We start from the raw sequence: 72089 nt of genomic DNA on the forward strand, positions 1-72089 counted from the left end.
GGAAAAGAATGAGGGGAAGAGATGGAGCAGAGGAAGCAGCACAGAGGTGTGGAGAGCACAGCAAGTGTGAGAGCAGAAGTCAATTTCATTATAATGTGGAGGCAATTTGGAAGGCAAGGCAGAGTTAAGGATAGACCATACAGAAAGGATCATGTTGTATCATGCTAAGGAATTTGTATGTTTAAATATCAATTTATGGAAAAATTTCTTCTAAAAATTTGGGAAGTGCTTACTAAGCTGTATTGGCAAAGTTAATCTGAACAAGGAAATGAAGAAAAGTGCCCTGATGGCTAATATCTGGTAATAAGAATGAAGAATGTGTGGAATGTCCCTCAGGCACCTGGATGTAGCTATAGATACCTGGGGCGATGTTGACTGGGTCTGATTTCCTATCGCTTCTTTTCCTTGAACCTGGAGTGGCTTCCCTCTACTCACATGACATGATAATAGCCTACCTCCCTAATGGCATTCAAGGCTATGACAAACTCTCTTGCTGTTCTCCCCAGTACCCCTTTGTTCTTACTGTCAGAGCCCTGACATTTTGTTCTGGTGTCCACCCTTCTCTTCCATCCAGAAACTCAATGGGGAAAGCCCTGATTTGCTCAAACCACTCACATAATTCTTTCCCCCTTCCCAGTGATTGGCTAAGAGATAAATGGGCGCTTGTCCCAATTCTAGCCAGGGACATAAGGGGACCCGGGAGGCTCCTGGGAAAGTTTTCCTCTCTCTGAGAAAGGAATGCACAGGCTGATATGCCTCTTCTTCCTCTGAATGTTGTGTTGGCATGTACACCTAGAATTGCAGGTCCTCTAGTATATCTAACACAATGACTTGCATAGAGTATAATTAGATAAGTTTATGTTTCATTGAAAATTGAAGATTTATGACAACTTCCTGTAAGATAGAGTGGTTGTTATCCATTTGGTAGATTACAAAGTTGGAAGAGATAAATTCGCATATATAGAAAGCCTAGAAAATTAGCAGAAATAAACCCAGGTCTGACGATTGCTAGTGCTTCTACAATACCAGGATGCTTCTCTTTCATTATACCAGATAACAGACCAAAAAGCTTCATAAAGATTGGTATTCATGTCAGGACAACAAATCAAGCCATGAAAGTCAGCTAAATTGTTGGAGTAGATTAAAATGTCTTTTAGAATTTTTGTTCACATTGTATAAACCATCTGAGGCTGAGCTGAAAAAACATGAAAGGATGGATGTTAGTACTTTTTAGGCAGAGATACACATGTCTGAGTCAGATAGCTACCCAACTCAGAACAATTACCAATAACACAGCTTCCCAACCACTGTGCTCCAAAGTGGTTCAGGGCCCTTGGGGATGCAGGCAATATCTCAGGCTTTGAGGAGACTCTTCACTTCACCCCAGTGTCATAGTCAGTGTGAGCTGCTATGACAAAATGCCTCAGACTGAATGGTTTATAAAAAACAGAAGTTTATTTCTCATAGTTCTGAAGACTGGAAATCTGAGATCAGAGAACAAGCATGGTCAGTTCTAGTGAGGGCCCTCTTCTGGATTGCAGACACAGCAATATTTGTATCTTCACATGGCAGAGAGAGGGCAAGGGAACTCTCTGAGGTCCCTTTTATGAGGGCATGAATCTCATTTATGAGGGCTCCACCCTCATGACCTGATTATCTTACAAAATCCCCACCTACTAATACCACTACATTGGGGGTCAGGATTTCAATATATGAATTTGGGGTGGGGAGGGCAAACAGTTCATTGCATCTAGTTTGTCTTACAAATGTACTATTTATATATGCCAAGATATGAAATAAGTTTGGGAAGCACATCCCTATATTTCCATGGCTTTCCCATATCTTCCACTGCTATCTTTTATAGACCCTCCATTCCAGAAAACAGATATATTCACTGTTTCTTGAATTGTTCTGTTTGTTCACAATTTTGGCTTCAAGACCTTCCTTATGATTCCTCTTGCTTTAAATCCTGGGTCTCCTCTTGCATAATTAAAAATATTTTTTTTTTGAACTTCCAGTCAAGATGGTGGCATAGGCAGACACAGCTCACCTCTTCACACAACCACATCAAAATTACAACTAAAATACAGAACAACCATGAACCAGAACCCTCAGAAATCGAGTTGAATGGAAGTCTGACAACTACAAAATTAAAGAAACCACATCCACGGAGACAGGTAGGAGGAGTGCAGATGTGGAACAGACTGGTGTCTCACCCATGTGTGGTGGGTAAAAATTCAGGAGGATTATCTCAGGAGTGAGGAGAACCAGCCCCACATACCAGGTCCACCAGTCCAGGGTTCCAGTGCAGGAAGATAAATCTCTCCACATCTTCTAGCTGTAAAAATCAGTGGGGATTGAGTTGGTAGAAGTTGTTGGAGCCCCAAGCAGTTCCTCTTAACCCTCACATGGACTCACCTACTCAGAGTCACTTCCTCTGAGTTCCAGAACTAGTAGCTTTAAAGGCAGCAGTGGCACAGAGGGACAAACTTAAGTATCTGGCATCAAGGTGAGCAGAGGTCATTGTCTCTTTTCTAAACCCTCTCCCCACAGAGCCAGAAAGCCATTGCCATACCTGAGACTCCACCAACCTCGCTAACACTGTTTGATCCACCTTGGACATCCTCAGAGACTCTGTCCCACACACCGCTGGGCCCACCCAAGCTGCTTTTCCATACGAATGGCTGGTCTTGGCTCATGCTTCACAACTTCCTAAAGCCTTTCAAATAAGCAACAGCTAGCCTCAATGAGCCCAGGCCCAGCACTACCAACAGACAGCTTAGATTCACAGCTTGGGTTTTCCTGGGAATCTCCAAGCCCAGCACAAGTAGCATCCATCTCAGATTGCTTTATAGCTCAGGCAGGGTGATCCAGGCAAAACAAGTTTGGGGGTCACTTTGGCCTGCACCACCCATGAAACCCCAGGACCAGAGCACCCAGTGGACAGCAACAGACCACATCAGAGCACCATCACCCTGTCCTTGAACAGCTAGCTAGCTGATCCTCCACAGAGGGTGGAAGTTGGTGGTCAGTGGTCACAGCCAGGCCTTAAAGCTGACTGGTCTGGATAAATCCCTCCCATTAAACAGTCAACAGCAATCAAAGCTCAACTACAAGAGGAGAGTGAACTTGGCCCACATTAAGGGCACACTTCAAGTACTCAGATTGGTTATAGGGCAGGCTGTGCTACTAGACCCTATAGAACACCTACTACATTAGGCCACACTACCAAGAAACAGAGTCAAAGTAGTTCTTCCTAATACATAGAAACAAACACAGGGAAATTACCAAAATGAGAATACAAAGAAATATGGCCTAAATGAAAGAACAGATTGGAAAGGAGATAAGCAATTTATTAGGTGCAGAGTTCAAAACACTGGTTATAAAAATACTCAAAGAACCTAGTGAGGACCTAAGCAACATAAAAAAAGATCTAGTCTGAAATGAAGAATACACTAAAGAACAATTTTCAGGGAAACAGCAGGAAAGTGGATAAAGCCAAGAATCAAATCAATGATTTGGAACATAAGGAAGCAAAAAAACAAAAACAAAAACAGAAACCCAACCAATCAGAATGAGAAAAAAGAATCCAAAAACAGGAAAATAGTATAAGCAGCCTTGGACACCTTCAAGAGTGTCAACTTTCACATCATTGGGGTGCCAGAAGAAGAAGAGGAAGAACAAGAAATTGGAAATTTATTTGAAAAAATAATGAAAGTAAACTTCCTTAGTTTGGTGAAGAAATAGACGTGCAATATCAGGAAGCACAGAGAGACCCAAACAAGATGGATACAAAGAGGCCCACTCCAAGACACACCATAATTAAAATGCCAAAGATTAAAGATAAAGAGAGACTCTTAAAAGCAGCAAGAGAAAAGAAGTTGGTTACATACAAGGGAGTTCCCATAAGATTATCAGCTGAATTCTCAAAAGAAACTTTGCAGGCTAGAAGGCATTGGCAAGAAGTATTCAAAGTCATGAAAAACAGGGACCTACAGCTAAGATTGCTCTACCCACCAAAGATATCATTTAGAATGATATCATCTATCTTCTCAGACAAGATAAAACTAAAGGAGTTCATCATCACCAAACCATTATTATATGAAATGTTAAAGGGACTTATTTAAGAACAAGAAGATCAAAGCTATCAACAATAAAATGGCAATAAATATATATCTATCAATAAATGAATCTAAAAAACTAAGCAAACAAAAAGAACAGAGACAGAATCATGGATACAGAGAGTGTTTTTGATGGTTGCCAGATGGGAGGGCAGTGTGGGGGAATGGGTGAAGAGGTGAGGGGATTAAGAGGTACAAATAGGTAGTTACGAAATAGTCACAGGGACCTAATGTCGTCGTCGGCAGCCGTCCGTCTCGAGAGACGATGGTGTAGCTTCTTAAGAGTCTATCTGCACCGCCGAGAATGGCTGTGCAGTCCGACTCGGAGTGACACGGTATCTGTCTCCTCCCGTGTTGAATCGACATCTTGCAATGACGCTGGAGTGTCCTCTCCAGTGAAGCTGAAGCTACAGAGCCTGGGCAGGGTGATATGGAGGGTCTGCTGTTGCCCATGCAGCAGACCCCCCCTCTCTTCGCAGCTGAAGGGTCCAAGGGAAAGACGGAGTCAATACAGCTTGGCTTCAGGTGCGCCGCAGGAGTTGCCGGTGTTGACTACAACGTCAAACCGCCTTAGGGACTCCGGCTCCGGATTTTCTGTCGGGGTTTACTCCCTTAGCCTTTCCCCTGAAGAGGTATGCCGCAAGGCAGCGGAGGTTTTTTGGAGTCAGAGTTTTGTACAGTAGAGGAAATGGAGTAGCCAAAGAACTTATATGCATAACCCATGGACATGGATAATGGTGGGGGGAATTGCCTGTGGAAGTGGGGGGTGCAAGGTGGAGGGGGACACAGGAGAAAATCAGGACAACTGTAATAGCATAATTGATAAAATATAATTAAAAAATAAAATCAATGAACATAAAAAATAAAAAAAATTTAATTACACCCAAAGTGACCTCCTCCTGTAAACTATTGCACATCTTATTTTTTCATCTGTGTGCCTTGCCTCTCCAAATAGACCACAAAAAAAAATCTCTCTGAAGGCTATCACAAAGATTCTTTCTCAAAGAAAATAATTAATTCTTAATCTGTTTACTGAGCATTAACACATTTTACTGTGTTCTTATTTTCTAATCTGTTCTATGTTCTTGTTCCTGTAATAGTTGGATGTGCTATAGAAGGTAAGACTATTTGATTCTATTTTTTTCCAACTCCAATGTAGTGTATGACTACTATATGTAAACCCTGGTGCCAGATGCATGGAGATTCACAGAAGAGAAAAAAAGAAGAGAGAAACACATTGATGAAACAGGATTGTAACGAGGTCTAGGAGTCTTCTTACAGAAAAATATGGAGATGAAAGAGGCCCTAACTAGTAAAGAATTCCTATGCACAGCAGAAGCACCCACATAGAGGAAGGAGACTCCAGCCATTACTTCTCCCTTGGAATATTTACTGTATGTAGTCAAATTTTAGTGGCTATATTAGGATTTGGGGAAGGGCAGGGTACTTTTAATCTCTAACCACCAATAAAACCTGAAGTATTTGCAAGTTTAGTCATAGAACAGACAACTTTGCATAATTCTACTTAGCTGAGTATTTCCTGAGGAGACAAGGAAACCCAAGAGCCAGAGTCTATAGCATTTCTAAAACAGCCTTTGTGTTTTGGGGGTGGGGCAGGGTAGGGGAGGTATCAGGTTGGAAGTTGGACCCTGGGTGTGACTGAGCCAAAGCAGGGAAAGAATCTGTTGAGGGACAGAATCTACTGACTGGTCTGGAGAATAGAGGTGGCCAAACTCATGGTCCCTTTGTGATTAGCCCTACTAACCACCCCACCATGAGCCCTCCCACACACTGTGTGAAGCACTGCTCAGCAAGCTCCTGCAGTGTGACTCCTTGGTCCCTCCTTCATAACCAACAAAGAGGGATAGATTTGAGGCTTCTGAAGATTCCAGCCTCCTAAGGGAATATTCTTATATAAGAATATATTTTGGGGTGCTAATAAGCCCCCTCTAAATATTTGGGACACAGCTTTTTATGTAACAGTTTGACTGCTGTTATCAACTATTATAGTACAACTTATGGATAGCTAAGATGCAAGAGGCCTATGTGAAAAGAGACGGATCATATCAATCACTTATCCTGATGTCAGAGTGATTTAGAGAACTTTTAATTATATACCTCCAAGAAACTGATGAGGCCAACACCATGTATGCTCAGGGGGTCTAGAAAGAATTGAGGTCACCTGGAAGATATAGAGCTACTCTAAAATTATTTAGGATGGCTTTCCTATGGATTCTATACTCCCGTGACAATCAGGAGCCGTCTCTCAGTGACTATCTGATTGTGTGACAATGCTCAGCTCCCTAGTTTCCCCATGAAACCATAAACCTAGTTTGTCTGCAATCATTGCCCACAGTTAAGTCCACCCCAACACTCACATAAAAGCACACACACACATGCACTGACATACACTGTACTTTCTGTTTCAGTCAGTGATATTTTGGATCCTAAATGCTCTGAAAAAATAGAGAACTATCTCAGCAAGCTAAGGAAGTGAGCTCCCAGACATTGTCTTTAAAAAATTTCAGATTGATAACTCAGTCCTCTAGATCACTGGTTTCTCTTCCCCCACCCCTCAGTTGCAGTGTATGCACAAGGAATCATTTGAATTCCCATGAGGGAAAATTAATTGAATGGGCTTTGCAGGACTGATGGATTTTATTTGGTTCTTAAAAATCTTCCTACCAGGCTGTTTCTCTAATGCTGTAAATGTTAAGCCTTTTCTTCTGCTTAGAACTAGCTAGAAAATATTTCATGTGTTTGTGTCTCATGAATGTGGTTGGTTCTTTTTTCTTTGTTTGTTTTTTTGGTTTTGGATCTGTGTAACTCTAATTTTCTGTGGTCTCTCACAATTATTTAAAAAATTAGTTCAAAGAGTATTAAAAATACATATGTAAACACTGCTCCCTCTCGTGCTTCATTCTCTGTGCTATTAACAGGAAACGCATTTCTGACACTTTTAAAATGAGCAATCACACGTATAATCAACTTGGTTAAAACTTCCTTCCTGGTAACTGCAACACTTCCTCTGCATCTGGATACGAAGGGAGACCCAGAAAAGCGGAAGAGTTTAGAGGTACACTGGGTAGGTTCAAATTTATTGTTTTTAAAAATTGAACAAATGATTCTTCGGCATCATCACCTCCACTGCTTTATCAGGTATTTTTTCTCTTTCTATTTTTTTGCCCTTTGTTGGGTCTGACTTGAAATAGTGACTCTTCCTTCTCAGTGAGAATATTTTTATCTGGAACTGTTGGTGGTTCTTGAGACGATACTAGCACTGAATGTCTGTTTCATTGTCTAGTACAACCTGTGTGTGTAGATATCCAGGAGGTTCCCGTGATAGTTTTGCAGGTGCATCAGTCCTTTTTTGTTTTTGTTTGAGAGGGAAAGGGAGGGCACAGGAGTCTGTGCTAGCCAAGCTTCGCATTCTTACAAGTGCATGCTTAGCCATTATTGTATTTATCAGTGTTTCTAACGTCTTCTTGTAAAAGGCGAATGCTCCATAACCTCAACCGTGAAGGAAAGGTATTTAGTCTGCTTGTTTTTTCTGCATCTTGTGTCTCGTAAGATTGATTGAGATCCTGAGGCAGAAGTTATTGCTGTGTATTTGTAACGTTGCCTAAATTCAGACCTATTCTATTTCAAGTGTCAGTATTAATATATCTTACAGTTCTCTCCTTTGTTATTGTATAGTGTAACAACATTACAGATAGAATAGTGAATGTTTTAAGCTGCAAGAGACAATGCTTTGGGACAGTTGGTTTCATGTTTTACTAAGTAGAATTTCATAATATTTTATGAGAGGGAATATTGACTTTAAAAGAAACTTTAAGCCAAGATTTGAACAGAAGTTTGGATCTAATGAAACTTGTCTTTCTTATCTTTTAACCAAACTCTTCTTTTTGGTATGTGTCAAATGCTCTACTATTTCTTAAGGAAATAAATAGTTATGAGTCTCATTAATATTAGTCATTTAAGAGAGTAAATGTTATTTCCTGAAACAGTTGTATCAATAATTGATTCCTATTTGGAATATAATATCTAACATCACAGTGATACTGAATATTAAAATAAAAATACCTTATTTATATTTCAATTTTAATATTTTAGCATTTCAATTATTACTTGAAGTGTTTATTACTGCAGTGTGTCACATTTATACTTAAATACTTTGTGCAGAGTAAGAACTCATCAAATATTTATGGAGAGAGTAGATAAGTCAATGAGAAGAAACTTGTGAATTCTCATTATAAAGATGAAAATATTAGAGAGAAGAAGAAGTTAAATAATCAGTTGGTATGCAAACAGCAAGTTACTGGAGCCCAGAAGTCCTTCCTTCCATCCCATGGCTTCTCCCCTGTCTAATGCAGAGGAAGATGTAATGAACTGGAAAAAGTTAAAATTACCTGAATGTTCTATAAAGAAAGAGAGTTCAGCCTTGGGTGACTCTTCTAAGACACTACCGTAATACAGCAACGACAACCCAGAACTTCATGATTCAACATGATAAATATCTGCAAATGTTCTTGGCTGAAACTACCAATTCTGATATTTTTCAGTTTTTATCAATGAAATGATTACATTTCCTAAGTAGAAAGAAAAAAAAAATGGAAAGAAAGACAGGAAGTTTACTAGTAAGTAGATACCTGAAACAGACAGTTTGAACACAGAGAATGTGAAGTGAGGTTGGGTTAGGTGTGTGGGTCCCAAGAAGTGTGAGACTGAACAAATAGGAAATATTTCAAAGACCTGTTTTCAAAGTGGAGTGTTTTAACATTTCACAGTGCACCTTCCAAACTGGACTTGATTTTTTAACTGAATTTTATGCTTAAAAACAATTATCACTTTGAGCCATTGTAATATGCCAGACACCATGCTAGATCAGTGCTTTACATTATCTCCTTTATTAAATTAAATTTTCAAACATAGTGATTGTAGAGAGAATGATTACTGAACCCCTTTATACCCATCGTCCACACAGAACAGGTATATGTGTTACCGTATTTAATCCTCACCTCTGGCCTCTGAGAGTATTACTCCCTTTGAATGATAGGAAATAGGCTCAGAGATTATTTAACTAGCTCAAGTCACCAGATACTAAGTGGCAGGGTCCAGATTCATGGGCTCCCAACTCCAAGTCCCTTATGCACATCTCACTGTCATTCTTCTACACCATCTCCTGCCATCTCACAGAAAAATGCAACAGGAAAGTGCCTTCCCTGTGACAGAGTCCTCTGTTTCTCTGCTCCCAGGTCACCCAGGGCATGGAGCTGGAGACCAATGAACAGCCCGTGGTCCTGAGAGAGGACAACCGCCGCAGGCGCCGGAGAATGAAGCCTCGTGGCTCCACGGCCAGCCTGTCCTCCATGGAGCTCATCCCCATAGAATTTGTGCTGCCCACCAGCCAGCGCACCAGCAAGACCCCTGAAACGGCTCTGCTGCACGTGGCCGGCCACGGTAATGTGGAGCAGATGAAGGCGCAGGTGTGGCTGCGCGCGCTGGAGACCAGCGTGGCAGCCGACTTCTACCACCGGCTCAGCCCAGACCATTTCCTACTGCTCTACCAGAAAAAGGGGCAGTGGTATGAGATCTATGACAAGTACCAGGTGGTGCAGACACTAGACTGCTTGCGTTACTGGAAGGTGCTGCACAGGAGCCCAGGCCAGATCCACGTGGTGCAGCGGCACTCGCCCTCCGAAGAGTCGCTGGCCTTCCAGCGGCTGCTCACAGCCCTCATAGGCTATGATGTCACCGATGCCAGCAACGTGCATGACGATGAGCTAGAGTTCACCCGCCGCCGCCTAGTAACCCCACGCATGGCTGAGGTGGCTGGCAGAGACCCCAAGCTTTATGCTATGCACCCCTGGGTGACATCCAAGCCCCTCCCGGAATACCTGTTGAAGAAGATTACCAACAACTGCATCTTCATCGTCATTCACCGCAGCACCACCAGCCAGACCATCAAGGTCTTGGCGGATGACACCCCAGGCACCATCCTTCAGAGCTTCTTCACCAAGATGGCCAAGAAGAAGTCTCTGATGGCTATTCCTGAAAGCCAAAATGAACAGGACTTTGTGCTGCGTGTCTGTGGCCGCGATGAGTACCTGGTGGGTGAAACGCCCATCAAAAACTTCCAGTGGGTGAGGCATTGCCTCAAGAATGGGGAAGAGATTCACTTGGTGCTTGATGCTCCTCCGGACCCAGCCCAGGATGAGGTGAGGAAAGAAGAGTGGCCACTGGTGGATGACTGCACGGGAGTCACTGGCTATCATGAACAGCTGACAATCCATGGGAAGGACCATGAGAGAGTGTTCACTGTGTCCTTGTGGGACTGTGACAGGAAGTTCAGGGTCAAGATCAGGGGCATTGATATCCCTGTCCTGCCCCGGAATGCTGACCTCACGGTGTTTGTGGAGGCAAATATCCAACATGGGCAGCAAGTCCTTTGCCAAAGGAGAACCAGTCCCAAACCCTTCACAGAGGAGGTGCTCTGGAATGTGTGGCTTGAGTTCAGTATCAAAATCAAAGACTTACCCAAAGGGGCTCTACTGAACCTCCAGGTCTACTGTGGCAAAGCTCCAGCCCTATCTGGTAAGGCATCTGCAGAGATTCCCAGTTCTGAATCCAAAGGCAAAGCTCAGCTTCTCTATTATGTTAACCTCCTGCTGATAGACCACCGGTTCCTCCTGCGCCATGGGGAATATGTACTCCACATGTGGCAAATATCTGGGAAGGGAGAAGACCAAGGGAGCTTCAGTGCTGACAAGCTCACATCTGCAACCAACCCAGACAAGGAGAATTCAATGTCTATCTGCATTCTTCTCGACAATTACTGCCACCCAATAGCCTTGCCTAAGCATCGGCCCACCCCTGATCCTGAAGGGGACCGGGTTCGAGCCGAAATGCCCAACCAGCTTCGGAAGCAACTGGAGGCTATCATAGCCACTGATCCACTTAACCCTCTAACAGCAGAAGACAAAGAATTGCTCTGGCATTTCAGATATGAAAGCCTTAAGCATCCAAAAGCATATCCTAAGCTATTTAGCTCAGTGAAATGGGGACAGCAAGAAATTGTGGCCAAAACATACCAATTGTTAGCCAAAGGGGAGGTCTGGGATCAAAGTGCTTTGGATGTTGGGCTAACAATGCAACTCCTGGACTGCAACTTTTCAGATGAAAATGTAAGAGCCATTGCAGTTCAGAAACTGGAGAGCTTAGAGGATGATGATGTTCTGCATTACCTGCTACAACTGGTGCAGGTAGGGGATACCAACATTATTTACAGAGTACTCTTCTCAAGAAATTTATTTGCATATGCACAGGAACCCCATTCGGTTTTCATCAAATGCCCTTTGTCCAGAGCATCACGATCTGGGAAAGCAGATCTGAAGAAACCGCCTCAAAAAGTAGTAAACTCTTCCATTTTTTAAATTGTCTTTGAGGGTTTTCTGGCAGGCATTTTGAAGGTGTTAATATTTCCACTTTTTAGGAGGACTGACCCTGTGGGAATACATTGTTCTCATTTATTGTATTAATGATAGATTTGATTTACAGAATGCTAACTTGTGCCAAGGCTCCAAGTGATATACATGCTTTTTATGTATTATTACATTTAACTCTCTCAATAACTATGACGGAGGTCAAGTTAATATTTTAATGATAAGGAAACTGGGGCAAAGAGAGGCTAACTAATGTGCCCAAGGTCACATACTTTGAAAGACTGGAATTCAAACCCAGGATATCTGACTCCAGGCCCTGCTCTTTTCACTGCCACCCAATATCCTGCATCAATCCAGTGTCAGTGTTATGTGTCCTAGAGAGAAAAGGCCATACTCTCTGATCATGAATATAATCACATTTATGAATAACACCTTATATCTAGATGGGACCTTGAAAGCTCCTCTCTTTAGACAGGTCTGGCACTGTGTTTCTACTCCTGTTCTCATGCCTTTCCCTGGAGTCAAGAGAGGCTACTTCATTTGCCTAAGGTTTTCTTTAGGAAGTTAAAGAAAGGAGGAGCAGTTCTCCTGCTCACTGTAGCCAATCTCAAATTAGATTGTGCTGCTTAATAAGGACAAGGAAGTAAAGAAATTGGAATAGAAATTCTATTTTAAAGAGCAAAAGTGTTCATTCATAACTCAACAATATGTACATAATGCTTCAGCTGTTCTGAATGCTGGATATAGAGCTCATCTCCTCCCTCATGTAGCATGGTAATGAATGCTTTGGGGAAAAACTAACGTATTATCAGAACATAGTTAGGGGTCCTGGGGTCACTATTTAGATCCAAGAAGCCACAAATAGTTCTGAATAGGTGATTTTTGAGCTGAGATCATTAAGATTATCCAGGATAAGTGTTAGACTGTCTAATTATTATCTGTATTGACTGGAAGGCCCTGCAGTTTTCTGATGAGCATTTTGGATGCTCTCTACTTAAACTCTGAATCATCACCTTCCATTAAGCAGATACTTGAAATATTATATTTGGCCTTTGCCTTCATCTATCAAATATATCCAATATTTTTATCTGCTTGTGAGTACAGATAGTAGCATAACACTAATGAAAATTTTAGAATAATCCAAGTATCTTCAGCTTTCTAGTTCTCCATAACAAATAGAACATAAAACAAATTTGCATGAAATGAGTTCCAAGTCCCAAGGCCACTGTGAATTGTTTCACATTGTCATTTTCACAAATAAACTGTCCAGAATTGGAAAATGTATGGTGTTCTTGGAAGTATTTAAGTGGCAAAGGTCAATAAGTAATATTAGCATTGAATTTGTGGTCATAAATTTGAAGAGTAGTAGTCATTTGTGAAGTTGAGACCTTTTTAGATATAGAGAAATGATGCATTTTTTATTAAAATGGCCTTTTCATTGAGATCTGCATTGTCTTTGCAGAAGTGAAACACAAAGAAGGTTGAAAAGACTCATAACATTTCTGAAATGAGTACTGGTGGCAAAATAACCACATTCTCCAAATTAAGATCTCAGCTGGACCTACAGAGGCACCTATTTGACCATACCCATGGAAAGGATTTTTGAAAGTATGAGGATAATTGAAATATTATCAAGTCAGTATTGATCACTTGCAAACTGGAAAACCAGAGTAAGACGTGGAAATTATACCAAAACTTCCCAGGCCTTAAAACATAAAGTGAAACAGGAATTTCTCCTGTTCCATCTGAAAAAAGGGTAGACCATGTCTATTTATAAAGAAAATACTCTGAGATATTTAATTTTAAGCCTCCTATCTTCATGATATCTATCCTATAACTTTATATATGCATCTATAATAATCAAACAGTATTTGTTAGTTTAACTTCTTTTAAAATTATGGACTATTGCAAAGTTATAATATAGTACAGAGAATTATGTAACAGATACCACACACCCATCAGGATTTAATAATTTTTAATATTTTATTGGTTCTTTTCCTTCAGTCATAGAGTTATCATTTAAGTCAGTATCTCTATGTTAACCAAGTGATACCAAAACTACTAAACACTTCCTAAGGAAGTATATTACATAGATTTTCAGACAAAAAGCTCTGTATACACCACAACATGGCAGGGAGTTGAGATCATTCAGCACGAATTGACCTAAGCCTGCTGTTTACCTGCAGTAAGAACCTTTGAGACATCTCAGTGACTTGACTTGGAGATGCAAGGCACACATCTTGAGTAGAAGAAAAGTGATAAGATTTTTAGGATCTTCACATTTAACAAATATTTTTTTCCTTACATGTACTCTATCTCCACAGTCTATTTTCTCTCCAACAACCTCTCTTACCTTCCACTTTTATAGATTTGTTATAGCCATCTTCATCTTTCCCCTCTATCCTTCCAATCAATCAACTAAGCCCTTAGTGGGAGCCAAAGCCCTCCCCTCCTTGCCTTTGAAGTTATCAAAAGCACATGACTGTGAGTCAAGAGTTCCGGCTTCTACTCCCTGTCCTTAAGCAAGTTCAGTTTGGTTCATTGTGACTCAAAGTGTCCTTGAAAAGAAAGCATTGAGCTTAAGTGACCAGTAAGATTCTCATAACCCTAGCCATAAAAACCCACCACGGCAGAGCACTAGTTTTTCTTCATTTCCTTTTCCCTGATTAACCAACAGAGAATGCAGCCTTACAAATGCTCACGTGTTCTTCCTTTAGGCTGTGAAATTTGAACCTTACCATGACAGTGCCCTGGCCAGATTTCTGCTGAAGCGTGCTTTAAGAGTAAGTACTTCCATTTTGATAATAGCATGACATTTAAAAAATTATTGGCATTGGCTGATGGATCTAGAGCATTAGTCATAATAATTTCAACTATCTTGTTCCCACCCTCAGAACAAAAGAATTGGTCACTTCTTGTTTTGGTTCTTGAGAAGTGAGATTGCCCAGTCCAGGCACTATCAGCAGAGGTTCGCTGTGATCCTGGAAGCCTACCTGAGGGGCTGTGGTGCTGCCATGCTACACGACTTTACCCAACAAGTCCAAGTAATAGAGATGTTACAAAAAGTTACTATTGATATTAAATCACTCTCTGCTGAAAAGTATGACGTCAGTTCCCAAGGTATGGTAGCTATATTTTCTTGGTTGTCTTTTCAGATGCCTTCATCTCCAAATGCCATCATCCCTGGAAGGCAATTTGTACCTTCCTAAAGGCAGCAAAGAACAATTAAAAAAAAAAATTTTCTGCCTTGAGGGAGCAAGAAAATTTAGAGTTCTCCCTTTACAACTTAATATATTTTTTAAACTATATATTTTTAATGATGAGTTTATGATAGATATTAAACTATGAAAAATTTTAAAAGCATTATGCAGATGTAGAGTCTATTTTTAAGAACAATTGTGCACACACAAAAAGATTAGTTATTTTCAAGTTAGTTATTTTCAAGTATTTATCTTTTTTTCCTTACCTTTTAATATATGCATATAATTTTCAAATTTTCAGTCTTTTAAAGTAACAAATTATTAAGAAGCTATTTAAAAATTTTGGCACATATATACGTAAATGTTTATATATATACCTCCATATAGTATATATACATATATATAATATATACATCAGAGTGCTCCATATAAAATGTATATCACCTTTTCTCTGAAGGCATTTCCAATATTGTTTTCTTATCCCTAAGAAATTCTGTCCCTACCCTAGGAAAATTAATCACTATTTCTCTGTATTCCCATAGTTTTTGGTTGATACTTTATTAAATTATAGTCATCAATATATCTTTCTAGTCTACTAAACTATATGTGCCTTGAATCTAGGAAATATTTCTTACTCCTGTTTGTATATCTAAACACAGCAGTATAGCTCATAAGGGACACTCACATACTCAGCCAGTACTTTACACTTCTGAATATTTATAATTTCCACATTTTCCTTTTGATTCTTTTCCAGTACACAAATAATACTCTGTTCTAAAAGAAATAATGGTAATAATGATCTTACTCACTTTTATTTATTTATTTTTTCACTTTTATTTTTTTTGTAAGTAAGAAAGGGAAACATTTCTACTGGCCTCCAATCTGTCTGTTATACAGGCAGTAATTTTTAATTTAGGTTCGTTGCCTTTAGAATTTCAATGCTGTCACATCACCTCCACCCAGCCTAACTTACTTTTTGGAAAAGATTTTACAGAACCCTAACCGAATTCTATTTAATACGGTCTTCAAAGTCCATTCCCTAAATCAGATAGCAGTTTAAAGTTTCACACATTAGAAAGAAAACTAAAGTATCAGTTCCTTAGCATTATCTTTAAAATATTCTTCTCTACCTGATTGTCCTGGTATACTGTATCTATTCCCCTATTTCTGTTCCCTTTTGTAGTATGTGTACATGGTAGTATTGCTCCCAGTAAGCCTGACTTATCTTGTCACCTCAGATGGATAGTTCCTCAAAGACAGAAACCAATCCCCTTTTCTCTTACTCCATATCAGACCAAAGGTATAGAATGTTGTGAATAGATTATCCTCAGGAAATGTTATAGATAGTATTGGTAATTTTTTGAGCTCACATAACTTTTGTGTGCTTTTGACAATTACAGTTATTTCACAACTTAAGCAAAAGCTTGAAAACCTCCAGAATTCAAATCTCCCCAAGAGCTTTAGAGTTCCGTATGATCCTGGACTGAAAGCAGGAGTACTAGTGGTAGGTATCACCCGGATGTCTCCACGTGGTCTTCATGTCTTGAAAATGTCTGTCAAGCTCCTTTCTAAACACTAGATATTAAAAACCTCAACACCAGGCAATCTCCCACCCATTTTGCTTTAAATTAAACAGCTTCCATGAGGAATTATTTACATGCAAAAAAAGTGTCCATTTTAAGTGTACAGTTCATTAACACAATCAAGATATATAACATTTACATAGAAATTTCATCAAAATAGTTCTTTCATATTCCTTTCTTAATTAGTCCTTTCCTCCTCCTTTCATGCTCCATGCCAGACAACAAACCTGCTTTCTATTATGTAATTATGCCTTTTCTAGAATTTCATAAAGTGGAGTCATGCAGTATGTCATTTAGTATCTGGGTTATTTTACTTAGCACAATGCTTTCAAGATCCATCCCTGTTGCTGTGTTTATCAGTAGTCTGTTCCTTTTTATGACTGAGTAGTATTTTCTGGTATAGCTGTGCCACAATTTGTTTTCCATTAACCTTTTTGAGTGAATATTTGGCAATGAGATAGTTGGGTCAGATGGTACATATGCATGTAATTTTATAAGATACTGCCACACTGCTTTTCCAAAGTGACTGTACCATTCATTTTACATTCCCACCAGCAATGTATGAGAGTTCCAGCTGTTCCACACTCTAGCCAACACTTGTTATCATCTTTTTAAAAGACTGATGATAGCCATTGAAATGGTGTGAGATGGTATCTCATTATTGAGCATCTTCTCATGTGCTTATCTTCTAGCTTCTCTTGAGAAGTTTCTATTTACATCTTTTGTTCATTTTTAATGTGGGTTGCCTTCTTATTTTTCTTTATGAGTTATTTTTATGTTCTGGGCATAAATCCTTTTTAAGGTACACATTTTACAAATATTTCCTCCCTGTCTATGACTTGCCTTTTCATTTTCTTAGTGGAATATTTCAAGGAGCAGAAGGTTTTAATTTTTAGTAAGTCAATTTATCACTTTTTCTTTTAAGGCTCATTAATTCTGCATCCTAAGAAATATTTTCTTAATATAGCAATGCTCATCCTGGGTTGACCCCACCTCACCTCACAGACATACATTCACCAAGGGACATTTGGTGATGTCTGGAGTCATTTTTTATTGTTACAACTAGGAAGATGCTACTAGCATCTAGTGGGTAGAGGCCAGGAATGCTGATAAACATCCCAAAATGCACAGGGCAGCCCTCACACATAGCCCAAAATTGTTTAGACCAAAATATGGTGCCAAAGTTGAGAAATACTGCCTCATTCAATCAAACAAATATTTTTTCTAGAAATTATATAATTTTAACTCTTACATTTAAGTTTTTGATCTATTTGGAATTAATTTTTGTGTATGGTGTGAGATAAAGATAAATTTTCATTTTTTTAGTCTGAATATTCAACTTTTCCACCACCACCTGTTGAAAAGATTGTCCTGTTCCTGTTTAAATATCATCTGACCATGTGGATTTATATCTAGATTCTTTATTCTGTTCCACTGATCTAAATATCTATTTTTACATCAATACCACACACTCTTGGTCACATTCAAATAATAAACCACTTCATGTATGCATAAGAATCTTACAGCAGTATATTTCCATTAACCTCCTCCCATTGTTAAACTATCTTTGTTACGCTTTTAATTTATACATATATCATAAACCAAAAGCATTGTTATTATTTTTTGCTTTAAACAGTTAAAAATAGATTTAACAGATGTAATAGGTTAAACATTTTTTAAATATTTACCCATATATTTACCATTACTGGTACTACACATTACTTTGTACAGACTCATGTTTCCATCTGGCATCATTTTCCTTCTCGCATCATTTTCCTTCAGCCTTTAATATTTTTAATAGTGCAAGTTTTCTGGCAAGAAATTATTTTATATCTTGGTTGTCTATAAAGAAATTCTTTTATATTTTGTTTGTCTGTAAAACTCTTTAACTTTCATTTTTGAAAGATATTTCCCCTGGAAAGAAGGGGACATTCCTTCTTTTGTGTTTATTTTATGTCGTATTAGCAGTAAATTGGCCCTATAATAAAAACACACACTATCCTCTGTCCTTATTCAGTTAGAGATTGGTAGGAATAATAATATATTAACACAGCTTCAAATTGTGTGTTGTTGTTTTTTAAGAACACATTGTATTTTTAATGCATGGTGAATTCACTTTAGGTCAAAACTCCTAAGATTTTTTTTTTTTTTTTTTTTTTTTTTGGAGTGGCTACTAAGCCATATTTCTAGCGAAGTTCCTTTAGTTTATTTAGATGTGTGGAGTTTCTCTTTTGAGAGAGGAGGCATTGTACCTGAGTACTATATTTCTGTTTACTGCAGTTAAATTTTACCTTATTATATTTAGCCTATTGATTCTGATTCTGCAATAATAGTTTTTAGATATTTTGATAGTAGTAGAATTCTTTTTTTCAAATTAAATCTTATGAGGCTAAATATATAAAGAAATAACAGCAAAGTTGCTCTGTATTAAAGGGGACTTGAGAGTACCAGAGTTCATGGGAGTGAGATGTGCAAAGGATGGGATCTGCTAAGCCTCTTAGGTATCTTTACAGAACCTTAGGGTTCCTTGGAACACACTTTGAGCACAACTGGTGTAAGTGTTGTGAATTCTTCTCACTAGTGTTTTCAGGTTTGGTGGGAACACTTTCTGTATTTTTACCCAAATCATTGAAAATCATTTCCCACCTAGGAGTTTGTCCTAATTATTTTTAGTGATGCTTCACAAGAGGATGCATGTCTCCACAATTTGTATTTATTGTGTATTAAAACATCTGACTGTTTCCTTATAGGTTGAAAAATGTAAAGTGATGGCCTCCAAGAAAAAGCCATTGTGGCTTGAGTTTAAATGTGCTGACCCTACAGCTCTATCAAATGAAACAATCGGAATTATCTTTAAACATGGCGATGATCTGCGCCAAGACATGCTTATTTTACAGGTATGGTACTGTTCAATTACCTGAAAAAGTAATTCTAGTAAATTAGATCTAAAAAATGCTTTCTACTGATACTATTTCTGTTCTCCTATCTTGTATGATGAACAAAAATCAAAGATTAGGTAAAAGAGAGTTTTCACTGGGGGAATATAGCTATGGATTGTTAGATACACAATCTGTGAGCATCACAGTTCTGTCTATTGCTGAGAAGATCCATAGCCAACATTCCCAAATAGTCAAATATACTTCCCTCACCTAATCTCTGTTTCACGCACCCATTCTTAGTATGGTAACACAGAAAACAGGCATATTTACCCCCTAGCAGTCACTTCATTCTTATTCATAGACATAGCTGCACACCCACAGGTGCTCTTTTTTTTTTTAAGTATATTTTATTGATTATGTTGTTACAGTAGTCCCAATTTTTTTTCCCTTTGCTCCCTTCTGCCCAGTACCACCCTTCCCTCTAGCAATCCCACCCCCCCCTTCGTTCATGTCCATGAGTCATGCATATAAGTTCTTTGGCTTCATCCTTTCCTATATTATTCTTAACTTCCCCCTGTCTATTTTGTACCAACCAATTATGCTTCTAAGTCCCTGCACCATTTCCCCATTACTCCCCCTTCCCGTTCCCAGCTGATAATCCTCCAAATGATCCCCATACCTATGATTCTGTTTCTATTCTGATTTGCTTAGTTGGATTTTGTTTTTATTTTTTATATTCAGTTGATAGCTGTGAATTTGTTGTCACTTTAGTGTTCATAGTTTTAATCTTCCTTTTCTTAAGTAGGTCCCTTTGACATTTCATATAATAATGGCTTGGTGATGATGAACTCCTTTAGCTTTACCTTATTACCTTATCTGGGAAGCATTTTCTCTGCCCTTCCACTCTAAATGATAGCTTTGCTGGATAGAGTAATCTTGGTTATAGGTCCTTGCTTTCATCACATTGAATATTTCTTGCCAGTCTCTTCTTACTTGCAAAGTTTCTTTTGAGAAATCAGCTGATAGTCTTATAGGCACCCCTTTGTAGGTAACTCTCTGCTTTTCTCTTGCTGCTTTTAAGATTCTCTCTTTATCTTGAACCTTTGGCATTTTAATGATGATGTGTCCTGGTGTGGTCCTCCTTGAGTCTAGCTTGTTTGGGACTCTCTGTGCTTCCTGGACTTGCATGTCTATTTTCTTCACCAAATTCGGGAAGTTTTTCTTTGTTATTTTTTCACATAAGCTTTCCATTTCTTGCTCTTCCTCTTCTCCTTCTGGCACCCCTATGATTCGGATGTTGGCACATTTAAAGTTGTTCAAGAGCTTCCTAAGCCTCTCCTCATTTTTTTTCAATTCTTGTTCCCTCATTCTGTACTGTTTGACTGCTTTTTTCTTCCTTATGTTCCAACTCATTGATTTGAACCCTGGTTTCCCTCCCTTCATCACTGGTTTTGTGTGGATGATCCTTTGTTTCATTTAACCATAGTCTTCATTTCTTCCCTTATGCATTTGCCATATACTCAAGCATATCTGTCAAGCCTGTGTGCATCTTTATCACCACTGTTTTGAACTCTACATCTGTTAGGTTGGCTATCTCCTTCTTGCTTAGTTCTTCCACTGGAACCTTGATCTGTTCCCTCGTTTGGGCCATGCTTCTCTGTCTCCTCATCTTGACAGGCTCCAGTGTTTGTTTGCCTCTGTGTCTTAGGTAAACTGTCACTCCTGTTACATTGCAAGGGGCAGAGCCTTAGGTATTCATCAGTATAGGGCGACCTGTTTCACTACGTTTTGGCGCTGTATGTGGGGGAGGGGCCTGAGAGGGAATAATGCCACTTGCTCAGCACTCACCCCTTTTCCAGGCACTTCTCACACATCTGTATGGAACTGGCATCCTTCTAGCTGTTGCCCTGGCCATCGTTCCCAGAGTGGGTGGGTCTGCATATGTTCTAGGACCATGGGGGCCCTTTAACAAGCGTACTCTGCTGAGAGATGGGCAGTTCCTTCCTCCGCCCCGACATCACTGGTTTGCACATTCAGAAACAATGAGGTTTGATTTTCCCCAGCACTGGGGCCATGAGCTGCATGGTTTGGTCTGGGGTTGGGGAAGTTCCTCAGGTATCGCTCCTGACTTTTTAAAACATGTGACTGCATTTTCCACTGGCCTGCCACTGCCGCTGCCACATCTGACACCACCAACATACCGCATCCTCTTTGCCCCAGCCCCACCTCCTACCTGTCTGGATGAATATTTCTTCTTTATATCTTTGTTTGCTGAACTTCCATGCATATCGATTTTCTGGAACTTCTGGTTGTCTCTAGTTTTGAGGTAGTTGTATTCCTTCTTAGTCATGGAGGGAGATGCAGCGTGTTTGTCTACACCTCCATCTTGGCCAGAAGTCCCCACAGGTGCTCTTCTTAGATACATCACCTTTGGTACACACCCACATACACAAACTCAAAGGAATGATTTGATAGGAAGGAGATTGAAGATGAACAGGTAAGTGGTTGGAAAAATCATGCAGTTAAATAACAAAGAGTAAACAAATTACTAGAGGCAGTAAATGGTGAAGATATCAATGTTAATCATTTTTCTATTTTCTAACATTTCTAGATAAATTTTAGCTTCACAAATCCATAAAGTGATACTCTTTATATTCTAGTTGTTTAACATTGTAGAGGTAAAATAATTTCTAATATTTAATATGATTTATTTAAAATAGGCAACCACAATAATGGAAACGTAGACTATTTAAAAACAAGGTCATATTTTTAATTCCCTCTGTTGCTGTTTTTGCTTCTTTCTAATATGGAAACAATAATAACCTCTGCTCTCTTTTCAAGAATAGTATGTGTATTTTCCTGGAAATAGTTATTTAGTAAAATAAGAAAAAGTCCTTCAAACCATTTAAAATTCATTAAATCTCCAATAAATCTGTAACATCTTTTGAGTTATTTGCCCTGGCCAGTGTGGCTCAGTTGGTCGGAGCATCACCCCATAACTGAAAGATTGCCAGTTTGATTCCCAGTCAAGGCACATGCCTAGTCATGACACAGATTCCCAGTCAGGGCATTTACCCAGGTTGTGGGTTAAATCCCTCGTCCCTGTGTGTATGGTCCCAGGACCAGGCAGGTACTAGAGGCAACCAATTGATGTGTTTCTCTCACATCGATGATTCTTTCTCTCCTTTCCTCTCTCTAAAGAGCAACGAAAAAGTGTCCTTGGGTAAGGATTAAAACAATCTTTTGAATTATTCGAAGGTATACTTGAAAAACACAAAATATCACTCATTTTCCTCTCATTTTGAGGGAAAGTTTGCACTTTACCTTTATGTACTTTGTTTTGTTCTTAATGCATTTGCTTGGCAGATAAGGACAAGTTATTTAAGTTCTCTAAGCCTTAGTCTCTTCACCTGCAGAATATGAATAATAATCATATCCACACTATAAGGTGAAGGCAAAGGATCAATATAAAACAACATTCAGTAAATGTTAGCTCTTGTTATCATCATTGCTATTGTTTTCTTGGTCGTAGCCCAAGAATGCCTTATGGATAAAAATTTGTAAGGATGGTGGAGTAGAACTTTTTTTGTTGTAGTGGTAAAATATACATAACTAGAGTGGAATAGACAAATTATGGCTAAAACTTATCTCAAAAGAAATCCATTTATCTTCTTTTGCAAGGTAAATCTCAGGAACCAAAGTTAACAAGCTACCAAGGAATAGAAACTTTAGAGTACCAGGTTAATAAATAAAAATACAGTTGTTACTTATATATTTTATGTTTTCTTATATATTTTGTGTTACCAGATAGGTTTTTTTTTAAGGAGAAGAAATACATACATTTATAATGAAATTTTTTCTGTGTTTTGATGCCCAGATTCTACGAATCATGGAGTCCATTTGGGAGACTGAATCTTTGGATTTGTGCCTCCTGCCATATGGTTGCATTTCAACTGGTGACAAAATAGGTATGTGGTTACTTCAGGAGATGGATATAACACTGAGTTAGTTTTAAAGGATTATAATTCTTTCAGTGTAGGCACTTACTAACTGACAAATTACAATCCTAATCCATATAAAAAGGAAGAAAATGTTCTAAGGCTGGTGAATGTGACTCCCAATTTAATATGGATAAGTTGAAAATAAATGAATGCATGATTCAAATCATTGCGACTATGTATGGAAATGATTTTAGTAAGAACTTGTTCCTTTCTCTTTACTTTTCCACCTCTAAACTTTAACTGTTTCATTGCATTAAACTTCTCCCTCACAAATAACATTTAAAAAGAAATATTTGTCACTTATTTTAGTATTCCAGAATTCACATTATCAAAGCTATTACATATTCTACTCTTAGGTACTTTTACAAACATTTAACATTTTAATGTCAATCAAACATATTTATTCAAGTTTCCAATTTGAGAACTGTACAAAACCATTTGCATTTGACCTATGATTTGAAAAAGGAAAGGGCACAGTTTGCCAAGTAAGGATATACTCTGCCCATAAATGCTTTTACTTATTACTTTTCAAAACCATCCCTTTCCTCTTTTCATTCAGGAATATTGAAAGCATGTCCCACACAACTTCCATTTTCTCCTCCTTTTGTTTTTCTTACTGCTAAGAAAACCAACAGCATGAACCTGGAATATAGCTCTCTGCCCTCCAGTCAACAAAGACATAGCCATTTCTCCTCTGGGTCAGGCACTGGATCCCAATCTACATCAAACTGTGTGCATCCTCCTATAGGAATGATCGAGATTGTGAAAGATGCCACAACAATTGCCAAAATTCAGCAAAGCACAGTGGGCAACACGGGTGCATTTAAAGATGAAGTCTTGAATCACTGGCTGAAAGAAAAATGCCCCATTGAAGAAAAGGTAAGCTCCTGCATTTCCTTACGCTGAAGGCTTCTTATATCATAAGTTGTTTATACAGCAATAGTGGTTTCACATTTTCAAAGGGTCTGCTGATATCATGCCTCCTGATGTATTTGGTGAAACCCTTTATACATGAAGTCATGGGGGTTTTAAGCACCTTCCTATGCTGGCCAAGCCTTTCTGTGTAAAACAGACCTGCTTGGTTCAGAATTCTATGAGTATTTGCTTCTCTTTTGATTATCAGGCATGCTTTGCATAAAATTTGGTTCTGCGAAATAATTTGTTAGCACTTTTTATGAGAGTCTATTTTTGTTGTTCAGCAGAAAAATTCAGTTACCATGTGTAAATTTCTTCTGACCTGGGAAACACCACATACCCTATAAAGTAATTTCTAACTTACTACTTCGCTCTAATCTAAATGGTAAATTATAGATGCTGAAAATGTCAGTTTCACCATTCCTCTGAAGTACATATGCTGAATCCTTCACAGGCTTCTGAGCTGTTGTTTTAAGTTCTGCTGCACAGGATCAGCACTTCTTATTTTCATGGTTAGCAGCTTTTGGGGAGGCAATATAATCAGTAGTACTTATTAGTCTGATACACACATATATTGTGACCCCGTCATATTTTAAGTGGTCACAAGCAAAACACATGTTCGCCAATGATGAAGAAATTATCATGGGTTCCATATAGTTGATGGCAAGTGACGCATGGACAGAAAGGGAAGCAACCCTTTGATTAAACTGATGTTGCCCTTTGACTCTTGTTTCCTCCTCATGCTATTGTGATTCATTGAATCTTCACCTAAAATATAAGTTGAGCAATGAGAAAGTTGGCACTTAACAGATATGTTAATGGAACCAGACACAACTAACTTGCTCTAGATTCATGCTGTTTTTTTGTAGATAGAACACAACTCATATTCAGATGCATTTTAATTAGTTTCAGGCAGCAGTGGAGAGATTTGTTTATTCCTGTGCTGGCTACTGTGTGGCAACCTTTGTTCTTGGAATAGGTGATCGGCACAATGACAACATTATGATTACAGAGACAGGTGAGTTTATTTATTGTAAATTTTTTTATTGTGGTAAAATACACATAATACAGAATTTACCATTTTAACCAGTATAAGTATACAGTTTAGTGGCATCAAGTACATTCACATTGTTGTACAAATATCACCACAATTCATCTCCAAAACTTTTTCATGTCCCCCAACTGAAACTCAGTGCCAATTGAACATTAACTCATCCTCCCCAGCACAGAGTAATTTTTAAATGGAGTTCAAGTTTGGAGCACATATCTGGAAGTCATTATTGTACAAGGATACAGATTCCATGATCACCCTAGATCACTCGGGAGTGAGTAAAAGAAGATGATGTGGGAAATGAGACTTAAGAGAGCAGCTAGATAGGATTTTATACCAGACGCTAGTGAATGTGGGCATGATCAACCATATCAGATTTTATAGAAGAACAACAAAAAGGACTCACAGATATCTCTTTAAATCTGAAATGCTGTGCTTTCTTAGCCTACCTCTACTCACCAGTTCATTGTCCACTATGACAGTGGTCAGTGTTGGTTACCATGCCAGGAAGTTTTTGTCTAAGAAATTTGGACCAATTTAAGAGTACAGTCTGGAAAAAGCACCATATTTGGGTAGACCACTTATTCTCCATGAGAATTGAAAGAGATAATGCATTTATAGACCCCACATATGATAAAGAGCTATACAAATGAGATGAGGTGATGGTAATTGTGGTGCTGATGGTGACAGTGGTAGAAATTGACAAGAGATTCAAATGATTTATTTCTATCATGCTACTCAAAAGTAAAAGATAAATGTCCCTCCCCCAGGCAGAATGAAACATCAGTCTATCTTGAGTTACACAAAGTGCATAAGAGGGTCTTGGGCATAATGATGACATATTAGCCAGAGTTTTGATTTATATTTCTAATAACAATTCTAAGATGACAGTTTTTAAATTACACTTGGCTGTTATTTAAAGAACACCGGAAGGATATATATAGAAAACACCCTTGGTTCAAAGAGTGCTTTGTGGCTACTACAACACACACCTGCTAAGACAAAAAAATATCACCAGCTGATAAAACAGCATTAAAAATAGCTGTCACCCAAGATAGTTCATTGTCAGGCAACTTTAAAAAATGTTTCAAGAAATAAACAAACCAGAGTATTGTTACAAGTGCTTATGCCAGTGTAATGATGTCAGACATTTTCTTCTTTTAAGGAAATCTATTTCATATTGACTTTGGGCATATTCTTGGGAATTACAAAAGTTTCCTGGGCATTAATAAAGAGAGAGTGCCATTTGTGCTAACCCCAGACTTCCTGTTTGTGATGGGAACTTCTGGAAAGAAGACAAGCCTACACTTCCAGAAATTTCAGGTAACTGGCCTCCCTGATGGTCACCTACTGTGAACACAAACCAGATGGTGCTGGCAGCACACAGGTGCCCTCACCTTTCGCTCCACTTGAGGCTCCTCTCACCTCTGCCCACCCCTTCTGACACGACCACCCATCTCCTCCATTCCTTCCCCAAATGCAAAATGACACTTCTCAGTAATCCTCCCACCTAAAACCAAACACCAAATAAAAGCATCCCTCCATTGGTCAGACTGGCAATTCTAGAATGTCAGGATGACACTGGTACTCAAGAGAGGGATTTAAGAAAGAGCACCTGGCAAGCAGGTTTAGCATTTGAATATCTCTCTATCTAAGACATTACCTAGAAGATCCAACTTTTACATAGATTTTCAGGACTCTCAAATAATCTTGGACTTCTCCAGTTGTGTATTTATCAAATTATTAACAAAAGACTCTTGTTGCACCACAGTGTGCTTATCTCATCTTTGTAAAAAACAGCCTCTTCTCTCATTTGAAATCCTGTCAACTTGACTGCAGGTTCTGCAAAGAGCTCTGGCTTGCCCTGCTTAACTGTAAACAAGCTCTTGCGTGAGTCCACCCAGCTCCCTGGGACCATTCACATTCTACCTTCTTTCCCGGTTCTTCCTGGTCCACATCCACTTTTGACTACAAATATTTTAAACACCCGAGGAGTAAAATTTTCATGCTTGCAAATTTAATAAGTGTGAATGAACTCAGAGAAATTATAATTACTACTATAATATACTGATTTTATAGCTACACACACACAAAACAGACCAATAGAGGCAACAAGTGATCACTTTATATGAATAGCCCCTCCCTTAGTGCCTCTTAAATGCACTCAGCATTTCTACTCAGCATTTTAGGAACAAGTCTTTTTTCTGAGTCTCTTCTTGAGTCCCATGTTATCCTTGGGAGGTGACATGGGTCTGAAGCTGGAACAGGAACTAGAATGTATTGTTTTGAAACCTGTCTGTTCTTGTTTGTTCTCCTGCTTGATTTTCATTTCAGTGATTACAGGACTTATCTTCCACAGCTCCAGGAGTTTTGTCAGAGAAACTGAGATCTCTGTGGCCAGATGGTCTTAGGGTTTTTTTTGTGTGTTTTTCTGTGTAAACTCAACTGGGTTTCAGACTATTTCCAGGGATTTGACACGTTTCAGTTCTGTTTTCCTTTAAAATTAAAAGTCATATGTTTTGACAACTTCTTAGTACAGAAAAAATGGTTTCATAAAAGAAAGGAAGAAAGGAAAAAAGGAAAAAGAAAAGAGAGAGAAAACATTCAATTCTCCTCTCTGGAGGTGACTCACCTGACTAGCTTTGAACAAACAAAGCAGCAAAAGTGCCATTTAAAGAACCACACAGACACAAGGAATTTGGCCTCATTAACAGGTTCTCCTTGTTTCTGTATCTTCTCTTCCTTTTAACTAGTGATTTTCCTCAGAATGCCCATCTGTTCTGTTGCTGACAACATTCCCATAGACCCAAAAGTGCCCCTGTCAACCCTAAAATCTTAGGATGACTTCTTTACTCTTCTTTTTTATTGTCTTAAGTTTCAAAATATTGTTTAATTAAAAGATTTGGGGTAAGGGGAGGGCAAGGAGCAGTTGCCTCCCCTCCAGCAGCTTCCACCCAAAGCAAGAACTTTGCAGGGAGACTTTGCACAAGCTGTCCTCTTGGTCTTTGGTCTTTGCAGCCAAAGCATGTTTTTTAAGCCATTAAAATCTCTCTCTGTAAAGCAGCGGTTCTCAACCTGTGGGTCGCGACCCCTTTGGGGGCTGAATGACCCTTTCACAGGGGTCAGCTAAGACCATCAGAAAACACATATATAATTACATATTGTTTTTGTGATTAATCACTATGCTTTAGTTATGGTTGGGAGTCACCACAACATGAGGAACTGTATTAAAGGGGAGCGGCATTAGAAAGGTTGAGAACCACTGCTCTAAAGTGACGTCTAAGCCGTGTCCACTGCTAAAAACACACCTTCACAAATTTTATTTTACATACTTATAGAGAGAGAACTGTGCTTTAGAGTATTGGCATACTATTTAAGTGCCTGTGAATATATGCACTTTGAACCTTAAACACAGATCAAATAAGGCATTGTGGTTGGAAGGATGGGCTTTGGAGCAGACAAACTTGAGTTTGAATCCTGGCCCTACTAGTTAACAGCTGTGTATGTGATTACAAATGATTTATCCTTTGAGAACCTCAGTTTCCTCATTTGTAAAGTGGGAATACTAGGACCTATGTCATGTGATTTTTTTAGATATTATTTAAATGAAATGTGTAGAATGCTTAGCTCAGTGCCTAGACTATAGCAGAAACTCAAACCCATCAAGACAGGTCTTCACACTTTGAATAATTTCAAGTTAAGAAGCTCTTTCTGAAATGATATCTCAGGCAGAAGGGCAATATATAAAACATTAAAAAGTAGGATTGTTCTGGTTAAAGAGCAAGTGAGGGTCCAAGCTCTGCCTGCCCCCATGCCTGTTCCTCCTTTCTGCACTTGTTCCCACCTTCCTCACTCACAACAGGAGAAAAGCCAGTCACATGTACGTATGTGTACAGCTATACAGATACAAACCTTCTAAAGTTTCCAGCCTGACAAAGATGAGCAGAAAGTTTTTTCATCATTTAACTCAGACCCTTTGACAATTTTTTTTTACATACTACTAAGCCTTTCAAAATATTTCCTGTTTCTTAGTTTTATGTTCTTTATTGTGATGAATGCCTTCAAGCTCAGGAAGCACATCTCTAAACTCTCTAAATAGCATCTCAGATCTTGTATAATAAAGCTTCCATTTTTAAGTAAGCTGGGAAATATTGTACATATTTACATTTGAATTAAAGGTGTCCTCATTTCCAGTGAATCACTCATTTTGAATTGGCAAGATTAATTAATGCATGCAGCACATTTGAATAACTTATTAGAAAGGTTGGAAAAAAGTTGACCCACTTTTTGTTAAGGATGAGGTGAGCCCTCTCCACAGTCTTAAAAATATACCTAGCAAGTAGCCAGAGAATGGAAGTCAGGGGGACTACAGGAGGAAGGTGCTCCTTTATTTCACCTCTCTTCTTTTCAAGGTAGCTAGTTTAGCCAAGGATCATATTCAAAAATCATTTCTAGAACAATGGAGAGTTCAGGAACAAACTATAGTCCAACAAAAAGACACAAAACCAAGGCCTACTCTTTGAACCCAGGATTGTCTGTTAGCCTTTGGAGCAGCATCCTACACACACGGTGCTAAACACATATATTTCAATGATGACAATTTTGATAAATAAGTCCTCCTTAGAAAAATAGCTCTCTTACGGAAGAGATAAAAAAAGAAAACAATGTTTTGCCCACTGGTAATTTACTTCAGAACCATTTTGTTTAAAATTTCACTGAATGATTTTAGAACACATACTACAAATACATTTATATCACTAACAAATAAAATTTGGCTTTCCATTTATTTTTATATAAGAATGTGGATTTTTTCTAATTAAAAGTAGTAATTGTTTTTTTAAAACAACAAAAACCAGCAAAATACTGAAAATGTCAGGAGGATGTGAAAAACCATTATCCCACCTTCCAAAAATAACAGTCAACATTCTAGTGTTTTTCTTTCATTTGATTAAGTGCAATAGTTAGTGTTTCAGAAGGTTGTAAATTAATCAGAACTTGGTTAAAAGCTGAATTTAAGAAATAGATACAATGTTGCTCCCTAATTTTAAACTGTTCAGTGACTTCTCCTCTGACTTGGAATAAAATCTAAATGTCTCATCTTGCCCTATAGGGCCCCATGCCATGGAGCCCCTGTCTCCTCCAACCTGCCCTGTGGCACCTTTCCTACACACACTCAGGCCTCTGGGGCCTTCTTCCACGTCTTCTCTGTCCAGCTGTCTGGCTGTTCACCGCACAGGCCTTCTCCCTGGAATGCCCCCACTGCCCTTCAGGGCCCAGCTGATATGTTATTGATCAGAGCAGTCTCCTAAATTAGGTCCCTGGTGTTACTCTTTGTCACAGCACCCTGCATGTTGCCCTCAGAGCCTCTATCACAGCATATAGTCATTTGTACTAGCCTGCTCTTTGTGCCTCTCTTCCCAGAGTAAGCTCTGTGCAACACGGCCACATCTTACCTGAATCCCTCACATGGAATCTGAGACATAAAAGTACTCAGGCGTTTGTTTGGGATGTGAAGGGCAATCCCTGCTTTGGGACAAGATGGATGAGACTAGACTGCCTCTTGGTTTGCTTCCTTCCTCATAATACATTGTATTCTATGAATTTATGAAGCAGTAACCCAGGCACAGATAGACAAATTACCATCATATGGATGTCAATAAGTCTTCAAGGTGCAGGTTAAATACCTGTGCATCAGAAGAAGTAAGCCTAATTATGAAATCTAATATTTTATTAAATAATACAAATCTGTGTTATTTTGTGTCCATTCACATTTTGGTGAAAATTTCCTTACTGATATAACCACTACATTTTTTTCCCTATCAGAACAGCAGTCCATGCCAAGAGAATAAGACCTGTGGTATATACCTATAATATATATTCAATGCAGTACAGGTTTCAAGGAGCATAAACAACTTGGTCTTGTATAAACAAGCATTTTGAAGATGTTCTTTGCACATAGTAGGCACTAAGGAACTGTATGTCAGATAAAGCTGAAGAAGTCAGGGGAACATATTCACATGCACATCTATGCAAAGCAGGCAATTTGATGGGCATACTTAAAAGGCACTTGCCCTTAGATGTCACTCTTAAGAAGCATTTATAGGTGAGAAGTCTGAAACACATTTTTGTATATATTAATCTAGGGTGCCAGTTTTATCAGGTCCACCAGGCTTCCACCCTGGCAGTGTTATCCCTGTGCCAGGGTGCACCCACACACTTCAATCTGCAGCCCAGGCCTGGGGCCAGCCTCTACACGGAGCCCTGACTCGGGTTTTTAAGAACCTTCATTCACAGTCCATCTCTGCTCTCATCTAGCTCTTATCTCAGACCCCGGGTTGTTTGAACTACTTCTGCTTCAGTTCCTCCACCAGGCCCTGCTTGTTAACCTGCTTCAAGTACTGGGGCCCTGCTCCTTCCTGCCATCTAACTTGCAGAAACTCAAGTACTCTCCTAAGCCCAGCCACAGGGAGCACTAGGGCAGAGACCTCACTATCTGACGCTCACCGTTATTCCCCATTCCTGTTCTCTGACTCCCCTTCCCTATGTGGTATCCCGTGCACTTGCCTACAGCTATAACTGTCTATACCTGTAACCTGCCATACTGGGCTATCTCAGCCTCCTACTCCATCCTGTTACAGTCACCAGGCCCTGTTCTTCCATATCCAAGATATCACACTTATTCAACACACACTTATTAATTAACTACTACATTTCACATACTGTGCCAGGCACAAAGAAGGCTCAAGTACTACCCTTGGCAAGGCATGATGCCTTTATTGTGTTTTTTTCTAATTTGCTTAGAGAAATAGGAAGGAAGAGAGAGAAACACCAATGTGAGAGATATATCAATCAGTTGCCTCTTGCAGGCCCTCAACTGGGGACCTGGCCCACAACCCAGGCATGTGCCCTGATTGGAAATTGAACCAGTGACCTTTAAGTTCACAGGCTGGCACTCAATCCACTGAGCCACACCAGCCAGGGCTGTCTTTATAGTTTCATCCCCTTCAAATATGATCATTCCCTAATTCACCCTGATTTGAAAGCAATGAATCTTTCCCAATACTGAACTTAGCTTCTGCGGACTAAGCATTCTGTGCATTATCTACAGTGTGCCATACACTGTGCTGGGCACAGATGACACAGAGCAGAGGCCTAACCCCAGGGCCCTGCAGAAGAGAAACATACACAACTTTGTACTAAGGACTTCAACCATAATTTGCAGAGGGAGCAAGTAAATCCTGGGGGTATAGAAAAGGGCTCTGGAGTGAAGGAAGTGTTTATATTAGGGCCTTAATGGCTGAGTTCAATTACATTTCATCCTATATTGAATGTATACTATAGGTCCATACCACATGTACTAACTTCATGCCCTTGGTCATGTTATTCCTTCTGCCTGGATGTTCCTTCCCCACTCTGCATGATGAGACTAACATGAACAAGGGCATGAAGTTAGTATTTAGGATTAGTACTTAGGAACAAAAGCACAGTTGTCCAGTGTGGGTGGAACATAGGTATATATGAGAGCGTGTAGTAGAATTTGAGTCAAGGAAGGAAATGTGGACTTCCAGCCAAGATAGAGACTTAGACAGACATGCTGCATCTCCCTCCATGACTAAGAAGGAATACAACTACCTCAAAACTAGAGATAACCAGAAGTTCCAGAAAATCAAGCTGCATGGAAGTCCAACAAACAAAGATGTAAAAAGAAAAACTCATCCAGACAGGTAGGAGGGGCAGAGCTGGGGTGGAGAGGACACAGTGTGGTGGCGGCAGCAGCAGTGGCAGCTGCCAGCAGCGGAAAGTGCAGTCACATGTTTTAAAAAGTCAGGAGGGACACCTGGGGAGCATTCCCAGGTCCAGACCAGACCACACAGCTCACAGTCCCAGTGCTAAGGAAAATAAAGTCTCATTGCTTATGACTGTGCAAACAAGTGGTGATTGGGGTGGAGGAAGAAACTGCCAATCTCTCAGTAGAGTAGGCTTATTTAAAGGGCCCCCATGGTCCTAGAACATATGCAGACCCATCCACTCTGGGAACGATGGCCAGGCCAAAAGCTAAAGAGGCACCAGTCCCATACGGAAGTGGGAGAAGTGTCTGGAAAAGGGGCGAATGCTGAGCAAGTGGTATTGTTCCCTCTCAAACCCCTCCCCCACATACAGAGCCGCAACATGGTGAAACTGGTCACCCTGTACTGAAAAATACCTAAGGCTCTGCTCATTACAACACAACAGGTATGACAGCTCTACCTAAGACACAGAGGTAAACAAACACAGGAGCCTTTCAAGATGAGAAGACAGAGAAGTATGACCCAAAAGAGGGAACAGATTAAGGTTCCAGTGGGAGAACTAAGTGACAAGGAGATAGATGCAGAGTTCTAAACACAGGTGATAAAGAGGCTCACAGCTTGACAGATATGCTTAAGTATGGCAAACACATAAAGGAAGAAGTGAAGGCTATGCCAAATGAAACAAAGGAAAATTCACACAAAACCAATGGTGAAGGGAGAGAAACCGGGGCTCGAATCAATGAGTTGGAACATAAGGAAGAAAAAAGCAGTCAAACAGTACAGAATGAGGGAACAGAGATTGAAAAAAATGAGGAGAGGCTTAGGAAGCTCTGGAACAACTTTAAATGTGCCAACATCCGAATCATAGGGGTGCCAGAAGGAGAAGAGGAAGAGCAAGAAATGGAAAGCTTATGTGAAAAAATAACAAAGAAAAACTTCCCGAATTTGATGAAGAAAATAGACATGCAAGTCCAGGAAGCACAGAGAGTCCCAAACAAGCTACACCCAAGAAGGACCACACCAGGACACATCATCATTAAAATGCAAAGGTTCAAGATAAAGAGAGAATCTTAAAAGCAGCAAGAGAAAAGCAGAGAGTTACCTACAAAGGGGTGCCTATAAGACTATCAGCTGATTTCTCAAAAGAAACTTTGCAGGCAAGAAGAGACTGGCAAGAAATATTCAATGTGATGAAAAGCAAGGACTTAAAACCAAGATTACTCTATCCAGCAAAGCTATCATTTAGAATGGAAGGGCAGAGAAAATGCTTCCCAGATAAGGTAAAGCTAAAGGAGTCCATCATCACCAAGACATTATTATATGAAATGTGAAAGGGACTTACTTAAGAAAAGGAAGATCAAAACTATGAACACTAAAGTGACAATGAACTCACAGCTATCAACAACTGAATCTAAAAAATAAAAACAAAATCCAACTAAGCAAATCAGAATAGGAACAGAATCATAGGTATGGGGATCATTTGGAGGGTTATCAGCTGGAAGGGAAAGGGGAGAGATGGGGAAATGATGCAGGGATTAAGAAGCATAATTGATTGGTACAAAATAGACAGAGGAAGTTAGGAATAATATAGGAAAGGATGAAGCCAAAGAACTTACATGCACAACCCATGGACATGAACTAAGGGGGGCTGGGATTGCTGGAGTGAAGGGGGGTACTGGGCAAAGAGGAGAAAAGGAAAAATTTGGGGGCTACTGTAACAACATAATTAATAAAATATATTTTAAAAAACAGAAAGAAAATGTGGGTCTAACTTGAGGTAGTGCACGGGCTGGTTTGGGTGGTAGAGAACAAAGCAAAGAAAACCTTTGGAGCTCATGTGATTAATCACATGTTACTGTAATAAAGGGCCATTACATGTCAACAGGGAGATGATGAATTTATCTTTCAACCTGCCCAAAACATACTGAGTTCATAAACTATCTCTCTTTCGATTTGTACCCTGACCCACTAATGAGGTCAAGCTCAGCCTCCTCTATCAGGTCTGAGACTTTCAGTGCCTCACTTTCTGTCTGTGCTGCCATTGGAAGACGTGCTTCGAGAAAGGTCCAGCATCAGTTGTAGGAGTTAGATATGTTGATGTGACATCTCCCCCAGATGCAGACTTGCCTGGGTTGTAGAACTGTTAGGACTTGGATAAGCTTGCCAAATTTTATCACTTTTCTGGAAAGGATATCAACATACCACTGAGATGTTAGACCTTCGGTATTTTTAAACATTTATCAAGAATAACCTTCCAAATGGCATCATTCCTCAGTGTTTGGTTTCTTTTAGAGAATTGTTTTGTCTACCATAAGAATATTATTGAGGACACTATTTCACCAAGTTACAAAATGTACTCTTTATAAAGATCCACTTATTAAATTTCTGTCAGGTCTTAGTCTCTACAAAAACACTGTTTCTCCTAAACAAATCATTTTTTAAAATCTCTATACATTGGTTGAAGTAACACATTCAATCTTCCTTTTGGCTACAGACATATTTGAAGACCGATCATGGCAAGTATATAGGATTGATGATATGTAGGCTGAGTCCCTTTCCTTTTCTACCCACCTCTAATTAATGTTTTGACTTGTGTGTGTACAAATAATCCACCTTCAATCTTTCTTGAAACAAGGCTAGAAGACAAATAACACACACCTCTACATACAGTCTCATCTATTTAGAATATTTTACTAAAATAGAACAGTTTAACTGCAACCTTTACCTTTATAGTGATCTTCTAGCTAAATATTTGAGAGGATGGAAATAAAGCCCTTCCTCTGGTAGACAGAGCTAGTCAGAGAAATATTTTAAAAAGTCCTGAAAGATAAGAATCCTAATTCACACTGAGCAAATGCATGATCAAGTGTCAGACACATTTTTACCTCATATTTACCAAAAAGTGCTTCTTCCTGCACTGTTAGGTCTGCTAATCAGTGTCCTTCTCTGTTTTGCCAAAATAATGTGTAAAGACAGTGCCTAGCTAACTTATTGATTCTTATAGAAAACAAACCCCTGTCTTTCACTGAAATATTCTTCTTCTCCACTCTCTCCTTCCTCTAGCAGAGAAAGGCAACATGATTATTTAGGAAAAGTCAGTGGATGAGAACATTTCTTTTCATTAATAAATATTTGTTTTTCTTCTGTTTCTTCACTCAGCCCTAGATTCTGCTCAGGGAGTTTCTGGTTTTTGTTGTTGTTGTTGTTGTTGTTTTATCCTGAGATTACTTCCTCATTTTTGTGTATTATGTACAGTAATATTTCACTTCCACTTTGTTTCAAGATGAGAATGGAAGAATTTTTTTAAAAAGTAGGCCTATTCCACATGACCTTGGATAGTCTAAAGCAGTCACAGCTCATTGGTGGTTAAGAAATGAGTAAATTGTACATAGTAAGTAGGATTTTGTTCTGTTTTGTTTTTCAGCTTAGTGGACTAATAAGTTGGGCCAGTTAACAAATCAAGTCAGAGTTTTAACCCTGAAATGGTAATGAATTCCTTTGTTCCCAAGAATTATGGGAGTGGCAGTTTTGTAAAAGCAATCATTCCTTTGGTACTAGATGCTATGATTAAGGCATTTGAATCAACTATGAAATTAAGAACAGAAGTACTATGCAAGCTCAGTTTATTTATTAGCTACCAAAGGATAGTGTGTCCAGCTAATGACATTCACAATACTACAGTGTTCCCCACATTCACATTCATTAACAAGTACATTAACCAAGTCCCTGAAATCAGATTCTTCCCTTACCCTTTGGTCCCCACTCAATAACAGAAAACCTTCAACAGGCATCGTAGAAGGAGAGAATGAGGATGTTTGAGGTCAGTGCTGGGAAGCCCTGGCAGAAGGGAAAATTCTGTTGTTACAGCCAGTAACTTCTGTGTTCTGTGCTTCCCCTTGAGCTCCCCAAGCCACATCCTCATGGTGCCTCAAACCACAGGCCTCTGGGCTGAGGCAGCATGGTCAGAATGCTCTCACAGAATGATGGCTGAGTACAAAGGGCAGAAATGAAACCTCTGGGGCTTGAGTAGGTGGAGCAAGCACTCAACATGCCCCTCATGGCAAGAGGACCTCTTGCATATGTAGCGCCGAGTGCTACTGTCTTCCTACCTTTCTCAGTGAGCCAGCATGTACACAACCATCCCCATAGACACTGTGGGAGTTGAGGCTTGTCTTCTACCCCCACCCACCTCACCACCTTTGTCTTTATTGTTTACGGAGACATTTTGAACAGGTGATCTAGATGGGAAGGTGACCTCTTCAGCATTGAGAAGTATGTGATCAATAATGCAACATCTCACATTATTAGTAATAACAGTCAACCACTTATATAGCACTTAAATCTCACAACCGTATGAAATGGATTTTTGTTATTATTATTCCACAGATGAGGAAACTAATGTCTAGAGAGTTTAAGCAACTTCTGTGACAAGCAGCTTGTTAGTAGTAAAGCCAAGCTTTGAATCCAGGCAGTGAATGAGCTGTGAATCTATGCTTTTAACCACTTCTCTACACTACCTTTAAGCAAACATAAGTAAATCTGCCTGGCCAGTCAGAATTTAGACATTGTGTCTGACAAGTATGGGGCATGTGGTTAAATTTGGGGATGACATTTCTTTCTCATAGAAGTGACTCTTGCACAATATATGAAAATCAAAACTAACCAAATAAAGAAGAGCCAGCATAAATTTCTTATGTAGGTGAGATGGCCTTCAAGAGAAGCAGAAACTGATCAGTTGCCTCCCATATGCCCCCAAAATGGGGGATTAAACCCACAACCTAGGTGTGTTCCCTGACCAGGAATCAAATCCACACCTTTTGGTGTATGGGAGACACTCCAACCAACTGAGCCACCCCAGGGTGACAGTTTTATTTTTTAATGTCTTGTGTGCTTCGACAATTAGTGAATCACTATGTTGCCACTTAACACATACTTACTGAGCACCTATAGATTGGTGTTATAACTTGGCCCTAGATTAATTTTGCTCCTCAAAATATTTATTAAAGACTTTGACCACATAGTGGTCTCAGACAGTGATATGTCTGTGTGTGGGGGTAGGGAGAAGCAGAGGGCAGAAGGGTTTGCCTGGAGCTTCCCGTGTACAGAAGAGAAAATAATTAAAACTCAGAATGTAATCTAATTCAAAATCAGAAGTCATCCTCATCTACACCTTTGTGAAAATTGTGCAAGTTGACAAATTAGTGAGACTGTTGCCTGTGGTGAAGTCTGCCCTTAGCCTGTGTAATTAGCAAAAAATGAGCAAGACCTCAGTGGGTCCTATGGGTGAGCAAGAGAAAGTGATTTCTTGATAGAAGCAGTCATTAAGAATGCAAGAGCACTAATGCACTGGGGCAACTTCCAGGGGACATGATGCCTGGGCTGCCACAAGAACAGCTCAGCCTTTTGCATCTGTGGGACCTTCCATAAAGTCATGAGTCAATCTATCCTCCAGGCAGGGAAGGGAGAGGACTACCATTTACTGAACCCTTGCTATGTGCTGTCCTCTGTGCCAGGCATTTCATATATATTGTCTCACTTAAAAAATGTGAGAAGAGTCCATGAGTTGTTGTCTTTGGAGAGGGTGATGCATGCACAGTCCAGCCTTGACACACAGAAAGCCACAGACCTTACCACCGTTGTTATCACTACAGTTACCCTGCCACATACAAATGACACAGAAGAAGTCATCCAGAAGCAAAAAGAAAAATCATTATTAACATTTTGGCCTGTAAACTTATATTCTTTTTAAAAGTAAATTTTGTGTTCAATTATCAGAATGGGATTATACTACGTGTTGGTTCAAACCTGCATTTTAACTCAAAAACTTTCACGTGCTTATTAAATACTCTTCTACAATATCATTCTAGTAGTTATAAAGCATGCAATTGTAGGTGCTTTCATAAACCCTTTTTATCAACCCCCAGTTGTAAAATATTTAGGTTGCTTTCAAGAATTTTCCACAATTTAAAAAGTGTTCTAATTAACATTCTTATAGCTAAATCAATGCAAAATTAGCCATTTTTTAAAAGGTAAACTCTCAGCATGGAAATTTCTGGAGAAAAGGATATAGACATTTTTCAAGTCAAGTTTATTGAGGCACAATTCACATACAGCACAAGTGGGCCTTTTCAGGTACACATGTCTTTGAACCTTGACAAATGTATGTCATATAACCACCACCACAAATAAGTTATATAACACTTAAAAGTATTTTAAACCTTTTGATGCATGTCATTAAATTATCTGTTAGTAAAATTACACCTATTTCCATGTACCATCAACCTGTGAAAGGTGAACATTGGGTATTATCCTTTAAAAATTTTTAAATAAAGAAGATTTTCCAATTTGGTAGGTGAATGTTTCCATCTCTTTTTAAGTTACATTTATTTGATTCCTAATGAGATTGCATATTTTTTTCATATGTTTATCTGTTTTATACCTTATAGTATGAATTTTCATGTATATCCTTGGCCTGTATTTTCAGCCAACTATTTATCTCTTTCTTATTGATTTGTAAGAGCTATTGGGAGGCTGGGGTGAAGAAGTGATCTGTCATGTTGCAAAAAATGTTTTCTACTGTGCTTTGCTTCCCTTAATAATTTTATGGCTTTTTTTCCCCCTCAAAAGTTTGAGTTTCTGTAATCTCTCCAGCTATTCCTTATAGATTCCATTTTGGAAGTCATCTTCATAAAGTCCTTTCCCAATTCATAATTATTTAAATACTGTATTTGCCCTTTCTTTTAGTTAAATCTTTGAGTAATCTGGAATTTATTTTGAATATTCTTTTATTTTTTATTGCATTTTTCTATACTATTTAGTTATTTTACACCCCCCTCCCACCCCACAATCACCACACTGTTGCCCATGTCCATGAGTCCTTTTTCCTTTTTGCTCAATCTCTTAATGCCTTAACCTCCTCACCCTTAGCTGTCATCCTCTCTCTGTCTATGAGTCTGTCTCTATTTTGCTTGCTAGTTTGGTAGGTTCATTAGATTCCACTATGAGTGAAGTCATATGGCATTTGTCTTTCTCTGACTGGCTTATTTCACTTAGAATAATGTTTCCAGGTCCATCCATACTGTTGCAAGGGGTAAAATTTTCTTCTTTCTTTACGGCCGAGTAGTATTGCATTGTGTAAATGTCCCATAGTTGTTTTATCCATTTATCTATTGATGGACCCTTGGGCGGCTTCCATAGCTTGGTGATTCTAAATAACCCTGCAATGAACATAGGGGTGCTTATTTTCTTTTGAATTAGTGTTTTGGGTTCCTTGGGATATATTCCCAGAAGTGGGCTCACTGGGTCAACAGGCAGATTCATTTTTTTAAAGTATATTTCATTGATTATGTTGTTATGGTAGTTCCAATTTTTTCCCCTTTGCTCCCCTCTGCCCAGTATCCCCCTTCCCTCCAGAAACCCCATCCCCCTTAGTTCATGTCCACGGGTCATGCATATAAGTTCTTTGGTTTCACCCTTTTCTACATTATTCTTAATTTCTCCCTGTCTATTTTGTACCAACCTGTTGTGCTTCTTAATTCCTGCACCATATCCCCATTTCTCTCCCTCCCCTCTCCCAGCTGATAACCCTCTAAATGATCCCCATACCTATGATTCTGTTCCTATTCTGGTTTGCTTAGTTGGATTTTGTTTTTATTTTTTAGATTCAGTTATTGATAGTTGTGAGTTTGTTGTCATTTTAGTGTTCGTAGTTTTGATCTTCTTTTTCTTAAGTAAGTCCCTTTCACATTTCATATAATAATGGCTTAGTAATGATGAGTTCCTTTAGCTTCACCTTGTCTGGGAAGCACTTCATCTGCCCTTCCATTCCAAATGATAGCCTTGCTGGATAGAATAATCCTGGTTGCAGGTTGCCTTTCATCATATTGAATACTTCTTGTCAGTCCCTTCCTGCCTGCAAAGTGTTCTCTGAGAAATCAGCTGATAGTTCTATAGGTACCCCCCTGTAGGCAACTCTCCACCTCTCTTTTGCTGCCCCCAGGACTCTCTCTTTATCTTCCACCTTTGGCATCTCAATCATGATGCATCCTAGTGTGGTCCCTTCTGGTCCTGCTCGCCCGGGACCCTCTGTGCTTCTTGGACCTGTATGTCCATCTCTTTCGCAAAATTTGGGATGTTTTCCTCATTTTTTTCATTCTTGCTTCCTCATTCTGCACTGGTTGACTATTTTTTTCTTCCTTATGTTCCAAATCATTGATGTGAACCCCGGTTTCCTTCCCTTCACCATTGGTTTTGTGTGGATTTTCCTTCGTTTCACTTTGCATAGCCTTCACTTCTTCTCTTATGCATTTGCCATACTCAAGCATATCTGTCAATCCTGTGAGTATCTTTATCACCAGTGTTTTCAATTCTGTGTCTGTTAGGTTGTCTGTCTCCTCATCTGTTAGGTTCACTATCTCCTTGGCACTTAGTTCTCCCACTGGAACCTTGATCTGTTCCCCCTTTTTGGCCATACTTCTCTGTCTCCTCATTCTGACAGGCTCCTGTGTGTGTTTGCCTCCGCATCCCAGGTAGATCTGTTGCTTCTGTTACACTGTAAGGGGCCGAGCCTTAGGGTTTCGTCAGAACAGGGTGACCCGTTTCACCACGTTGTGGAACTGTATGTGGGGGAGGGGTCTGAGAGGGAACAATGCCGCCTGTCCAGCACTCACCCCTTTTCCAGGCACCTCTCCCACTTCCCTATGGGACTGGTGCTTCTCTAGCTGCTGCCTTGGCCGTCATTCCCAGAGTGGGTGGGTCTGTAGACGTACTAGAACTGTAGGAGCTCTTAAACAAGTGGACTCTGCTGAGAGACTGGAAGTTTCTGCCTCCACCCCAATGCCCACTGGTCTGCACAGTCAGAACCAATGAGGCTTGATTTTCCCCGGTGCTGGGACCGTGAGCTGCGCAGTTCGGTCAGGAGCTGGGAATGTTCCCCAAGTGTCCCTCCTGACTTTTTAAAATGTGTGACTGCACTTTCTGTGGTCTGCTGCTACTGCTGCTGCTGCCACCACCACACCATGTCCTCTCCGCCCCTCCTACCTGTCTGGATGAGAATTTCTTCTTTATATCTTTGTTTGCTGGACTTCCATTCAGTTTGATTTTCTGGAACTTCTGGTTGTTTCTAGTTTTGAGGTAGTTGTATTCCTTCTTGGTTGTGGAGAGATAAGCAGCATGTCTGTCTACGCCTCTATCTTGGCTGGAAGTCCAGCAGATTCATTTTTAATTTTTGAAATATCTCCATACTGCTTTCCACAGTGCTTGCACCAACAGGCATTCCCACCATGTGCAAAGGGTTCTCCTTTCTCCACATCCTCGCCAGCACTTGTTGTTTGTTGATTAATTGATGATGGCCTTTCTGACAGGTTTGAGATGATATCTCATTGTGGTTTTAATTTGCATTTGTCTGATGATTAGTGACATTGAACATCTTTTCATATGTCTATTGGCCATCTGTATGTCCTCTTTGGACAGTGTATAGTCAGGTCCTTTGCACGTTTTTTAATTGGGTTGTTTGTCTTTTTGGTGTTGAGTTTTGTAAGTTCTTTATAAATTTTTTTAATGTGTTTTATTGACTACAGTGTTACATTTGTTCCAATTTCCCATCCCTCTGCTCCCCTCCACCCGGTGGCCCCCCTCCCTCTCCTTGTCCCCCCTTTAGTCCATGTCCATTGGTTGTACATATAGTTCTTCTAAACCTCTGTCTATCCCATTCCCTCCTACGATGTTTCTTAATTCCTATACCATCTCTCTCCCTCTTTCCCTTCACCTTCCCTGCTGACCTCCCCCCAATATGCTCCCCATATCTATAGTTCTCCTTCCACTCTCATTGCCTATTTAGTTTGCCTTTGCTTCAATTCCCTAGCTTCTGTTGTTGTTTCTTGTGATGCAGTTTTCATTTTAGTGTTCATAGTTTTGATCCTCCTTTTTCTAAACCAGTCCTTTTAACATCTCATATAACAGTGGTTTGGATCTAATGAACTCTTTCAGCTTTATTTTGTCCTGGAAACACTTTCTCTGCCCTTCTATTCTGAATGACAGCTTCGCTGGATAAAGTATTCGTGGTTGTAGGTTTTGGATTTTCATTGCTTTGAATATTTCTTGCCAGTCCCTTCTTGCCTGCAGGGTCTCCCTTGAGAAGTCAGCTGATAGTCTAATTGGGACCCGTTTGTACATGATTCTTTTCTTCTCTCTTGCTGCTTTTAAGATTCTCTCTTTATCTTTAACTTTTGACATTTTGATTATAATGTGTCTTGGAATGGTTCTCCCTGGGTCCCGTTGTTTTGGAACTCCCTGTGCTTCCTGGACCTGTAAGTCTATTTCCTTCCCCAAGTTTGGGAAGTTCTGCTTTATTATATTTTCACTTAATTTTTCAATTTCTAGTTCTTCTTCTTCGCCCTCTGGCAATCCTATAATCCGTATATTCGATCTCTTATAGCTGTCCCAGAGGTTTCTGATCTTCTCATCTTTGCTTCCCGTTTCCTCTCTCTGCACTGGTTGACTGTTTGTTCCTTCTCTATGTTCTGGTTTGTTGATTTGAACTCTGGATTTTATTTTCTCACCATCTGTCTCGTATGAGGTTTTGTTCCTTTCAGTATAAGTGTTTTTCAATTCTTTCTCATCTTTTTCCAGATCTTTTGTTAATTCTGTAAGCCACTTGATAACAATGGCCCTGAACTGAGCCTCTGACAGGTTTCTTATTTGTTCATCTGTCAGGTTCTTCATCTGTTGCCTGGTGAGCTGCGCCACCAGGATTTCTATAGTTGTCTGCCTCACTTTGACAGATGTGTTTTGCTTTCTTGGGCCGGCTATAGGGGGCTGTGCCTGTGTACTCGTCACAACCCAGTGACTGGCGGCAATCCGCAACCTTTTTCGCCACACTGTGGCCCTTTGTCGTCACAACCCAGCGACCGGCAGTGGTCCAGCAACCTTTCTTGCTGCGCTGTGGCACTTTGTTGTCACTGCCCAGCAACCAGTGGCTACCCGCAACCTATTTCGCAACGCTGTGGTGCTTTGTGTGGGGGCGGGGGTCCAAGATGGATTCCCGCAGTTATTCTGCTAGGAGACTGGGATCCGTCCTCCCGCCCTCTGAGCCTCACTGTTTGGGGCGATGTGGTGGTTGCTTTTCCGAGCGTTGGGGTCGCAAGCTGCTGGGGTTAGACTGCAGCTGAGACTGCTCTCCCTGCCGCTGGGATTGTTCTCCCTGCCGCTGTCCCTGGTGCTACTGCAAACAGCTCCGCCTACTTTCGCTCTTACCTGCCCAAAGGGCACCGCTGGTTTATAACTTTGTACGTTGGGCTTCCGTGTAGTTTTATTTTCTGGAATTTCTAGTTATCTTTTGTTTTGAAGTAGTTGTATTCCTCTCTATTTGTAGAGGGAGACCGAGTGTGTCCGTCTAAGCCTCCATCTTGGCCAGAAGTCCTCTTTATAAATTTTTTATATTAACCCCTTACAAGGTGTATTGGCAAATATGTTCTCACATTCTGTGGGTTGCCTTTTTTATTTTGTTGATGTATTCCCTTGCTGTGCAAAAACTTTTTAGTTTGATGTAGTCCCATTTCTTTCTTTTTTCTTTTGTTTCCCTTGCCCAGAGAGATATATCTGATAAAATATTGCTACAAGAAATGTCCTAGATTTTGCTGCCTATTTTTTCTTCTATGATTTTTATGGTTTTTCATCTAATTTAAGTCTTTAATCCATTTTGAATTTATTCTTGTGTATGGAGGAAGATGGTAGTCTAGTTTCACTTTTCTCTATGTATCTGTCCAATTTCCCCAACACCATTTAATGAATAAACTATCTTTAGCCCATTGTATGTGCTTGCTTCCTCTGTCAAATATTAATTGAATATAAACCCTTTCTGGGTTCTCTATTCTGTTCTACTGATCCACGTGTCTGTTTTTATGCTAGTACCATGCTGTTTTGATTACTATGACCTTGTAGTACAGTCTCATATTAGGTAGTGTTATTCCTCCAACTTTGCTCTTCTTTCTCAACATTGCTTTCACTGTGCAGGGCCTTTTGTGGTTCTGTAACCATGCAAACTGGGTTTTGGCCACTTGAAACCCTTATATATTACTCAAGAATTTGTGTTGAAGGAAACAGTTTTTATTAACAAGGTTCCAAACTTGGGGGGGAGGGGGCTGAGAGGACTGCTGTTCTAAGCCCTTCTCTCTCATGAGACCCAGAACGTCTCTTGCTCCCCAAAAGTCTACAAGCCAAAATCATGCCCATAAATTCCTCATTTTCTAATCTATCCTTAAGCTGATTATGCAAACATATCTCCATCCTCTCTGGCATGTGCACTTGTGGGTTTCAGAGTCGCCATCTTCTCACAGCAGCTCTCTCTTTCAGGATCTGGGGTACACTGTTCCCAGTCTCCATGTAGCCATCCAGAAACTATATGCTGTGCTACACTGGATCATAGTGTCCCAGGGAGGCACACATCCCTTTGTGGGACCCTGCCTCCGGGAGCAGGCTCCCATCCATCCAGGATCTAAAACTCTGGTAGGTCCATCATCTGTCTGGTCCCATGACCACTCCCACCCATGCAGTGAGCAAGACCAGAGGCCCAAAGCATCCAGATGCCAAAGAACCAGAGAGAGAGCTTGCACAAAGCACCAAAGCAAGAGAGTTACTTCTTAATAGAAAGCAGCCCTACAAAGAGTCTTTTACTTTAAACATCCCTCCTGATATCCCATGTGTGCAGGAAGCTAGTGGGAGTGTCCAGCCTGTCCTATGATGTGTCAGTGTCTGCCATTTTTGTCAGCTCCCCAGTGCCTTTTACCCTTTTTCAGCTGCCATCTTTAGTCAGGGCAAATGTTTTCCAGCTATGTGCAGGCACACATGCATCTGTTAGTCCAGCTTGGGGTATCAGGCTCTTGCAGCTCACACAGGCTCTGTATGAACTCCACCCGCCCACCCTGGCTATATTATGAGTCATTCTGTCAGGGCAAGTTCTCACAGCCACGTTTACAGTTTGCCCCAGGCAGCAGCCTTCTTCCAAAGTCCCTCCCTTCAGGAAGGCACAAGCTGTTTTAATCTGCCTTGGTTATGCAATGTGCCTTAAATGCTGTGCCTTCTGCTCTGCAGACACCCTTTTGCCACCCTCTGCATTTTTGCAGGACTTGGGGGGGTCCCTGTCTTCTAGGGACCTCTAGTCTGACCTACTCTATTAGAGTTCCATATAAATTTTTGAAATATTTGTTCTAGTTCTGAGAAATACATCTTTGATATCTTGATAGAATTTGCATTGAATTTATAGATTGCTTTGGGTAGTATGGACATTTTTATGATGTTAATCTTCTTATCCGTGAACACGGTATGTGCTTCCACTTATTTGTATCTTCTTCCATTTTTTTCTCCAGTGTCTTATAGTTTTATGGGTACAGGTCTTTTACATCCTTGGTTAGGTTTATTCCTCGATATTTTATTCTTTTTGAAGCAATTGTGAATGGGATTGTTTTCTTAATTTGCCTTTCTATTAGTTCACCATTGGCATATAAAAGTGCAACTGATTTCTGGATATTAATTTTGTATCCTACTACTTCCCTGAACTCATTTATCAGTTATAGTAGTTTCTTGGTAGAGTTTTTGGAGTTCCCTATGTACAGTGTTATGTCATCTGCAAATTAAGACAGTTTCACTTCTTCCTTTCCAGTTTGGATGCCTTTTATTTCTTCTTCTTGTCTGATTGCTGTGGCTAGGACTTCTAGGACTAAGTTAAATAAGAGAGGTGAAAGCAGACATCCCTGTCTTGTTCCTGATCTTAAAGGGAACACTTTTAGTTTTTGTCCATTGAGTATTATGCTGGCAGTGGGTTTTTCATATATGGCCTTATTATATTTAGGTATGTTCCCTCTATTCCCACTTTGCTGAGCGTTTTTATCATAAATATGTGCTGGATTTTATCAGATGCTTTTTCTGCTACTATTGATATATACATGTGGTTTTTACCATTCATTTTGTTTATGTGGTGAATCACATTTATTGATTTGCGAAGGTTGTACCAACCTTGCATTCCCAGAATACAACTCACTTGATCATGGTATATGATCTTTTTGATACACTGGTGATAGCTCCAAAGTGGCTGTCCAGAGCCACATTCTTTATTTGTGACTGGTCCTTTTTATGGTTTCTATGTCTTTTTTCATGCTATTATTTATAATCATTACTCTAAACTCTCTATCTGATGAATTACTTACCTCCATATCATCTAGTTCTTCTTCCGGTGAAATCAATTTTTCTTTCAGTTGGGATCTGTTTCTTTGTCTTACCATTTTGGCTGCTTCTTTGTATTTGTTTCTACGTATTAGATCTGCGAGGACTCTGGTTCAAACCTTTGTCAGATGTTGCCTGTGAGTGGCTCTGGGCAGCCACTTTGGAGCTATCAGTAAGCCACAGCACATGGCTCCTTCTGCTGGACATATTTGTGTACAGAAACAACCAGGCTGCACACTAAGGGTGTATTTTACAAGCAGCAGGCCCATGGAGGGCCACCTAAGGTCTCAGAGGTCCTAGAGATTTGCCTTAATCAATGATTAACTTAATCAATGATATAGCCTAAAAATGTAATCAGCAGTGAGGCTTAAACTACACAGGGTGGGGCAACATAATTTCTGTGGGCAGCACTATTGCTTCCCATCAAACTGACACCACTTGGAGGATATTCCTCTGCCTGAGAAAAATGGCTCCTGCAGTATGGAGAATGACTAAGCACAGGAATCCTGGCAGCTATTCCTTCAATTCTCTCCCCAGAGCCACCAGCCCCAGACTCTCCTCATGTGTCTCTAGCCCACTCTGCCCTCGCTCTGCTGAAGCCCAGTGTAAGTGGCTACAAGCAAGATTTTGTGTATTGGCCCTTTAAGAGGCTCTCTGTATCTCTGTCTCCAACTGTCACTGCATGGCAGGCAAAAGCCTGCTGATTTTCACAGCTGGACATTATCTGTGTTCCTTTCCTGGCTCTGGTGCTGTAGGCTGGGGAGCCCAGCTTGGGGTTTAGACCTCACACTTCTCAGGGGTAATTGCCCAGCTGCTGAAATATCCCTCTGGATCTTCAGCTCCCACCCATGGGAGCCCAGCCAGCCCTCTCTCACCTCTGCATTCCCTGCCAGTCATGTTGTGGTGAAGTGGTTTCTTCTGTCTGTCCTTGGTTATAAGGCTTCTGTCCAGCTAGTATTCAGTTGGTTATTCAAGATGATGTCTCTACAATTTAGTTGTAATTCCAGATTGGTCCTGGGTGGAGGTTAGTGTAGCTTCCACTTACTCCTCCACCAACTTTGTTCTCTCCCTGGAATTTATTTTGTATATCTCATGGGGCAAACTTCATTTTTCCCCCAAACGATGAGCCAGTTGTACCAGCCCCATTTATCAAAAAATAGATCTTTTCCCTACTAACCTGAGAAGTCACCTTTATATTTATTACATACTTAGCTGTGTCTCTAAACTTTCCATTTTGTTCCACAAAATTTCTTATATTTTTTGGAAAAGAATAGGTATAGCTTCACAAGTTTAAAATATTATAGTTTTATAATATGTTTTAATATCTAGTATTAAAAGCACTGTTTTTCATTACTGTACTTTTTCAAATTTTTCTCTCAGGTCCAGATTATTCCAGATGAAATTCAAACCATATCTGAGTTTAAATATTTAATAGGAAATTTTATTGAAATATTATTATATTTATATATTAATCTGAGAAGAATTTACATCTTTATAATAAGCATTCAGTCATCCCTGAGGAACAGGATATGTTGCTCCACATATTCAGATTTTCTTTTTTGTGCCTCGGTAAATTTTTATAGCTTTAAAATATGGGTTCTGCATGTTTTCTTTATGTGTTTATCCAGGAATCATAATTTTTTGTTACCATTATTCATAGCATCCGTCTTTTCACTATACTTTCTAACTGCTCCTATTCATAGCATTATATTTATTAATGTTTTAAAAAGCTAGTTTAATAAAAACAAGTTATAATAGTATTTTAGTTTTTCTCCCCCTTTGGTGTTCCAAGAAGACAATTACATTATTTGTAAATACCCAAAATTTTGCCTTCACTTCTCTGATTTTATATTTTGTTTCCTCTTCCTATAATCCTTATTCAGAATGATTGTAATGACTAATAATTTCAGGTAATTCCTCACATCATTACATTTTAGTTACATATTGTTACTTGGTACTTTCATAAAATCAATAGGGGATTTTAATACAGTAATTTCTGATGAACTACTCTTGTAATTTTGGAATAAACCTTATTTAGCTGTGGTGTGTTATTCTTTTAAGATTTTATTCAGTATTTTATTTTAAATATTTATGTTTATTATTGTTAAATTCAGCTTTTCTTAACATTCTATCTTTGCCAAGTTATGATATTATGGTTGGGTTATTCTGATATTATAATATTGGAAACCTGGCCTCTTTTTCTATGCTTTGGAACAACTTAATTGGCATAATTATTCCTGTTGCTTAATAAGTGGATTTAGTTTACCTGTATCACCTAACTCACCTGTATCACCTGTATCATCACCAGCCATAGCACTTTTTAAAGCCCTCTCTCTTAGTATTCAGAATTCATATTAAAATTCCAAAGTTCATTCAACAGTTTTGAGAGTCAGACAATAAAAAGCTAATTCATCTGTTTTCTTAGAATAAAACACATGTTAAATAAAGTGAACACTAAATCTCAAACACTATGTTTTCATAATTTCTATGGATTCCATTAGCTCTTGGCAAAGATTGTTTATGCTTATATAAAGTTTATTGATTCTAGTATTGTGTTCAAAAACTGACTCATTACTCTTCAGAGACCACAGAAATTTCCATCCTCAATTTATTAGGGAAGAATTGAAGTAAAAATGTAGGCTATGAAATAAAATGAACCTTTACTGAACCATTAGTTTTCCTTGAGCACACCTGGATAATATGCAACTACACTTAAGTGCTTAAGAGATTACAAAAACATTTCATCAAGCTTTTCATCTGAGGCAGGGGACCTACCTTGTTTTTGAAGGTTTCTTCTCACAGAGTAATGCCATGTAAATTCCAGTATAGCCCAGTAGTCTCCAGCCTATTTAGTTACTGTAACAACAGTAACAGCATTTTCTTCTTTATCCAGGATGTGTGCGCTAAGGCTTATCTAGCTCTCCGTCATCACACAAACCTGCTGATCATCCTGTTCTCCATGATGCTGATGACAGGAATGCCCCAGTTAACAAGCAAAGAAGATATTGAATATATTCGGGATGCTTTAACAGTGGGGAAAAATGAGGAGGATGCTAAGAAGTATTTCCTTGATCAAATTGAAGTTTGCAGAGACAAAGGATGGACTGTGCAGTTTAACTGGTTCCTACATCTTGTTCTTGGCATCAAGCAAGGAGAAAAACATTCAGCCTAATATTCTGGGTTAGAATTAAAAATAAGGTAATGTTCCAAAGCTTTAAATCAGCACATCAATTATCAACTTTGGATTTAAATTGTAATAGGACATTATGAAATCTGGCACTTCAGAAATATAGCTCTTTTCCTAGCTGAACTCTTCACTGGAGAAAAATATTGGCACAGCTAATTGTTTAAATAATATTCAGTTCTAGGCCTATTTGCAGGTTTGTTTCTTTCTCATTTGTCTCAGTAGTTTTAGAGAATATTCTAAGTTTAAACAGACTAATCAGTTCCGCATTATGCCTGACGTTTTGACTGTCTTATTATTGAGTGTTTCTGGAAATTCTTTAGAATAACTGGTGACATCTATTTTCATTTGGGCTTACTCTCAATTTTGATTGTCCTTGTGTTCCTTAAACTCTCTACAGAAAAAGATGTAATCATTCTAATCTTTGTCTCATACCTTAAACAATATTTCCAAACATTCTCTCCATGTCTGCAGGTGTCAGTAATGTGCTGCAAGCAAGGAAAGTGAGTTAGTCTTTTCAGTGCCTTTGGCAATTAGGTTCTTTTACAGTATACAACTGAGATAAACAAACACAAAATGGAAAATATGAACCTTTGTGCCCTGGCCTTTCTCTGCTGGTCTTGTTCCAAGATTATGAATAGGAAAAATAAAGATGAGACCATTGTCCCCACTCTGTCCACAGAGTGAATTATTAGACACAACTAGAACAGCTTTTTCTGGCATAGAAATAGGAAGTAACTAAAGGGACTCGTTATTTTTGCCTTTATATTTTTCTCCCTCTCTTTCTCCCTGTCTCCCTTTTTCCTCTTTTCACAACTCTTTACCCAGAGTTGTGAAATCTTCAAGAATCCCTTTACCTTAGATTCAAAAATTAGTTGAAAAGGAATTATGGATTACTTTCCAAGAGTGTTAATTTTACAATTTTTCTAAGAATTCTTTTTTCCTTTTTTAATGGAAGAAGATATTTGCCATCTAAAAAGTACTCAAGTCAGGAGGAAGGACACTACTTGCCCTATCCATCTCTCAGTTTAAAGAACTTTTAAACTTTGACACATTATTCAGATTTTCTAAAAATAATTAAAATGTGTTTTAAAAACTATTTCATCTATTATATATTTTGCTATTTATTGCAAGTGTTTAAACTTTGAGAAAGATCATTAAGTTATTTATAAAATATTTTAAAATTACCTATAGTTACTACTTTACAAAGCAATAAATGTTAGCAGTGTCAATGTTTTCTTAATATAAATACATATTAAACTTAAATTTTTTGCTAAGTAGGTACCTTGTTTGGTGTAGCCCAAAACCTTCCTTTTGTGTATGCAAAAGCTCAGTGGTTCTTAACCCTGGCTGAAAATAAGAATCACCAGGATACTTTTAAAAATACCCTGCCTGAGCACCAAACTCAGGTTATAATTTCTCTTGGATGAGGCCCACACAGTGTTTTTCTAAGTACCTGGGGTGATTCTCATATACAGCTTTCGAAAGCCCTGCATGGCCACCTTTGAATGTGTAGGTAGTGCTGTTTCCTGGTCCACGGGGCCTTTCCCCTGGCTCATAAGGTAGCTAAAAAGAACTCTTTCTTGCCAATTCCTCTTTTAAAATCATGTTCTATCTGCCTGTACAAAGGACCATGCCCTGTAATGAAATGTGTGTTCTTCTGCTATAATAAAGGATAGATATTTTATGGCATGTTTAGAGCAACAATTCCCTGCCACTCTTTTGAGGAAGAGCAGAAGAATGATGCTTTCCAATTCAGAAGAGGATGTTTCCATTGTGCACAGATTCTGCTTTTTGTTTGAACTGCTGAACTAATTATCATAATGACAGAAGAATTACAGAAAATGTATTTATATTTAGCTTATTGGTGCATGTGCATACATATTTGCTCTTCAAATGAACTTGATTCTTCCATATTCCAATGAAGGCATCATTTTAACTCTACAGACTTGCAGATAAACAAAAATCACCTTTGTGTGCGTCCTTCATTGTTGCAAGTGAATCACATGACTCACACCTTTTATCTTTGAAAATGTTCTTGAACTAGGGTCATCCTTCTACTAAGAGGAGATGAACAGAAACCACGAGTCAGATGACTCTGGTCAAAGCAGCTTTTAATGTATGCCGAGAACTGGCTACCTAATTTTCAGAGCCCAGTGAAAAATGTAAATGCCAGGCCTGTCATTCAGAAATCATTAAGACATTCAAGATGGCAAAGGAGAACTTTAATGGAGCACAGGGCCCTCCTGAGCATGGGTCACTGCACAGGTCACAAGCCCATGAAGCTGGCTCTGTGTGTACATAGATAATAGCTTTGGTGCTCAGTTATACATTTACATCATGTCTATATGAGTGCAGATAAAGTGCCAGATCAAAATGCGCTTCTGTTCAAACTCAAATACCTCGTCTCTGTGGCTGTGCATCAGGACCTAAAACACCAGCCAGGAAAAGTGAAGCCAAGCAGACCTTGCCCATATGACTGCACTTCTCTGGCTCTAGTGTTACTCTGGTGTAAGTAGATCAAATAGAGACATTTAGATATAAAATATTTCAACTCTCTTGAATTAAAAAACAACTTTATCAAATATATCTTTTACAGGAGATGAATTTTTACATATAGGAATTCTGCAGCATAATTCAGAGGCTGTCAGTCCTATATAATTGTAAATTATTTTTTGAAAGGAGTACAAAAATAATTTAGAAAATAAGTTTCTGGAGCAAATTCTGACCTTTATTTGGTAAGCTAGGCTCTATTTGACAAAGAAATAAAGTGTCAATTGTACTGTACAATATGAATAAGAAATAAAATAAATGTGGATTGTTAAAGGTTCTAGTCTCTTATTTTCTACTTAATTCAACCTAATAATTCTAACCAATACATTTGGTTCTAGTCTGGGTGGATATCTGCATATTCTTATGCAGGTGCAGAGGAATGGAAAGCACACACCTTGGCTAAAGCATCCACTCAGAAAGCTGAGATATTTCCTCTTCTGGGAAACCCAGTTCTCCCAACTTTCATTTGTATATTAATTAAAAATTGTTAAATGTAAATTTAAATAAAACAAAGAATCTGATATCTTGTGTTCTCTAGTATATATCTTTTAATGTCTGAAAGACCACATACTCCTGAAACTCAAATTCTTTCTTTTGAGAAAACTTTATTGAGGTTACACTACTTATCAGACACTGGTCAAAGTACTGCACATCAGGCCATGGAACAAGGCTGTCCTAGTCCCAGTCATTAAAGAGAATAGTTTGCTGGTGAAAACAGACACTTTATAATGGGGGCTATTGTGGACTGAATTGTGTCCCCCAAAAGATACACTGAAATTCTAACCCATGGTATCTGTGAATGTAATCTTACTTGGAAATAAGTTCTAGAGATGTACAGATATGCCTCATCTTATTGTGCTTTACAGATGTTGCATTTTTTACAAACTGAAGGCAAGACCCTCCACCAGCAAAAAGATTAGGCTTGTTTTATCTAGATACTCGATTTATAGTGGTGATGTGGAACTGGACCTGCAATATCTCTGAGGTCTGCCTATAATTAAGTTAAGATGAAGTCCTAATCCAATGTGACCAGTGTACTTAACAGAAGATGAGGGAGAATGCCCCGTGACAGAGGCAGAAATATAATGATGTGTCTACAAGCCAAGGAACACCTGGGGCTACCAGAGGCTGGAATAGGAAAGGAAGGATTTTCACCAGAAGCTTCCAAGGGAAAAAGCCTAGCCAACACCTTGTTTTCAGACTTCTCACCTCCAGAGCGGTGAGAGAACAAATTTTTATTATTGTAAATCACCCAGTTTATGATACTTTGTTATGCATCCTTGGGTACTAATAATGTCAATAACCAAAAATTTTGTGGGTACTTTTTGGGGGGAGTGTTGGAAGATCACACAATTTTTTAAGTAAACTTACTTGATATTTTCTGCTGTTACCAAAAGGATTTAATGGCATATGTGACAAAGTGCTAATATTCTTACTATATAAAAATCCCTAATAATTCAATAAGAAAAAGGTAAATACCTCATAAGAAAATACTGAAGTCCCACAAAAAAATACATGTAGCCAATATGACAGCAGACCCAAATCACTATAGATTTAAGAAATGAGAATTAAAAATAACTTACTTTTTTTCACCATCAGATTAGCGAAGATTGGTAATGCAAAGAGTTGGTGATAATTTGTGAGAAAGAACAGTTTATCATACTGTTGAAAGTAGAGCAAGTTGGTAAATTAATGCATGGCATTTTGTTAAATCTTATCACACTTAAGAAGGTATCTGTTCTCTAATTCAGCAAGTCCACATCCAAGAATTTACCCTTCAGAGATTATTGGACAAGTGTGCAAAAGACTTATGGGCAAAAAGTTACCAGCATTCTTTGTAATAACCAAAACTTTGAAACAGCCTAGAAGTCCTTCAGTATGGGGACTGGTTAATTAAATCACATCTATACAATGAATTGCAATGAACCCCTTGATAAGGTAAGGTACATCAAAATATCAAAATGTGTTGACAATTGTATAGATCTCGGTCCTATAAAGGAGTGAAACGAGGTGTTCACGGGACGATATTACATTATGGTCACACTCAAGTTAAAACGTAGGTTTGTATATGCTTTAAAAGTCTGGGAGGATATACTTTGCACTTACTTTTTTCTCTTAGATTTTAGGGAACTTGAATTTCTATTATTTGAATTTCTTATCAAGAGAAAAAGTCTATTTTTATTTTGTTGAAAAATGCAGCCTGCATAAAAACTGTATGCTTTAGCTTCCATCAAGCCTCATTAAAAGCTCATAAAATTTTGTTTTTCAAAGGGAAATTAATCATGTGAAGTCAGTAATTATCAAGCACTCACATCAAAGCCATTGATAGAACTTTAAGGCATAAAAATGACTATATCAAAGCTTCCCGCTTTAGCTGATCCTACCCAACTGTGATCTGTTATACGCTAAGGCTGGCCTGATCTATCCCCTAAGATGACGATGCTTTTGGAGAAGGAGGGCCTCCAGAGGTGCTATCTTTTGTCAGAGAGCTGTGCCTTCCCTGGCCCAGTTCTTCTCAGCTTTGCAAACCTCCTCCAGCCCCTGTGGCCATGCTGAGCTCTCTCACAGTTAAGATTCCCTTTGGAGGTACAAACTGACTCATTTTCACTTCTACTGAATGTTAGATTTTTTTCCTAAGCATTCACTCATTAGTTCAGATTAAATCTCATTGCCTATTGCTTTAGTAAGAATTTTCCCTTCTGGGAGCTGGGCTCTGAATCTGGGTCCATAGTGCACTTGTTGATCTGACTTGGGGAATATAAAAGGGTAATGGAGAACCCATTTGAAGCATCTCAGCAGCACTTCTCTTATCTCATAGCAGATCAACAGCCATCTGAGAAGTTTTATACTTGGATAATTAGATTCAGAATTATTTTGATTATGCTTCAGAGCTAAAATGGGTCCCTGCTCTGCAGAAATGCAACCACCATTTTTCACACTATTTTCAGCCATGTTCAAGGTTTGTGGCTGAACAGCACCTTCACTCACCAGATCTTTTTGGTGGCCAAAGCCATATTGGTTCCTCCCACCTCCTACCTGTCACCTTTCCCTTCCATCAACACCAGGCACCTGTGTTACAAAACAACTGGCCCTGTAACTACTGAGCATTTTCACTGGGGGAATGCTCTGGCCACTAACCACTGCCAAATCCCTGACCTCTTGCAGGCGCTACTCTCTCCAACCCATGGCTCTGGAAGCCAGAGAAGACAATTCTTCATTTTGGAGGCAACTAGCACTCTCTAGCTCTTACTTTATCACCTGCTCAGCTTGATAAAGCACCTGCCATGTCATGAGCTGCTCTGTGGAGAGATCCCTGGGGCAAGGAACGTGGGGAAGTCTCTGACCAGCAGCATATAAGGAACTGAATCCTGCCAGCAAACACATAAGTGAGTTGGGAGATGTATATTTTCAAGTTGAACCTTCTGAGAGACCCAGAGTGAGACAACCCAGATGAGCCATGCCCAGATTCCTGATCCATGGACGCGGTGAGGTAGTCAATGTTATGACTTTAAACCACTAAGTGTTGGAGTAGTCATGTAGCAATAAATAGTAATACATTTTAGAATTGTTGCGAAGATTTAAAGACAAAGAAATTAATATATGTGAAAGAACCTACTATAGTGCCTGGCACATAGTAGCTGCTTAGCAATGTTCATGGATCCTAAAAACAGCAGAGTCACAAATATCACCAGAATTTGTAAATAGTAGCTGTAGCCACTAACCTGAGAATAATCCATGTGTATAAAGTCTGCTAGTTTCAGCCTCCTCGGGGAAACTCAGACCAAAAAATTTGATGTGTACATACAAAGGCATAACTAATGCCTATGTGTGTTTTACATACTAATGCAGAAAATCTCACTTTTAAATGTAACCTTGTTTTTCTATAGATATTGGAGCTGTGCCAAGTACTTCAGCAGGCATTCAGGTGATGATTATAATGATAACAATGATGACAATGACAAAGACAGCAAAAAGAGAAAGGGAGCTCCTACTAAACCATGTTTCATAAAGTGGCAATCCCACTGTTTTTGTCATTTTCTCTCATCTTAAAGTTTATTCAAATATGCAAGTTCAAAAACAATCCTCAACCAAATGGAAACTATAACAAACATTTAAGGGAATCCAATTCCATGCCCAGAGATGCCACTCTCTTATAACAGCTATCACAGCCCTTCACCGAAACTGGTAGTTGAAAATGGTTTAGTACCACCAACATTTATATGAAAATCACTGTGAAAAGTGTGAAAGCATTTCAAAATGTGACCAGGTTCACTCTATTCCACAGAACTGTACTCAGTGTCTACTCTGTGCCCTCAGCCCTGCTCCATGATCCTGGGAAGCGAAAATAAGCACCATCTAGTAGAGGGAATGAGCACAGTCACACCTCACTATTAGAAAAACCCTGATGGAGCATGATCTATTGATGCCTGTTCTAGGCTTGGGAGTAGGGGCAAGGATATAAAGATGACCTCTTGACCAGAGAGAGAAGACAGGTTGTGATATGCTTTGACAGAGGTATAAATAAAGGATCAAGAACATGCAAAGTTGGGAAAAGTTAATTCTGACTAAGGCTAGGAATGACTTCCTAATGAAGGTAACATTTGAGTGTGGTCTTGAGGAATAAATAGGATCTCAACATGTAAGATCACTTCAGATGGAGTGAGGACAGGAGTGGCATAGACAAAGGCACAAAGGCAATGAGACGTAAAACTGCTAAGTGAGGCAAGACATTCCAAGCAGAGCACAACAGAAGTGTCAGCTGCATGGCAAAAGAATGGAAGCAAAGGCTAAAATGGGCAAGATCATAAAAATTCTCAAAGCTGAGCAGAGGTGGTTGGATTTATTCTGCATGTAATAGAATGGCATGGATATCTTTTAAGAACAATAGCAAATGCCCATGCATTAGTCAGTATGCTTTATGTTGGTAGGGACTGAAATCCAATTCAAACTAGCTAAGCATAAAAAGAATGTATTGGTTCATTTAACTGCGAAGTTAAGGAAAGCATGCGGCTTCAGGCTCAGCTGGTGCCAAGGAATAAATGATGTCATCTCATCTCCACCTTCCCCTTTTTGACTTCTTTCTCAAGGAGGTTCTCTCCACACTGTGGCAAAGATGATAATCAACAGCTAGAAACGTACACCCTACTGGCTTAAGTTCCTCTGTAAGAAGAGAGCAGTTCTTCCCTAATAGTTTCACCAAGAGTCTGGTGGCTGGACTTCCGGCCAAGATGGAGGGCTAGACTGACACACTCCATCTCCCTCCATAACTAAGAAGGAATACAACTACTGCAAAACCAAAAGTAACCATAAGTTCCAGAAAATAAAGCTACATGGTAGTCCAACATATGAAGTTATAAACAAGTGGTGCTTGTCCAGGAGGGGCGAAGCTGGGGCAGAGAGGTCAAGCTGTGCTGGCGGCGGCAGCACTGTGGCAATGGCAGTGGGACAGCAGTAAGCACAGAAACTCGTATTTAAGGGAAGACGAGAAGCACCCGGGGAGTTCCCCTGGCTACAGACCCAACCCGTCAACTCACAATTCCAATGCCAGGAAAGAGAGACCCTCATTGCCTCGAACGGTAAGGGCTGGAGGGTGTGGGGACAAAGGAGGAGGCTCCCAGTCTCTCAGCAGTGAGTGAACGGCAGGAATCCATCTTGGATCCCTGCCCTCACACAAAGCGCCACAGTGTGGTGAGAAGGGTCGCCTGGTAGTGATGAGTGCACGGGGCTCCACCCCCTATAGCATAAGAGGTGTGACAGCCCTGTCCAGAAAGCAAAGCTAAACACAAAACTGTCAGGATGGCAAGGATCATGATAGAGATCCCAATCACGCAGCTGACTGAACAGCAAATATATGATCTATCAGACCAGCAGATAGATAATCTTTCTGAGACTCAGTTCAGAGATCTGGTTACAAGAAAGCTTACAGACATAACAGCAGATCTTAAACAAGATGGGGAAGGAATGAAGGCTAGTCCTGCTGAAATGAATGAAAACACATACGAAACAAGTGGTGAGAGAAGGAAAACCAGGGACCAAATCAACAAATTGAAACATAGGGAAGGAAAAAACAGTCAACCAGTGCAGAAAGAGGAAATGAAAAGTGAGAAAAATGAGAAGAGGCTCAGAAACCTACGGGACAGCTATAAGCGGGCCAACATCCAAATCATAGGGTGGCCAGAAGGTGAAGAAGAACTAGAAATTGAAAAATTCTGTGAAAAAATAATGAAGCAGAACTTTCCTAACTTGGGGGAAGAAATAGAATTACAGGTCCAGGAAGCACAGAGAGTTCCAAAAAAACTGGACCCAGGAAGAACCACACCAAGACACATTAGAATCAAAATGTCAAAAATTAAGGATAAAGAGAGAATCTTAAAAGCATCAAGAGAGAAGAAGAGAATTACATACAAAGGGGTCCCAATAAGACTATCAGCTGATTTTTCAAAAGAAACTCTGCAGGCAAGAAGGGACTGGCAAGAAATATTCAAAGTAATGAAAAGCAAAAACCTACAATCATGGTTACTCTATCCAGCAAAGCTGTCATTAAGAATAGAAGGGCAGAGAAAGTGCTTCTAAGACAAAGTAAAACTGAAGGAGTTCATCAGATCTAAACCACTGTTATATGAAATGTTAAAGGGACTTGTTTAAGAGAAAGAGGATCAAAACTATGAATATTAAATGAAAACTGTATCACAACAACCAACAACAGAAGATGGGGAACTGAAACAAAGGCAAACTAAGTAGCCAACAAGAATGGTAAAAGAATTATAGATATGGGGAACATTTGGGGGTGAGGTCAGCGGGGAGGGGGAAGGGGGAAAGGGAGGGAGATAGTACAAGAATTAAGAAGCATAGCAGGAGGGTGTGAAGTAGATAGAAAGATGTTGAGAAGAACTGTATGCACAACCAATGGACATGGACTAAGGGGGGGGGAACAACTGGAGGGAGGGGGTCACTGGGTAGGGGAACAAAGGGAAAAGAAATTGGGACAATTGTAATAGCATAATCAATAAAGCATATTTTTTTTTTAAAAAAGAGTCTGGTGGCTCAATCCTATCGGATGACTTTGATCACCCATTACAGAGGTAAATACTATGGCAGGGTAATGTAGTGTCCATCCTTGGAGGGTGGAGTCAGCCTTACCCCAACTCCATTCACTGAAGTGATAAGTCCCTTAAAGGAAAATCCAAGTGCTATTTTTAAAAGAGAGAGAAATAGGAATAAAGGTGGCAAGAATACATACATACATACATACATACATATATACATAAAAATGTAAAACTGTCCATTACAAAACAGAAAAGAAATTCTAGTGGCAGAAAATGAGACAAGAGGAGTTTCCCCAGAGGCAAGAAAACCTCTACAATAGACTAGACAAGAGGACAGATATCATAGGCCATGAGCATGACATGAACAAAGCAGTTGTTTGGCGACTTCACACAGAGTATCTAGGAATCAAGAGAGAAGAGACATTTTAAGAAGTTTGGGAATCATCTGTGTAATGAATATAATTTAGGGGGGCATGTGGCTCAAAGTCAAAACTTAGATTTATCATTTTTTAAGATTTTATTTATTTATTTTTAGAGAGAGGAGAAGGGAGGGAGAAAAGGAGGGAGAGAAACATCAATATGTGAGAGAAACATCGATTGGTTGCCTTTCGCACACCCCCAAATGGGGACCTAGCCCACAACCCCGGCATGTGCCGTGACCAGGAATTGAACCAGTGACCTTCCACTTCGCAGGATGATGCCCAACCAAGCCACACTGGCCAGGGCTTAGATTTATCTTTTATATCATATTTATACCCATATTAAATAAGTTCAGGTGACCTTAGTATATTATCATGGTTAATTTGGTATCAGAACAAACAGAACCTGAGATAACTTAGCTTAAATGTAGAGGAACACCACATGTATGGGTCTACTGGAAAAAAACAATTACTAATTCACATTACTTCTGGACTCAAATTTTTCTTCATTTGCTTTAAAAATAAAATAAATGTCCATAAATTCTTAGTCATATATATGGTATCAATTCTTTATTATGGCTATTCCAAATGTAGTATAGAAGGGAGAACCCAGGTGAAGGAGTTCAGGACATGCCACTCCAAAATATGTCACTTTGGCATTCTTATTTTGAGCTTTAAAGCACTTGAGAAAAAGCATACAGAGGAAAGGTTCTCTGACCTCCTGTTTTCTACCTAAAAACAGGCCATAAAATTTCCCATGAGAGAGGTGCCCTCCCTGTACCAGAAAGAGAACATCCTTAACACCACAGCCTGGGAATTGCCACTAAAATACATCTGTACAAACATAAAAACATACTAATACCCCTTATCTTCCACTACCTTTTCTCCTCAACAAATCTCCTAGTCACCTCCCACAATTACTGCCCCTAACCCTAACCCAAACCCCTTTGTTTGTTATTTCTGCACAAATTTATTGTTTCTTGGTCTAAAAGGTATAAAAGTTTTCTGTTCTGGTCACTTTTTGGGGTCTTTGCTCTTTTGCAAAAGTCCCCCATGTACATGTAAAAACTAAATAAAATGTGTATGCTCTTCTTCTTTTAATTTGTCCTAAATCAGTTTAATCCCTATGCCAGCCAGAGACCTTAAAAGGGTTGATAATATTTTCCTCCCTTGCACAGAAACCTAAACCCTCCTTTCATTTAGAAAGTGCTAGAGGCAGAATAGATTGGGGAGAAACACGGTTCTGGAGATGGGCATCCTGGCTGCACCCTAGGGTCAACCAGTCAGCCTGCCTGGCTTCATGGTCCTCATCTGGATGAAGAAAAGGTGGTGCTAGACTCTGCATTAGGGTTTTTTTCCATTCTATGATTCTGAACCCACAAGTCCCCCAAGACTGGAGTCTCCTTAGACCCAAAGAAAAGTCTAAATCTTCTCCAGTCAGCCTGCTCAGTGTCGGTTCTGTAGACAGCCTGACAGTTCTCCCTGAACTCCCACAGGATTATGGAGCAGCATTTCTGTGGAGATCATCCAACCACATCCAGTATGAAGCATGTGACTAAAGTCTCATACTTACCCCTCAAATGGCCAATGTGGGAGGTCAACATCCTTGTGGTACCATGAGAGAGACAGCTACTACAGCATCCACACAGGTGAGAAATGATAAGGCCAACAACCCCCAAACTGGACCATTTGGAGAGAAATATAGTAAAAGCTGATTCTAGCAAAGCTGGGTGCCTGATGAGCAGTTTTTCAGTTAGAAGCAACAGAGAACCACTCTAACTTAAGAACATAGGATTTACTTTGGAAGATATAAATATATCTCATAAAATCTTGGATCAAGAACTACAGCCAAGCCTCCCAGACAAAGAACCAGGAACTAAAAACCATCAAATTTCCTTCCAACTCTTTCCTCTCTCTTACCTTTCTCTGGTGTGTGCTTAAACCTCTCTCCCTGCGTACCAGCCTTCTTCCTGTTGTTTGAGCAGAAACTAAGCAGGGCTTCCTCTTAGCTCTCTGGGTTGATAGTTGAGTTTAAACCTTAGTCCACCTCAAGGCCAATTGGTTATGATCAGGGAAGCAGAATCACATGGTGAAAACATGACTGGAGATTTACCCCCACTACACTAGAAACCATAGGCAGAATAACAGGCCATGTTTCCAAGTCTTTTGACATGAACGAAACTATGTAGGTATAAAAACATTTTGGCCAAGTTTTCTGTAATTTTCTTGCTCAAATATTTCTTGGTATATTAAAAAATATACATAAAGGCACTCTATGATATTCACATTTTCTACATAGTCATTATCATTCATTAGTAACCATCACAATAATATGGAAGAAAAGCAATTCAACCAAAGGAAGTCAGTCACCCCTATCTTTTATCCTACAAGTGAACCCAGGTAATTTAGTTCTCCACAGCTGAGGATGCAGCTGACATTCAGTGAAGGAAGCATAAAAATGATTTCTGGCTATGTGGGTGTGTTTCATGCAAACACTCTTCTTCAGCAGTTCCTGACTTCAAATAAGAACTTTAAGCAATAGCAGGCACGTTTAGTACTTAACATGCCTAAGATAAAATAAATTATATGGTTTCCTTGGAAACATTTTCTAAAGAAGCTTGCACATACACCTTATCGAGAAGCAGGTGCAGCAGCCAATGGATTTCTTTCCTGCCCCAAGCCATCCATTTAAAAGTCAAGGCCAGGGTTCCTCAACTGTAGCTCTGGAACCAGTGACAGAACTTATTTTGCTTAAGGTTAATTTAGTATCAGTTCTCTCTGTACTGGCTGGTTCTATGAGAAATACATCCCCAGGTAGCTCTTGGCATCTTTTGAAGTATTTGCAAGTTCTGGCTATCAAAGACAGTGGAGGAAGTCCTATATTGTATATCAAAATGGGTGACATGGATTTCTCAGAGAACAAGAGGAGATAGCTTACAGATTAATAGTTATTTGAATCTGAATTTTCAATGTACCTGTGTTCAGATTAGAATAAAAATGAGTTGGAAAAGGTCGTGCATATTGATGTCAATTCTAGGATCTTTTTTCAATAGCTAGGATTTATAATTGTGGTGTAAGGTTACTAAACAAAACAAAACAAAGGGACAAAACTATTAGGTTTGCAGAATTTTAGGAAATTATCAATATCTTGATTTCCAAAATGCCATGGAAGCTAGGTTGAAAATGAATCCTGCCTGGCTTAACGGGATACATATATTGTGAACCACAAAGCTTACCTAAGTATGAACAACTAGGCTTACTTGAGTAACCCCTCCTGCCACTGCAGCATTTCACAATCCTCTTCTTGTTTCCCTCCCTCCCTATCAGCCTGCCTCTTCAATATTTGCCTCTAATTTAGTGATGCTTATCTTGAAAGGTCCATGTTATTTCTTTGTTGGAAACTCTTGATATTTTAATACATGTCAATATCTTGGTTTCAAGGTCATCCTTCATGTTCAACATCAACAGAGCAGATGAAAACCAAGAAAATCACATAGGAAAAGAGGTTATCATTGTAAGATATGGAAGAAACTGCATGACTCTATTTAATAGATCAGGATAGGCAGTACAACTATAACACTGACTAGTCTTGGATAGACAAGAGGAAAAAATATTAGCCAGAACAGCACTTACTCAAAATTCCCTTACAAAGCAAAGCATCCAAAACACTGTCCTTTTCCACTTGAAGTCACCCTCAACACTTAGGATGCTATGAGGTCAAAACTGAAAGTACCCAATTTACTTTCAAGATAATGTCCTTTCTTTTTCAATGATTATCAAACATTCACGTGCCAGGAACTATGAGAAATCTTTAGAATTCACTATTCCTCCGGACACAAAGTAACTAAGCCCCTGCCTGCAGCTTTTCCTGGCTCACTTTTAGAGAAAAAGCATGTTCTCTAATCTATCTGGATAAAATAGTATTTAGGAAAAACTTTCTTGAATCAACTTGCCTTTCTAAATTTTCTAAAACATGAGCACTCAAGTTCTTCAAATGTTTATCACTAATGAGTGATTGTTATCCTTCCTGGCCTTTGCTCTTCTTGGAAGGAAAATGAAGCTAGCAATCCAAATTAACACAGGATTTGTGTAAGCAAGAACCACCATCAGCTTGCCTACAAAGTTCAATAAAGTTTCATTATTTTGTTAGTGGTCCTGCCCTCTAACATCAATCTTGTTTCTGCAAATCAAAAGTGAAGTACACTGATGATTCATAACTAAAAACTGTATTCGATTTTCTTCAAATTTCCTGGAACTTTCCAAAAATTTTATATTTATCTTAGTGAAACATGTAGGGCATATTTTGAATTCTTGGAATATTTTGTCTTTACCAAGTATGTTAATTGACTTAAGATATTTTGAAGTTACACAGATCTGGATATAGAAATGGCAAATATAATGAAAGATTTCAAAATGTCTAATTAATTGGATAAAATAATCAAATGACTGATATTGTGACAACTAGAATTACTAGGATCTAAATGTACTCACATTTTTTAAAATCCTCTTATAACTTTCTTGAGATGGCCGCAAAGTATACTATAGACGCTTGTAGATCTAACTTTTAGATCCAGTTTAACTATTGAAGGGCAAATCTGAAGGTTCATGGTATAGACTAACTAATTGTTTTTTATAGGAAACCAACTTTGAACCCAAGCTTTGAGGCTTATGTAAGGAGTTGAGGCATTTAGCTAATAAGTCTTTCTGATCCATCATATTCATATCCCTACAATTCTTGTGGGTGTACATCAAAAGAACACACAAGTGTGATGTCAGTGTCATTAGTTTACTGCTTCACATGTTTAGTAGTCATCTACATTATGTTTTTGTAGTTGGAAAATCCATTTATTCACTTGTGCACCAAAAATAAATGTGTATTAGTCATTGGGGATTCTGCAGTAAACAAATACACGGAATGTCCCTGTTCTCATAGATTTACACTGTGTGGCAGAGATAGACAGCAAACAAATGAGATGATTACAGATTATAATGTGTGATGAAGACAATAAACTAGATGATGGGTTACCAAGTAAGTGCAGTAGGACAACCATACCTAGATGGGTTAGGAAAGGCCTTCTGGGAATTGACTTCTGCATCAAGACCTGAAGGAAGAGAATTGAGATGCAGTAGTTAGTTAATTATTAGCTGTTGCTGGAGAAAATTAAGTACATATAGAATAGACAATGCTATTCACCTATTTCAGGAGTACTTGAACACCAGAAGCCATCTACAAGATAGATAAGATATTTAAACTTTTTTTCTTTTATTGATTCTAGAGAGAGGGGAAGGGAGGGAGTAAGAGGGAGAGAGAAACATCAATGTGGGAGAGAACAATCAATTGGTTGCCTCTTGGATGCACCCTGACCAGGGGACTGAACCCACAACCCAGGCATATGCCCTCACTGGGAATTGAACCCACAATATTTTGGTTTGCAGGGTGATGCACAACCACCTGAGCCACATGGCCAGGGCGAGATATGATATTTTTTAAAGCTTTTGCATTATGCGTCTGCTTTTTGATGTAGTATTTCAGTCCTCAGGACAAAACAAAGACATTGCTTAAGCTACAATGTGCTATTTCATTAGCACAATCTATTTAGAACAAACAGTATTTCTTGTAGCTGTTTTCTGTTACTGGCATAAGTGTTACCTTAGAGCAAAAGTAAATCAACTATACAAAATCCAACTACATTTCTATATATTTTCAACAATCTGGAAATGAAATAAACAAAAATTCCATTTACAACAGCACCCAAAAGAATAAAATACTTAAGAATAAATTTAACAGAAGAAGTGCCAAACTTGTTCTCTGAAAACTACAAAACATTGTGGAAAGAAATTTTAAAGATCTGAATAAAAGGATCAGAAAACAATATTGTTAAGGTGGCGATATTCCCCAAATTGTGCTAAATCAGCATAATCTTCATCTAAATTCCAGCTTACTTCTTTCTTATAGAAGTTGACAAAACAGTTCTAAAATGCATGGGACCCCAAATAACTAAAACAATTTCAAAAAAGAAGAACAAAGTTGGAGGACTCACAGATTTCAAAATTTACTACATACAAAGGTATAGTAATCATAACCATGTGATACTTACATAAGAATGGACATATAGACCAATTGACTAGAATTGTGAATTTAGTTTAAAAATGAGCAAAGGGTCTGAATAAACATTTTTCCAAAGAAAATATTAAATAGTCAAAGCACATGAAAATATGTTCGGTATCATCAGCCATCAAGGAAAAGTAAATCCAAAGCACAATGTAAATTTAAATCAAAATCAAATATCACTTCCTACTTACTAGGATAGCTATAATCAAAAAAGGGAAATATGTGTGTTGGCAAAAATGTAGAAAAATTAGAATCATCATACATTACTGGTGGCAATGTAAAATGGCACAGCTGCTTTGGAAAAGTCTGGCAGTTGCTCCAAAGATTAAACACTGCAATACCATATGACCCAGTAACTCTACTCTTACTACACGAGAAATGAAAACCTATATCCACATAGAAACTAGTACAAAAATTTTTATAGCAGCATTATTCATAATAAACAAAAAATTAGACACAACACAATGAGACAGTAGAAAAATACTGGGTGACCAGGAAGCCAAGACCAGGTGGCTAGAAGGATAAGCTGATTGCAAGAATATCACCACTCTTCCACGCCTTTCTTTTTTTAAAAAATGCAGAATTTTATTTCCCTTCTAACCATTTGGCTTTCCTACCCTGACATAAAAAATTCCACAAGATTCCCATTTTCAAAAAGCCCATCTTTTCATGCAAGCCTGCTTTGTTCCTACCTTATAAAACAGCCAAGCAGAGTCAGCCCCCGAACCAGTTAAAAGGACCTTCTTTTCCTCTGTGCCACCTTCCTTATAAGTTTAATAAAATCTGTCTGGAAATTTCTCTGGGGTTTCCACTCAATTTCTATCTTGGAGAACCCAAGACCCCAACGCTGGTAACGAAAAGATCCAAATGAAGAAGGGATTAAAATGTGGTCGTCGTCGTCGGCAGCCGTCCGTCTCGAGAGACGATGGTGTAGCTTCCTAAGAGTCTATCTGCACCACCGAGAATGGCTGTGCAGTCCGACTCGGGAGTGACACGGTATCTGTCTCCTCCCGTTGAATTGACATCTTGCGATGACGCTGGAGTGTCCTCTCCAGTGAAGCTGAAGCTACAGAGCCTGGGCAGGGTGATATGGAGGGTCTGCTGTTGCCCATGCAGTAGACCCCCCCCCTCTCTTCGCAGCTGAAGGGTCCAAGGGAAAGACGGAGTCAATACAGCTTGGCTTCAGGTGCACCGCAGGAGTTGCCGGTGTTGACTACAACGTCAAACCGCCTTAGGGACTCCGGCTCCGGATTTTCTGTCGGGGTTTACTCCCTTAGCCTTTCCCCTGAAGAGGTATGCCGCAAGGCAGCGGAGGTTTTTTGGAGTCAGAGTTTTCCTTCTCTGATGTGCCCTGACTGGAAGATCGAACCAGCGACACTTAGCTCGCAGGCCGACGTTCAATCCACTGAGCCAAACCAGCCAGGGGGATTAAAATGTGGTATACAATGAAATATTATTCATTAAAATAAGAATGAAGTACTGATACATGCTACAACATGAATGAACCTTGAAAACATTATGTGAGAGGCCAAATCTCATTTATATTGCATGGTCTCATTTATAGTAAATATCCAGATTTTGAAAATCTGTAGAGACAAAAAATAGATTAGTGGTTACCTAGGTCTGAGGTGGGGAATGGAAGGAAGGAAATGGGAAATAACTGTTAGTGGTTATGGTGTTCCTTTTTGAGGTGATTAAAATGTACAAAAATTGATTGTGATAATGGTTACACAACTCTGTGAATATATTAGCACTGTACACTTTAAAAGGGTAAATTATGTATGAATTATATCTCAATAAAACTTGTATACAAAAAAGGAAGTCAGAGACAATACCAGGAAACATCAATGCTCCTATCATTGAATCTTAATATAAAAAGAGTCAAAAAGAATTTATTAAGTCAACTTTTCTATCTTGCTTTTAGTTAAAACCTCTATGTAATAACACCAGGCGAAAATCTGTTCTGCTTTTTGGCCCTTAAAAAAAAAGGAGCATCCATCACGTACTTCAGTAAACAATTCCCATTCTGAAAACAACTCTATGAATCAACAGAGTCTTCCCTAAGACCGACTTCATGTTAGATTTTAGGCTAAGATTAATCTACCTTGAGGGAAAAAAAATTAATACAGTAGTTACTGTGTTCCCTGTTTTTCTGAGTGTTTCTTTTTCTATTCTTGAACTAAGTCTTAATATATTATACCTCTGCCCTAGTGGTATCATTTCTAGCTTGGTTCTTTATTGCAAATGGTGAGTAAAAAAATCTCATCTTAATTTAAGACAAGAGTAATTCTGTATAAATAAGTTTCTTTCTTCCTACTTTGATTTCTCCCTGTTATTTCTACACTAGCCAGTGAAGGACACCCTGGGGCTCAATCAGATTCGTTGCTAAATAATCTTTCTTTCCTGGAGAGATGAAATGGAACAGAAATGGAATGATGGGGTCAATGAAAAGCCACCCTACCTCCCTTTAGCATTTATATTGGAAAGATTTACAGTGACATGTTAAAATATGACTTGAGTGTATTGTACACAATAATTCATTTTATAAGAACCCATCCTTAATAAAGAAAATATTGCAACCTGCAAAAATGTCATCATCTTTGCCCACTACCTGACCAAATTGAAGTTTACATACAGATTTAGGATGACTAGAGCTCAGAACCTTTTTTTTTTTTTTAAAGAACTTAATTATGCAGACTTTTAATTTCACTATGGAGACCATTTAATTCTATCACTCTAAATTCTCGAGCAAATAAAATATATTTATCAATGCTTTCTCACCTGTGTTTTGCAGTTTGTTGATTCCAAGTGAGTATTTTCTGTAGTTATTTGTGAAATAACTTCTTGGTTGCTACACAGCAGTTCTCAGTGGTTATAAATCAATTCCTTAAAGCAATTAATTTAAAATTTTAAGGCAGTTAATCCAGCCTAAGGCCTCCAAACTCATGGATCACCAGCTGGGTTTATGGAAGCCATCTGGCATATACTGATTTTTCTTTTTAAAATTTGCAGCATAGATTGTTCAATCAAGGTCTTTCTTTGAAAGATTCAGGACATAGAATCTTGCTCCAAAAGCCATCTAAATGTAGATAAGTATAGATATATATAAGAAGTTAGGACAATAAATTTCATTTGGGGAATAATATTACAGGTTATCCTTGGGGGGAAATGACATTTTATAAGTGTCTCTTTAACATTTTCTTACCCATTTTTCTAAGTCTCAAAAAAGTATACGTTTTAATTCAGAAATTCTCAAACCTTTAAGACCCAATCACACCTTTTAAGAACAAAATATTTCTAACAATGGTTCCTAAAATAAAATGAAATTTACAGGTTCTATAGCTATATATGGAAAACAAATCAATGCAATGCCATAAATATAGAGGGAATAGTAAAACAATAGTAAATAATAGTGTTTAGTTTAACTTGAACATAATTACATCTGACTCCAAAAAACCTCCGCTGCCTTGCGGCATACCTCTTCAGGGGAAAGGCTAAGGGAGTAAACCCTGACAGAAAATCCGGAGCCGGAGTCCCTAAGGCGGTTTGACATTGTAGTCAACACCGGCAACTCCTGCGGCGCACCTGAAGCCAAGCTGTATTGACTTTGTCTTTCCCTTGGACCCTTCAGCTGCGAAGAGAGGGGGGGTCTGCTGCATGGGCAACAGCAGACCCTCCATATCACCCTGCCCAGGCTCTGTAGCTTCAGTTTCACTGGAGAGGACACTCCAGCATCATCGCAAGATGTCGACTCAACACGGGAGGAGACAGATACTGGTTATAAGCTCATCCGATTGGCGAAGGAAACGAGCGCCAGGGGTCTCCTCTGACGGTGGGAGAGGTCATCGCACCTCACTGGACAGCTACCGCCCGCCTCAAGCTGGGCAGCCCCAGCCAATTAGGTGCCGTCTCGCCATGGCTCGCCTGCCCCACTGGGTGCGTGGGGATCAGAGAGGCGCCTCCCGAAAAGTGGGCCACAAAACACCCGCACCAGTTAATTCCAAGCAAACAACAAGAAAGAAGCCTCCAGCTCTTCGCCTCGCTAGCTGGAACATCAGGACCATGTGCCCCGGACTTACTGCAGACCTTCCGTGGATCAATGGTGCCAGGAAAACCGCTGTCATCGATAGGGAACTGGCACGACTAAACATCGACATTGCGGCTCTACAGGAGACCCGGTTGGCTGACAATGGAACTATCAGAGAAACCAACTACACCTTCTACTGGCAAGGGAAGTCTCCGGACCAACCAAGACAGCACGGTGTTGGGTTCGCTGTGAAGAACACGCTTGTTAACTCCATAGAGCCACCCACAGGAGGCACAGAGAGATTACTTACCCTCCGATTGTCAACAACTTTCGGCCCAGTCAGCATTTTTAGCGCGTACGCTCCAACCCTCTGCGCCACCACTGAAGAGAAAGAACAGTTTTACCATGCACTGGACGAAGCGTTATCCAAGATCCCCAGAAGTAATGCTCTTTATCTCCTTGGAGACTTCAACGCAAGAGTAGGAGCCGACCACATGGCCTGGCCCACCTGCCTCGGAAACTTTGGGAGAGGAAAGATCAATGAGAATGGTCAGCGACTGCTTGAGCTTTTGTGTCACCACGGCCTGTGCGTGACAAACACATTCTTCAAGTGCAAAGAGATCCACCAGGTGTCATGGAGGCACCCCCGCTCCCGCCATTGGCACCAGCTTGACCTCGTCATCACCAGAAGAACGGATATTGGCAGCACCCTCCTCACCCGCAGCTACCACAGTGCAGACTGCGACACGGACCATGCCCTCGTGGTAAGCAAGGTGCGCATAATGCCGAAGAGGTTGCACCACTCCAAGATGAAGGGTCGCCCACGCATCAACACCAGTTGTGCCAGCAACCCAGTTAAGACCCAGCAATTCATCAACAAGATGGAAGATGCACTCGGCGAGGGAGTGGTGGCAGATGACATTATTGAATCCAATTGGCCACGTCTCCGCGACGCCATATACAACTCCGCCATTATTGCTTACGGGAAGAAAGAGCGGAAGAATGCTGACTGGTACGAGGCTCACTGGGAAGAAATGGAACCCGTGATCGAGGCTAAGAGGAAGGCCCTACTGGCTTACAAGGCCACGTCCACTCCCAGTACACTTCAAGCTCTACGGGCTGCCAGGAACAAAGTCCAGAAGACCGCCCGCCACTGTGCCAACACCTATTGGCTAAACCTGTGCAGAAGCATTCAGGAAGCCGCCAATATAGGCAACGCACGAGGAATGTATGAGGGTATCAAGAAGGCAACAGGCCCAATCCCCTCCAAGATCGCCCCCCTTAAGTCCAAGACAGGTGAGGTCATCACTGACCAGGAACAGCAAATGCGGCGGTGGACCGAGCACTACCTCGAGCTGTACGCAACGAAGAACACCGTAACAGACACTGCTCTTAACGCCATCCCAGACCTACCAGTCATGGAGGAGCTAGACACCCCACCTACTGCGGCAGAGCTCAGCAAAGCCATCGACCGCCTCGCTTGCGGGAAAGCACCAGGAAGCGACGGAATCCCTCCAGAAATCCTAAAGAGCGGGAAACCAGTCCTGCTACA

The 72089-nt window shown here is 39.5% G+C and overlaps 1 protein-coding gene across 2 annotated transcripts; it reads left to right on the plus strand.

Annotated features, from left to right (window-relative positions):
* The first annotated feature begins 7180 nt into the window (after positions 1-7180).
* Positions 7181-53456, plus strand: PIK3CG (phosphatidylinositol-4,5-bisphosphate 3-kinase catalytic subunit gamma). 2 transcript variants are annotated; one of them, XM_090287336.1, is made up of 11 exons: positions 7181-7280; positions 9377-11383; positions 14281-14346; positions 14458-14683; positions 16164-16267; positions 19097-19243; positions 23103-23193; positions 23975-24105; positions 25048-25159; positions 26358-26515; positions 50090-53456. In XM_090287336.1, the coding sequence occupies exons 2-11, from the start codon at positions 9389-9391 to the stop codon at positions 50366-50368; spliced, it is 3309 nt and encodes a 1102-aa protein (XP_090143462.1). In that variant the 5' UTR covers positions 7181-7280; positions 9377-9388; the 3' UTR covers positions 50369-53456. The 2 variants fall into 2 exon arrangements, with proteins under 2 accessions (XP_090143462.1, XP_090143463.1); XM_090287337.1 differs by lacking the exon at positions 50090-53456 and adding an exon at positions 36404-36461.
* Positions 53457-72089: the final 18633 nt, after the last annotated feature.

This window comes from Furipterus horrens, unplaced genomic scaffold (genome assembly GCF_987537825.1).
Source record: "Furipterus horrens unplaced genomic scaffold, mFurHor1.1.pri manual_scaffold_9, whole genome shotgun sequence".
In the NCBI taxonomy this organism is placed as follows: Eukaryota; Metazoa; Chordata; class Mammalia; order Chiroptera; family Furipteridae; genus Furipterus; species Furipterus horrens.

Bases quoted from the DNA above. Each gene is read 5' to 3' on its own strand.
- PIK3CG (XM_090287336.1), top strand. From the start codon at position 9,389: ATGGAGCTGGAGACCAATGAACAGCCCGTGGTCCTGAGAGAGGACAAC. The intron at 19,244-23,102 runs GTATGGTACTGT...TTTGATGCCCAG, and splicing joins AAGACATGCTTATTTTACAG to ATTCTACGAATCATGGAGTC. The intron at 25,160-26,357 runs GTGAGTTTATTT...TCTTCTTTTAAG, and splicing joins CATTATGATTACAGAGACAG to GAAATCTATTTCATATTGAC.